The 72,089-nt window shown below is 38.5% G+C and overlaps 4 pseudogenes; 2 read left to right on the top strand and 2 right to left on the bottom strand.

Moving 5' to 3' along the window:
• Positions 1 to 22,195: 22,195 nt before the first annotated feature.
• LOC100069722 (ferritin heavy chain pseudogene) lies at positions 22,196 to 22,906 on the bottom strand (annotated as a pseudogene).
• A 21,246-nt stretch (positions 22,907 to 44,152) lies between these two features.
• LOC138920828 (olfactory receptor 5AL1-like) lies at positions 44,153 to 45,159 on the top strand (annotated as a pseudogene).
• A 3,245-nt stretch (positions 45,160 to 48,404) lies between these two features.
• Positions 48,405 to 50,872, bottom strand: LOC100066647 (forkhead box protein N3 pseudogene; annotated as a pseudogene).
• Positions 50,873 to 57,249: 6,377 nt separating this feature from the next.
• Positions 57,250 to 59,307, top strand: LOC138920827 (olfactory receptor 5AL1-like; annotated as a pseudogene).
• Positions 59,308 to 72,089: the final 12,782 nt, after the last annotated feature.

The following is a 72,089-nucleotide window of genomic DNA, read 5'->3' as shown; positions in this document are numbered from 1 at the left end:
AAAATGTAAAATCTCAATCTAATCATAAGAAAACATTAGAAAGATTGAAAGCGAGTCTAACAAATAACTGTATTTCAAAAGTGTCAACATCATGAAAACAAGGAAAGACTGAAAAATTGTCCCGGATTGGAGAAACCTGAGAAGGCATGACAGGTAAATGTAATATGGGATGCTATTGGAATACTTGAAGTGAAAAAGGACGTTAATGGATAAATTGCTGAAATCCAAATAAAGACTGTGATTTAATTAATTATTTTACACTAAGTTGATTTCTTAGTCTAGGCAATTGCACTATGTTTATGTAAGATGTTACATACGCTGTATTAGGGATGCTGGTGAAAGATATGCAGAAGCTTTCCTACTTTTTAACAGCTTTATTGAAATGTAATTCACATACCATACAATTCACTCATTCACAGTTTAGAATTCAGTGGCTTTCAGTATATTCACATATTTGTGCAACCAACACCACAGTCAACTTAGAACCTTTTTAATACTCCCCCCAAAAAGCCCACACACCTGTCGGCCATCACCTGCGTCCTCCCCAACCATAGGCAACCACTAATCAACTTTTGATTACTATAGACTTACCAGTTTTGGACACTTCATATCAATGGAATCATACAGTTTGTGGTCTTTCTGACTGACATCTGTCACACAGCATAATGTTTTCAAGGTTTATCTCTGTCGTAGCTTGTATCAGAGCTTCATTTATTTTCTTGCCAAATGATATTCCATTGTATGACTATACCAAATTTTTTATATTCATTCGTCAGTTGATGAACATTTGGGTTGTTTCCACTTTGGGACTACTATGAATAATGCTGCTATGAACATTTGTGCACAAGCCTTTGTGGGGACATCGGTTTTCATTTCCGTTGGGCATATGCCTGGGAGTAAAATTGCTGGGTCACATGGTCACCACATGTTTAGCCATTTACAGAGTTGCCATGTTGTTTTCCAAGCAGCTGTGTCTTTTTACATTTCTGCCAGCAGTGAATGAGGGTTCCAAATGGTATAAATATCACTTGTTATTGTCTGTCTTCTTAAATTATAGCCATGCCAGGGAAGTTGAAGCAGTATTTCATTGTGGTTTTGATTTCCTTTTTTCTGATGGCTAATGAGAATGAGTATCTTTCCATGTACTTTTTGGCCATTTATATATGTCCTTTGGAGAGCTGTCTATTCAGGTCTTTTACCCATAGTTTAGCAGGTTATTTGTCTTATCTTTATAGAATTGTAGTAGTTCTTTATACACTCTAGATACAAGTTTCTCATCAGATACATGATTTATAAACATTTTCTTCTATACATTTCATTGTCTTTTCACTTTCAGAATGGTGTCCTTTGAATAGAATAAACTTTGATGATATCCAGTTTATCTAGTTTTGTTTAGTAGTTTGTGCTCATTGTATCACACCTAAGAAACCATTGCCTAATCCCAGGTCACTATGATTTATGCCTATGTTTTCTTCAGAGAGCTTTGTACTTTTAGCCCTTTCACATAGGTCTTTAATCCACTTAGAGGTTGTCTTTCTGTGTGCTGTGAGGTAGAGATCCAACTTCATTCTTTTGCATGAGGATATCCAGGTGTCCCAGCACCATTTATTGAAAAGACTATTTTTCCCCAATTGGATTGTCTTGGCATCGTTATTGGCAATCACTGTAAATGGAGGGTTTATTTCTAGACTCTTAATTTTATTTCATTGATCTCTCTGCGGTATTTGCGCCAACCTGATGTTGCAAAGTCTAAAATCATTTCAACATTTAAAAAGTAACATTATCCATTTTGGGCTTGTAGCTTTCATTTCATCGAATTTTCCCCATTTTTACTTACTTCTGCTGGTTTAAACTCTCAATGACTGAGGGAAATTTAAGGAGAACCTTAAAGAACATCATTTCATGTCAAAACTGTGCATTCAACCTCATAGATTTGCCCATTTTAATTATATGTTACTGGAATCTAAAATAAGATAAATACAATTTCAGAACTGTGACATCTTCCTAGTGAATTAAACTTTCTAACAATATATACTGATTATTTTAAGTCTACAGTCATCATTTCAAAGTAATGCGTATCTTGTCTGATCCCAAATTACATTAAGATTCTCTTGCTTTAGCTGGTATGATTTTTATCATCTTTTCCGTTGCAGCCTCTTTCTCCTCAAGCTTTAGACATGACATGTTTACACAACTACACTTGTATTTTTAAATTCATTTGTATCCTTCTTTTACATTTAAAAAGATTTAATCCATTTAAATTAACAGTGATTATTGAGAAACATGAATCAGTTATAGCTGTCTAATGTTCTTCCTTTATTTTTCTGCTAGTTTCTTGTTTTCCTTTACATTTACTTATTCTTTCTCAATCCATTTTTTCTTCTGTCACTTTGGAAAATATTCACTCCTGTTCGATCGTGTAGGCTGTTAACATAGAAATATACCAAGCATTTTAAGTTAAGAAAGTTGAATTTTAATTATTTCTACCAGTTTCCACACACCTGACATTTGTTAGAATGCTTCAGCTCCAATCCACCCTGAGAAACGTGGCCATTGTGTAGTTCCTTAATGCTTTTTTCTTTTATTTTTAACCCAACAAATTAGACATTACATTAGCACTTTTTCACACAAAATAGTAAGATATATACAGGACATACACTAGGAATAGTTTGTATATTTTATATACAATCTTTTATATGTATTACGACTATCTACTCCTAGTCTATGGTCTAGCTTTTCCCTCTCCTGACAGTGTCTTTTGAAGAACAAAAGTTCTTAATTTTAAGGAAGTCCAAATTATCAATACTGTCTTTTGTGGATTGTGCTCTTTGCTTTCTCTTTCTCTTTGTCCTTCCCCAGGGATATTTTCATATTTATTCTTCCAGAAGATTTAGTGTTGTAGCTTTCCCATTTAGGTTTGTTTCAAATGAATCATTGTACTGTATTCATTCATATTTCCACCAAGGAAAATTTTCGCATACAGATTTCCTTTTGTTCCCAAGAGTATTTTTTTTGCAAGGTTACAGTTACCCCAGTGAAGTGCAGGGATTCTTTTACCATAATCAAGGACTTTATATGTGTTGATCTATTTAGGGACTTATTACTGTCTTCCATTTGTCTATTTATCTATATGTTTGAGTGGTATGTGCATGTCTTCTTTGGAAAAATGTCTATTCAGATCCTTTGCCTATTTTTTAATGGGATTGTTTGGTTTTTTCTATAGAGTTGCATGTGTTCTTTATACATTTTGAATATTAAGGCCTTATCCAATAGATGATTTGAAAATATTTTCTCCAGTACATAAGTTGTCTTTTCATTTTGTTAACCGTTTCTTTTGCTGTGCAGAAGATTTTTAGTTTGACAGAGTCTCATTTATTAATTTTTGCTTTTCTTGCTTGCACTTTTGGTTTCATATCAAAAAAATTCATTGCCAGGACCAATGTCAAAGACCTTTCTCCCTATGTTGTCTTCTAGGAATTTTAGTCTTTCAGTTCTTATGTTTAATTCTTTGATCCATTCTGAGTTTATTTTTGTGAAAGGTGTAAGATAGGGACCAATTTCATTTTTCTGCATGTGGTTATCCAGTTTTCCCAACATCATTTACTGAAGAGGTTATCTTTTTTTCCATTGAGTATTCTTGGCTCCCTGGTCAAATAACAGTTGGCTATATATGCAAGGTTTATTTCTGGGTTCTGGATTCTGTTCCATTTGTCCATGTATCTATTTTTATGCCAATGGCAAACTGTTTCGTATACTATAGCTTTGTAGCATAATTTGAAATCATGATGATGATGCCTCCAGCTTGTTTTTTCTTTCTCAGGATGTATTTGGATATTTAGGGTCTTTTTGTGGCTCCTACAAATTTTAGGAATTATTTTTTTCTATTTCTGTGGAAAATGCCATTTGAATTTTGATATTTATTGCATTGAATCTCCAGATGTGTTTGAATAGCATGGACATTTTAACAACATTAATTCTTCTGATCCATGAACATATGATATCTTTCCATTTGTTTGTGTCTTCTTCAATTTCTTCCATGAAAGTCTTATAGTTTTCAGTATACAGATCTTCCTCTTCCTTAGTGAAATTGATTCCTAAGTATTTTAATTTTTTTGATGCTATTGTAGTGGAATTGTTTTCTTCATTTCTTTTTCAGAAGTTTTGTTATTAAGGTATAGAAGCACAACTGACTTCTGTGTTGATTTTGGATCCTGCAACTTTTTTGAATTCTTCTATTACTTCATACAGCTTTTTGGTGGAGTCTTTAGGGTTTTCTATATGTAAGATCATATAATCTGCAAAGACATTTTGAATTCTCTCTTTCCAATTTGGATGCCTCCTATTTTTTTTTTTTTTTTTGCCTGGTTTCTCTGGGTAGGACTTCCAGCACCAATTTGAATATGAATGTTGAGAGTGGGCACTCTTGTCTTGTTCCTGATCATAGAAGGAAAGTTTCCAACCTGTCACTGTTGCATATGATGTTGGCTCTGAGTTTGTCATGTATGGCCTTGTGTTGAAGTATATCCTTTCTATACCCAATTTGTTGAGAATTTTTATCATGGAAGGATGTTGTATTTTGTCAAGTGGTCTTTTTGCATCTGTTGAAATGATCATTTGATTTTTTTCTTTCATTCTACTAAAGTGGCACATAACAATGGATTGATTTGCGTACATTGAACCATCCTTATAACCCTGGCACAAATACCTCTTGAACATGGTGTATGCTTCTTTTAATGTACTGTTGAATTTGTTTTGCACAGGTTAATTGTAATTTATTGAATGTTCATACCATTAGTGTCTGGAGAGTTGCTTTTCTACCTATTTTTCTCTACATGTTTAAAATAGTTTCCTGTAGAATTAGATCTTGAAAATTTTCTGTTGCTCGTTTTATATGAATTTAGTTTCCTGAACATTAGAAGGAAGCGTGGTTCAGGAGAGTTCTTTCAGACTTCACAGAGCTACAAATTCTTCTGTTTTAGTGACTTGCTAACAAGCATAGCAGCATCTCCTCTGAGAGTCTGTGGCTCTGTTTCCAGCCCCATCATATGTCTTCTCTTCCTTTTTTCTTCACTGTCCATGCCTTGCTCAGTTGTGATTCTATTCCCAGAACTTTCTCCTTAGTGTGGGGTTTCATGCACAAAGGGAATTTTGGCTGGTTGTTCTTCAGAATTTATGTGGCCCAGATTGCTGAAGTTCCTCTCAGATCTTACTCTTGACCGCTTGCACCTCTCAAATCCCTTGTACTCACGTGGTATTAGGTTGGGTGTAAGCCCTAGCATTTCCACTTTTGTTCTCAAAATCCTTTCCAAAATTCCCAAGTATGCATGTTGTCTCTTTTTTGTGGTTCTTTTGTTCTTGGGTACTCTAGCAGCTCCCTTATGCTCCTACCTGCTTTCCACAAAGAAGCTAATGACCCTATGGGTAGGTGTTGAGATTTTTATTGGTTTGTCCTACTCCATTTGTATTTTGCATTTAGTGGCATTTAAATTTCTCATATGGTTTTGTTGTCAATGATCTCCATGGGCTTTTTATTTGTTTTCTATTTGCTCTGCAGTTTTTACATGTTAGTTCAGAGAGATTAAAAACTTACCACTACCACCTCCATCTTTCCATCTTTCTAGAAACTCTCACAACTTCTCATTTTTAATTTAACTTATGCTCATACAATAAAAAGTGCATCTTTTATGAACAGTAATGGGGACCACTGTAGCTGATCCATATACAATTCATCTTCAGATTGGTTACTATGTCAGAATGGTCATGAGTCGAAGGCCCTTTTGAAATATTCTTTGCAAAAGCATCGAAACACAATTGAAGCTTTGAGTATTGATCTTATAGCTGACCACGTTGTTGAACACCTTAATAATTCGAATAGTTTTTTATCGGTTCTCTTAGGACTTTCTATATACAAGGTAAAGTCATCTGCAAGTAAAGATTGTTTTGTTCTTGTTTACAAATATGCATGCCTTTATTTCTTTTCCTTGGTTAATTGCCCCCACTAGAGGCTGTAATACAATGTTGAATAGAAATGGCAAAAGCAAATAGCATTGTCTGTTCCTGATGCTGTGGGGAAGGCATTCAGTCTCTCACAATTAAATATGATGTTATCTGTGGGGTTCCCTAGTTGCATTCTAGCAGGGAGGGAGGTCTTCGTCTATTCCTACTTGGTTGAGTGTGTTTATTATGAAGGATTGTTGGATTTTTATTAAATACTTTTTCCACAATATTGAGATGGCTATGTGGTTTTCTTCTTTATTCTATGTATTCAAAGTATTCCACTTACTGACTTTTGTATGTTGAACATTTCTCTTGTGTTCCTGGGATAAGTCCTACTTGGTCATGGTATAAAATCCTCTTAATATGTTGCTAGATACGATTCGCTCATATTTTTTGAGGATTTTTGCATCTATATTTATGGAAAATATTGGTCTGATGTTTTCTTTTCTTTGGATTTTTTTCCTGCTCTTCCTATTCCTAGTACTGGACCCATAGCATGATTTGGGAAATGTTTCTTCTCCTTTTGGTGTTTTAGAAAGCTCTTTATAAAATTAGTTATAATCATTTTTTAGACATGGTAGAATTCACTGTAAAGCAATCTTGGGCTGAACTTATCATTGTGGGGATTTAAAAAATATATTTATTTAATGTCTTTACTTGTTATAGGGCTACTCAAATTTTCTTTCTTTCTTTCTTTCTTTCTTTCTTTTTTTTTTTTTTGAGGAAGATTAGCCCTGATCTAACATCTGCTGCCAATCCTGCTCTTTTTGCTGAGGAAGACTGGCCCTGAGCTAACATCCGTGCCCATCTTCCTCCATTTTATATGTGGGATGCCTACCACAGCATGGCTTGCCAAGTGGTGCCATGTCCACACCTGGGATCCAAACCGGCGAACCCTGGGCTGCTGAAGTGGAACGTGCACACTTAACTGCTGTGCCACTGGGCCAGCCCCTAAATTTTCTATTTCTTTGTGATATAGTTTCAATGGTTTGTGTTTCTTTAGGGACTTTATCCTTCCATCTAAGATATCTAAATCATGGTAAAGTTCATAGTGTGTCCTTGTGGTTTGTAGTATAGATCATAGTATAACATATGGTTCATAGTAGTCCCTTATAATCATTTTTATATCTGTAAAGTCAGTAGTAATGTCATCTCCTTTGATCCCTATTTCAGTAATTTGAGTCTTCATCCATTTTTTTCTTGGTCAGTCTAGCTACCGGTTTGTCAACTTTGTTGATGTTTTCAAGGAAACAACTTTTGGCTTTCTTGACTTTCTTTATTCAGTTTCTATTCTCTAGTGAATTAATCTCTGCCTTCATCTTTAGTATTTCCCTCTTTCTGCTTGTTTTATTTTTAGTTTGCTCTTCTTTTATTGATTTGAGATCTTTCTTCTTTTGTCCCCTTCATTACCCCATTCCACAGAAGTAAGTCACTCTGTCTAGCCTACCCTCATGGGAGAGATGCACATTCCTGAATTTTTAAGGTTTGTTGAAACATTTTTTTTAAAAATTGTGTAAAAATATACAGGACATACAATTTGCTATCGTGATCATTTTTAAGTTTTATACAATTCTGTAGTGCTAAGTACATCCACACTGTTTGTGCAACTAGTCTCCAGGAGTCTTTTCATCTTTGAGTATTGAAAATCTATCCTCATTAAGCAATTCCCTGTTCCCTCTGTTCCCCATCTCTTGGCAACCACTTTCTTCTCTATTGATTTGACTACTCTGGTAACTTATATGAATAGAATCATGTAGGACTTTTTTATGTGCCTGGCTTATTTCACTTAGCATAGTGGCCTCAAGGTCCATCCATATTGTAGCATGTGTCAGAATTTTCTTCCTTTTTAAGGTGGAATAATGTTCCCTTATAAGTGTATACCACATTTTGCTTATCCATTTACTCCTTGGTGGAAAAATGCGTTGGGTCCACGTATTGGCTGTCGTGAATAATGCTGTGTTGAACATGGAGGTACAAATATTTCCTCAAGACTTTGTTTTCAATTTTCTTGGGTGTATACCAAGAAGTGGAGTTGCTGGATCATAAGTTAATCCTATTTTTGTTTTTAGAAGAAATGCCATACTGTTTCCCATATTTCTTGTTCCACATGTCACATTCCCGCCAACAGTGCACAGGGCTCCCATTTGTCTACATCTTTGCTGACACTTTTGGATACTAATCTCTTATTTTATCACATATATGATTTGCAAATAGTTTCTTCCATCCTGTAGGTGGCCAGAAGTTTTAAAATTCTGATGCAGTCCAAATTATCTATTATTACTTTTGTTGCCCGGGCTTTTGGTATCATCCCTACGAAACCACTGCCACATCCAATGTCATGAAAATTTCTCCCCTATGTTTTCTTCTAAGATTTTAATTATTTTAGCTCTTATGCCTATGATTTTGATGCATCTTGAATTATTTTTGTATATGCTGTGAAGTAAACATACAACTTCTTTTTCATGCATGTCTAGTTTTCCCAACACCATTTCTTAAAAAGAATGCCTTGCCCCATTGAATGCTCTTGGCAAGATCTTTCTTTTTATTTAATATATTTATAACATGTATTTAATGTAATTTAATGCATTAATTGATAATTAATGTAATAATATTTTTAATTGCTATGAGTTCTAAATATATAAAATATATTTATGGCTACAAATTAATTTCTCTCTAAACACAGCATTAGCAACATCTCATAGGTTTTGGTATGCTGTGTGTTCACTTTCGTTCACCTCAAAGTATTTTCTAATTACCTTTGCAATTTCTTCTTTGACCTTGATCTTTTAGGAATATGCTGTTTCATTTTCACACTTGTGAGTTTCCCAAATTTCTTTCTGCTATTGATTTCCAATTTCATTCCATTGTGATTGGTGAACATATGATCATGTTGTCAAGCCTTTTAAATTTGCTGAGGCTTGTCTTATGGCATATCAAATGATCTCTCCTGGAAAATGTTCCACGTGTACTTGCAAACAGCATGTATTTTACTGCCGTTGGGTGAGTGTTCTATAGATGTCTGTTAGGTCTAATTCATTTATCGTATTGTTCAATCCTTCCAACCGTTTGTTCACTTTCTACCTAGTTGTTCCATCCATATTGAAAGTGAGGTATTGCAGTTTCCAACTATTGCTGTGGCATTCTCTCACTCTCCCTCCATTTCTGTCAGCTTTTGCTTTCTGTGTTCTGGTAAACTGTTATCAGATAGTTCTACATTTATAATTATTACATACTTGATGGTCTAACACTTTTATAATTATAACTTATCCCTCTTTATTTCTAGTAACATTTTTTGGTTTAAAGTCTATTTTGTCTGATATTAGTGTAGTCACTCTAGCTTTCCAGTGGTTGATGTTTGCACGCTAGGCTTTTTTTCAGTTTTTTAAAACTTCCCACATTTTATTTATATTTTGAACCTACTGTATGGATCTTGTAGACAAACTATAGTTGAATGTTGTTTTCCATTCTTTCTGGCATGTGTATTTTCATTGGACTATTTAATCCGGTAAACATTAATGGTATTGTTATGTAGGGGAGAAAGACATTTCCTCTCTCCAAATGTGGGTTCGTCTGGCTGGAGAACGAATTAAATTCACATGAGACAGAATAGCAAGAGAAAATTAAACAAAGCTTTATGAGGAACCATGGCCAGGGGCCTTTCTTCCCGAAGGAAGAAAGGGCACCGAAGAAGTGGGGTGCACACAGTTGTTATATACCCCCAAACGGGGTGTTTCACATGTGATTGAAATGTCCCTTTTACAATAGTCACGAGGCTGCTCTGTCAGCACAGCGCTTGATGGAAACGGCAGATAGGTCTGCTGTCTCAGTGAGCGCCGCAGGGTGGCAGGTGTGTTGCCTCGGGCTGTGGGGAGGGGGTCACAGATGAGCGCCGCAATCGGTTCCCAGCCTAAAGAAAGATGCTTAATCTTTAAGGAGATGCCAACGTTGGGAGGGGGAGGGAAGTCAGTTACAGGAGGTTACCAGACTAGCACAATAAAATGCAGATTTTAAGTCCTTGCCTTTGGTATTGATTAAGAGTTTTTGGAGAGTAGGTCATCGCCTTTCTTCTTCCTGGTACAGAGAGGGAGGCACCTTTTACAGATAGAGATTTACCTTACAAACGTAAACGTGTCCTAACAAAGGGCAAGTTCCATTCCTCAGAGCCTCCTTGCCTGTCCCAGTTTATCAAAAGCAGTGAGCCTCAAATAATCCTGATGCCAAAGAGACATATCTTGGGGTGGCCAATTTCAGCTCCCCACAGATTCATTTATTAGGATTTATGTTTTCCTTTTCACTTTCAGTTTTATATGTCTTATTCCTTTTTTTAACCTCTATGCCTCCTTCACTGCTTTTTATTGGCATTGAGTGTTTCCTAGCACAACAGTTTAAAATTTTTAATGATTCTTTCTACTGTCTATGTTTGGAGTTATTTTCTTGGTTGCTCTAGGGCTTACCAGGTATATCTTAACTTATTAGAATCAAGTTCAGATTTATACTAATCAATTTTCGTGTGATATACAAATATTATTCCTAGATAGCTCTTTTCCCTCTTCCCCTTTGTCATGTTATTAGTATTATACATATAAATTCTACATACATAACAACCTCAACTATATATCATTTTAATTATTACTTTATGTTATTTTATGTCTTTAAAGAAACTGAAAGAAAAGAGACAAATATACAATTATAGTTTGTTATGCTAACCTTCATATTTACCATTTCTGGTTTTCTTCATTTGTTCCTGCGGATTTCAGTTACTGTCTGGTGACATGTCCCTACTCCAGTACAGTTTTGTTCCCACCAAGCTCCTTCTGTACTCTTATTATTTAATGCATCACATTGTTCTACTTTATAGGCCCAAGAATTTGATTTTACAAGTACTGTTTTATTTAATTGCTTTTGAAATCAGTTGAGAGAAGAAAGTTGAAGAAACGTGCATTTAAATTGTCTTTTCTGTTGACACAATCACCTTGCTGATAGCCTTTGTTTTTTTGTGTGGATTCTAATTACTGTCTAGGATCCTTTGTTTCCAGTCCTTTGCTTTCAGCCTGAGAAATTCTCTTTGGTATTTCTTGTAAAGCAGGTCTGCTAACAATGAGTTTTCTCATTTTTTGGTTTTCACTTTATTTCACTGTTGTTTTATAAAGATAGATTAAGTGGATATGAGATTTTCTGCTGACAGTTTTGTTCTTACGGCACTTTGAATAAGTCATCCTACTGCATTCTGGCCTCTGTCGTTTCTGAGAATTTGGAGTGTGGCCTTTACAAGTGTCCCTGCTCCTCTTCTAGATTTAGTGCAGGACCTAGCACAGATGCCTGCCCCTCCCCCAATGCCCCAACAGTACTGAGGTTTTCTTTTCTTTTGTGCCGGGGAAGTTTCGCCCTGAGCTAATATGTGTTGCCAATCTTCCTCTATTTTTGTTGCATGTGAGCTGCTGCAACAGCGTGGCCACTGACAGACAAGTGGTGTAGGTCTGCACCCGGGAACTGAACCCAGGCCACTGAAGCAGAGCACATGGACCTTAACCACTAGGCAACCGGGGCTGGCCCTTCTTTCTCCATTAATCCCCTTTAATGAGTTTCCACCATCTTCCTTAGTCCACAGTGTTGTCAGAATTCTCCTTGCGGATCAGGACCTTTGTAGCACAGGTGAGGCGAGTCTGGGCAGATTTCAGCAGTGGCTGCTCTTCCTCCCCAGACTGTTCTCGCCCTGGAGGAAGCTTTCTCAGGCTCTCCCTGATCCTCCCTGTGGGAGGGAATGTTGCTGGGGTTCCTGGAGGAAGAGCCCACAGGACAGTGTGAACCTCCCTATGTGCCTGGCACTTGGTGCTTCTCACTCTCACAGTGGCCCACACTTGGCCTTTAGCAGTTCATTAAAAATTTCTAGATGCCACATTGTACCCCCTTATATGGTGTTCCGTGGCACCTGTCCCAGGAATCAAATGCTTAGGTCTTGTTTCTCCCTGAAGAGGCCTGTCTCACTCACCAGAGGTCAGGTTTGTTGTTTGCACTGTGACCTCAGATCTTTGACGGCTTCAGGAAAACTCGTGAACTGGCACTTTTCCAGCTTTTTTCTTGTTGTAAATATGGGAGCAACGTACTTTCCAGCTCCCTATGTCTCCAAGCTAAAACTGGAGCAACCTGTCCTCTTGTTTTAAACCCACAATCCTCCACTTTATCACTTGAATTTAGGCACTCAGAGTGATGCGGGGTCTGTGAGCCGAGGAGTCGAAAGAAAGATTTCTTAGACTCTCAAGATCTGGCAGTAGTGCTCTTTTATTTAGAGAATAGTGTGGAATAGCATGGGGACAGGACCCATGGGCAGTCAGAGCTTCTGCTGCCCCGGCTTCTGCTGCCCCCACTGGCATGGGGACAGGGCCCACGGGCAGGCAGAGCTGGTGTGTGGGGACAAGACCCACAGGCAGTCAGAGCTCCTGCTGCTGCCCCTGCTGGCATGGGGACAGGACCCATGGGCAGTCAGAGCTTCCGCTGCCCCCGCTTCTGCTGCCCCCGCTGGCATGGGGACAGGGCTCACGGGCAGGCAGAGCTGGTGTGTGGGGACAGGACCCATGGGTGGTCAGAGCTCCTGCTGCTGCCCCTGCTGGCATGGGGACAGGTCCCATGGGCAGGCAGAGCTGGTGTGTGGGGACAAGACCCACAGGCAGTCAGAGCTCCTGCTGCTGCCCCTGCTGGCATGGGGACAGGACCCATGGGCAGTCAGAGCTCCTGCTGCTGCCACTTCTGGTGCCCCCGCTGACATGGGGACAGGACCCATGGGCAGGTAGAGCTGGTGCGTGGGGACAGGACCCACGGGCATTCAGAGCTCCTGCTGCTGCTGCTTCTGCTGCCCCCACTGGCATGGGGACAGGGCCCATGGGCAGGCAGAGCTCCTGCTGCTGCCCTGAGTTGAGGGTTAGGGCTAATTTTATAAGGCATGGGTACGTGACTTATTTTTACTGGAAAAAAGAAAAGATGATGTAAAAAGTCATTAAATGATTTCAGTGCAGATGGGGTCTGGTTATTGTGCGGTCATATAACTTTAGATATGAATCTGGCCATATAGATCAGCATGCAGGTGAGGATGCCCTGGGCTTCTCTCCCTGGGGCAGTCCTAATTCATACCATAAAAAAGTCCACTGGGTCATATAGTTTGGCATGTAGGCCAGGTCACCTTGGGCTTCTCTGGCTGGGGCAGCCTTAATCCACATCAAGAGCAGAGTGTGGGCTAGCACCTTGTCGGAAACCCTCTAAGATAGTCCCCTCTTGGCTTTCCATCAAGACCTTATCTTCCTTCCAGAAAGTCAGACAGCTGTAATTGCTCTTGAGGGAGCATGAAAAGCTCACTGTGAGTAATTACGTGTAGGCTTCTACCTCATCCTCAATTTTGAAATTCCAGAGTTTAGATTTTTATTTCCCTCTTTCCTCTGTACCTGACTAAGAGGGCAGCAATGTATCCTGGCCTATTGCCTAATTGCGAAGAGTTGTTGAGGACCAGAAGGAGTTCCAGGGAAACCGCAGTAGGTGGCATATCACAGCATTTTCCTGATATGCATGGAAGTGACCAGTGATGCTGATGAAGCAGCTTTGGAAGCTTGCGAACAGTATAAAGAAAACGGAGGTGTTGAGCTTTGTTTCAATTGAGGAGAAAGAGGCTCCTGAAAAAGATCCTGGAAGTAGCAGATGGACTGGATTACTCAGAAAATTCATGAGCAATAAATCCAAGAGCTGGTTTAACAGGAGAGATAAGTGATTGAAGGAAACCAGACTATATCATCCCCGGATATGCCTCTTTGACATAAAAATTATTTGGAGCTAAAGGAAATTGAGAAGCTGCAGATCCAGAAAAAGCTCCCTGTTTCCTGCCTCTAGAACTGGGTACTGGGGACCCACTCTCATCAGCTCAGAGAGGGCACCAGGGGAATCTGCAAATGGACCTTTCTCCATTCCTTTCCTCCCACACAGTTACCTTCCCAGTTTGCTGCCCTTGCAGCCAGAACTCCTTTCCCTGTCATTCTTCTACAAATGCATTGCTCTTCCTTGCAGATGTTCTATAATCTACAATTCGTAAACAGCCATTTTGAGTTACTTTTGCTTTGGGTTTCTCCCGGGTGATGTGCTGCCACAGGCATTAATAAACTGTTTTTCTCTTGTTAATTTGTCTTTTATTATGTGGATCTCAGGCAAGAGCTCAGAAGGATAGAGAAAAAGTGATTTTCCTCTCTCACATGATCAAGAATTTCCTAGGTTGTGATCTTCGATATGATTTTTGACTATTTGTATTTGTGAATGGAGAATTTCTCATCTTTGTTCCTTTTCCTCTTAGGGTATTTGATGCGAGGTCGGTGAGCCGAGGAGTCAAAAGAAAGATTTCTTAGACTCTCAAGATCTGGCAGTAGTGCTCTTTTATTTAGAAAATAGTGTAGCATGGGGACAGGACCCATGGGCAGTCAGAGCTTCTGCTGCTGCTGCTTCTGCTGCCCCCACTGGCATGGGGACAGAGCCCATGGGCAGGCAGAGCCGCTGCTGCTGCCCCCGCTGGCATGGGGACAGGACCCATGGGCAGGCAGAGCTGGTGTGTGGGGACAGGAGCCACGGGCAGTCAGAGCTCCTGCTGCTCCCCGAGTTGAGGGTTAGGGCTAAATTTAAGGCATAGGTATGTGAGTCATCTCTTTACGAAGACAAAGGAAAGAACAAAAAAAAAGTTAAAATGGTATCAGTGCAGGTGGGGTCTGGTTGTTGGGTGATCCCATGACTTCTAGACAAGAATCAAATCGGATTAAGTAAAGGTCAGAAGCCACCACCCTACATCAGTTACATGAGATTGCCAGACAGCAACCAACTTAAGTTCTTGCCTTCCCCATTAAGAGTTTCTAGGGATAAGGTCATCTCTCTTCTTCTTCCTGGTACAGAGAGGGAGGCACCTTTTACAGATAGAGATTTACCTTACAAATGTAAATGTGTCCCAACAAGGGCAAGTTCCATTCCCCAGAGCCTCCTTGCCTGTCCCAGTTTATCAAAAGCAATCAGCCCCAAACAATCCCGATGCCAAAGAGACATATCCTAAAATCCTAAAATCCTCATCATATGGACCAATATTTTTTTAAAATATTTTTTTAAATGAAAGACATTAAATCATTACCTATTTGTCCACTTACTCTGTTACAGATATTTCCCCCAAATTTGTCCACTTACTCTGTTACAGATATTTCCCCCAAATTCATATATGTTAAGTTTCTGGGTTTGCTTTATTTATTTGTACCATTCAGATATTTTGGCTATTTATAAACAACTATTAAGACTTACGAAAAATGATCTTATCAAGCTTCTCGCTCTATATCGTAATATATTTGGATTTCTCCCCTTTGATATGTTTGGAAAGCTCAATTTCTTTAGATCGTTTCTTGCCACTTTTAATTATTCAGCCTATCTTTAATGTGCCCAAGTTGAAGACTGTAATGCAATGAATGTAATGTAACTTCACCGGCATATGATGTTAGCCCATTTACTTAAGACTAAATTGGACAAGTTAGGCCTTTTCCAGTGGTATTAAAAGTGGTCACTGATGAGGATTTTTAGGCTGCTTAATTTTAAAACGGTTTATGATGAGGATTTTAGGCTGGTTACTTTTAAAACTACAGATGAGAAGCAGGCTCCAAGGACTGGAATTTTGCTTGCCCTTTTGAGAGACATTTGCACTTGTGAAGGAAGGGGGGATGACCTTGTAGGGACCTGAAATTGGCCACCCCAGGATATGTCTCTTTGGCATCGGGATTGTTTGGGGCTGATTGCTTTTGATAAACTGGGACAGGCAAGGAGGCTCTGGGGAATGGAACTTGCCCTTGTTGGGACACATTTACATTTGTAAGGTAAATCTCTATCTGTAAAAGGTGCCTCCCTCTCTGTACCAGGAAGAAGAAGAGAGATGACCTTATCCCTAGAAACTCTTAATGGGGAAGGCAAGAACTTAAGTTGGTTGCTGTCTGGCAATCTCATGTAACTGATGTAGGGTGGTGGCTTCTGACCTTTACTTAATCCGATTTGATTCTTGTCTAGAAGTCATGGGATCACCCAACAACCAGACCCCACCTGCACTGATACCATTTTAACTTTTTTTTTGTTCTTTCCTTTGTCTTCGTAAAGAGATGACTCACATACCTATGCCTTAAATTTAGCCCTAACCCTCAACTCGGGGAGCAGCAGGAGCTCTGACTGCCCGTGGCTCCTGTCCCCACACACCAGCTCTGCCTGCCCATGGGCTCTGTCCCCATGCCAGCGGGGCAGCAGAAGCGGCGGCAGCAGAAGCTCTGACTGCCCATGGGTCCTGTCCCCATGCTATTCCACACTATTCTCTAAATAAAAGAGCACTACTGCCAGATCTTGGGAGTCTAAGAAATCTTTCTTTCGACTCCTTGGCTCACCGACCCCGCATCAGTCACTCCCAATATTACTAAACAGGATGTCATTATTTCAGGGGCTGGAACAAACCCGGGGTCCCACGTCCAGGAGTTCACACCCACACAAGCACGCGTGGTCCGCTGAGTCGCATCACTGGTCCCACAGCTCAGCCCTCCCACCCAGGCCCAGGCCTTGGACCAAAGGGCTCCGCGGGCCCCCCCTCGGAGCGCACCCTCCGCCCGCCCAGATGCGCCCCTCCCGCCTGCAAAGTGCCCCCCCGCCCCCGCCCCCGCCCCCGCCCTCTCCCAGCTGGCTGGGCCGCCTGCCCTGCGGAGACCTGCGCCTGCGCAGCCAGCCCCAGGGGCGCCTGGAAGCCGCGGGCTGTTCTTAGAGTCCTCCCTGCGCGCTCGCACTAGCGGCCCCAGCTGGGGCGGCGGTGGCGCGGTCCGCGCGGAGGAGACCCTGCAGCCTGGCCCGCGGGTCGCGGGGCGCGGGCTGTGCGGTGGGGCGGAAGGCACGTCTGGTTCATGGGCGAGGTCGCGGCAGCGCCATAGGGCGTGTGGTGGACCCAGAGGTGCGGGGTCTCGGCTGCCTTCGCCTTCCTCCCAGCCGCACGGAGCTGCTGCAGAGGATGCGCCCGCCCAGGCTGCGCTGGGACCGGGAAGGGTTTTGGCGGGAAAGTGCAGCCCTGCAGTGGCGATGGTGATTGAGGTCAGGGGTGGCCCCTGAGACAGGATCCCAGGACATAGGGCTGGAGACACCCAGCGCGGCGCCTTCCCGGGGCCGCCCTCCTGGATTTCCTGGGCACTGTCGCGTGTCTGAGAATGACGTGGGGCTGGAGACCTCCAGGGCAGCCTCCTTCCTAGGGCTGCCCTCACGGGGTTCCTGGGGCCCGTCGCGTCTGAGAAGGACATCAGGCTGGAGACCCCCAGCCTCCCCCCTTCCTGAGGATGCCCTCCCGGGGTTCCTGGGGCCGGCCAGGTGTCTGAGAAGGAAGGCATGCCTGAGCGCCTGGGGCGGGAGGTGTTCTGGAGCTCTGAACCTGACTCTGCGCTCTTCTTCCTTCCTTCTGGCTGAGGACGAGGCCCCAGACGCTGAGCCATGGGGGTGGGACAGCACAGTGACTCAGCATTGTGGGCAGTGACTCGTCCCCTTCAGGTTTGCGCAGTTAAGATGCAAGAAGATGTGCAGTTAGTTGTGATGCATAGTTGCAAGTTAAGGGACTGAGCCAGAAGTCGTGTCCAAAACAGGAGTTCTTGAAGAAGGGGGCCTTGGTCTGTGTGCATGCGGGCGACGGGCGCCGCCATGACCTCCTGAAATTGTGTAGAGGTGGTCTATATATTTGTGAATTTCCATTTTTCAGTAATGAAAATATACATGCATAATTCAGAAGATTTAGACCTGAGTTTTTATCTGGAATCAAAAATTGTTATACCTTGTTATGGTTTTGCACAAAGTTAGTGATCAAGACAATGAGAATGGGGCCGGCCTGTAGCTGAGTGGCTGGATATGCGCATTCCACTTCCATGGCCCAGCCTTCAAGGGTTCGGATCCTGGTTGCTGACCTAGCCCTGCTTCTCCAGCCACACTGAGGCAGAGTCCATCATAGTAAAACCAGAAGGACCTACACTAGGATACACAACTATGTACTTGGGCTTTGGGGAGGAAGGAAAAAAGGACAGGAAGATCGGTGACAGATGTTAGCTCAGGGCCAATCTTCCTCACCAAAAAGCGAAAATGAAAAAATAACTTAAGAAAGATAATAAATGCTAAGAAAAGCACGTGATACCCATGAGAGAATATTATGCAGATATTAAAATTCCTGTTAAATAAGTATTAGTCATTATAAGAAAAAAATGGCTGTGATGTGCTGTTAAACTGTCTTCGTGGTTGTGGATAATAATACTGAAAAAATTTCAAATTATACGTGTTCATTTAAAAATTAAAATATTGTAAAACCCTCTGGCAAGGATTGTATCCAAAATGGTATTTTAATTGTTATTCAGAGAGGAATGGAAGATGTGTAGTCACATTTATTAAATACCTTCTGCGTCCTCAAAACTTTTTGACCCATTTTGCCTACGTATTCTCATTAATCTGCAAAGGCCACTTCCCTTTCTATTAATGGGAGAATCTTTATAGTGCAATGTCTGATGATGTCAGTGTGGGACACATAAAGGAGATTCAAGAACAGGTCCGTGGTGTTTGTTTCAATCACAGTGATTTTTCATGGCAGGCCTAGTGCTTAAAGATTTTTTTAAAGACAAAAACACAGCCTCTGCCATAATGATGACTTAAAATATTTTAATACTTTGAAATATCTTCAAGTTGTATTTATGATGATGGAATTTAATGCAGACTTACTGCAAAAAAATCAATTTTCTAAGGAAATTTTTAAGAAGAAAATAAGAATACTCTTTCATCCCACTGCGTAGAAATAATCACTTTCAATCTTTTGGTGTATATGTTTCTAGGTTTTATGTGTGAACATTTCTGTGTCATTTTGTTTTGATAGAACATAACTGGTCAAATGAAGGAGATGAAGAGTCCTGCTCTTAGTTTGAAAAGGAGATCTAACCCAATCAAGGGTTTCCTTATATGTGCCTTAGGGAAAAGGATGTGCCGGGAATCTCTTTGAAATACATTCTATTTTCACCTTTTAGATATTAGAAATTTTATTTAAAATTTAATTATCATGGCACCAAATTGCTAAATGAGACATCCTTTCAGAATTAATAATTTAGCGATCTAAGGTTCCTTTCGGAGGAAATAACACTAATTTCTTACTCCAATTGTCTTGCAAGTACAAATAATAAATAATATAATATTTTCACAAATAAAAAATGTGACATAAATCTCCATATTGTGCAGGAGAATAAGATTCACTTGTTAAGATTCTGCATTTTGTCACATCCTGTTTACGTACATGTAGGTTTGTGATGCTGGATGGGGTTTTTCTTGCTCGCTGTAGCTGCTGGGGACTGAGGAAGGGGACATTTTCTCTTTGGCAATTTCTCTCTTTTGTTACTAACAATTTTATTAAGAAGAATTATATTTTCTCAAAGATAGGAACTGGAACTTCTAAAATTAAAGATAAAGCCCAGAAGCACACATTTTCTATAAGACAAATGATGCAGCAAAATTCACTAGCTCGTGTAATAATGGATTAAGGGGCGTCTACTGACTTTCACCTTCAATAATGGTAGATAATTATGTATTAGCCATTGTGATATATCTTTTTGTACTTATATGGACTACCTCGCTTAGTCTTCAAAACCGACTTATGTAATCGGTGATATTCTTATGCTTTGTTTGCTGATGTGGAAAAAGAGGTGCTGAGATATTACTAACTCTCACAGCTTTAAGCTCATTTTGAATTCCTAAAAATCTCACAACAGACCCTGTGTTCTTATTTTCACAAGATTTCACATCTTAGGTTGTGCATACCTTTTTAAACCTGCCTCTTGACTGAGTTAATATTGTTTTCCAGCATTTCATATGGATTAATAATCAGTGAAGCCATAGTATGTCACCATGGTGCAGACCATAATATGTTTAACCTGTTCCTTGCTGTGAAATAGTTGTGTTTTTAATTTTTGTTTATCAAAAATTATTCTCTGTGGCCTGGCCCGCTGGTGTAGTGGTTAAGTTCGCTCACTTGCTTGCTCCGCTCCAGAGGCCCAGGGTTTGCAGGTTCAGATCCTGGGCATGGACCTACACACCAATCATCAGCCAAGCTGTGGCAGCATCCTATGTACCAAAGAGAGGAAGACTGGTACAGATGTTAGTGCAATCTTCCTCAAGCAAAAAGAGGAAGATTGGCAACAGGTATTAGCCCATGGCCAATCTTCCCCACAAAAATAAAAAGCCAAAACCCAAAAAACCCCACGGTTATTCTCTGATGAACATCCTTGTGCACAAGTACTTCCATAGTTATCTCCTTTAAAAAATTCCTTGAAATGAAATTTTGTGGTAAAGAGACTTTTATGAACTACCTACAATATGCTAGGCCTAGAGATTGTAGGATTTGGGGTAACACAATCACTTAAAAGACATTATTGCTTCCTTTATGATGCTTATTATCTAAAATGAAGGTAAAATCTGAACGGGAATAAGCTCAAGGCAATGTGTGATGAAGAGCACTGGAGAGATTTAGGTGACTTACCTGTTAATTCAGTCCGTCTATAGCAACAGCCAGGATATGAACAAAATATACTGATTGTATGGAATATCTATGGAGTAAATTGATTTTCTACTGTGACTTTTATATTTACAGTTTCCCTTCTAATTTTGTTAGGTATAAAGTGAAACTAACAGGGTATGACAGTTCAGCAGACGTCTGGGGGACATTATGGCTTAGCTGACAGGTTTAGGAACCAAATAAACCTGTCTGTCAAGAGGACCTGGAATAAAGCTGTATTGAGGTCATCATCAGTTCACACAAGAGGTTACACAAAGACTGCTCCCTATTTTTTCTAGACAGAACTCTGTCATTCCTGAGAACAAAGGATAGGGTTCAGATATTGGATTGAAAGGAAAAGGACAAAAGATAAGCCATTCAGTAAGACAATCTACATTTAGATAACAAAGAATTTTCTTGAATTCTCCTACTTTTGGACATCTTCGTGTTAAAAAATAAAGAAAAAATGCACACAGATATAGTTCAAGTTAACTTATGGTCATTGTTACAATAATTATGAAATAAGCTTTAAAAGGAAAAGTCGAGATTAAAATAAAAAGCAGCGTTATTAGGTGGTCCATAACCTTCCAGACTGTTTGTCTACTGATGTCAGTGGTCTGTTTCTCCACCACTCTTCCTCTCTGTTGATTGATACATTCATGTATTTGTCAAGAATGCATAATTCAATCTAATTATTATGTTGATAGCATATCTGGAATATTTCCCATATCCATAAATATTTTTCCCAACTTCACATTTGATACCTAGTTTGTATTGTAGTCCAATGATGGTTTGTCATGTATTTAATTAGCAAGCTTTACTGGACTCAAAATACTGAGCACTGACTTTCCATCTCCAATGTCTTAACCAACCTGACCCAACTCCAAAGCCACAAAAGAGGTTCTGGCTAGACGACTATGGGCTCTTTTAAGTCTTAGAAGGTGTTAATAGAAGGAAGAGGATCTGCTCAGGGCATGACTGCGCTGGACATGCTTAGGTCTGCACCTGCCTCACCAGAAGGACACAGTGGCCGGAAAACTTCCTGCTGACATATCTGGGTCTGGCTTCAGTGCAGAAATGCCTCTGTTGTATGACTTTTTTCAGCAGAGACCCCTGGGATTTGAGGGAGAAAATGGATTTATCTGGAATCCTCATCTGCTCAAGTCATGCGGATGGGAAATAATTTGGAACCTGGCGTGGAAGATCATAACAAAGTTATTAACTTGAGTCCTGTTGGGAACGCTAAAGCAGAACTGGTCTCAAGATCAAGCTCTTCCCCCAGCTTTGGCTTTCTGGAACTGTGCTTTTCTGATAGAGGAACCCTGAGACTGATGCACTCTTGAAGGTCTTAAACCATGGTCCATGTGAGTTGATGTTTCTCTCCTTGAAATACGTTTGTTTTGTTTTGTTATTTAGGTCATGTGAGTATTTTTATTAGTTTTTCTAAAGTTTACTACCAAGAGAGGGCCCTCAAATAACCTATGTCCCACCTCTTGTTCCAGTGAAATGTGATACCAAATTACCCAGCATCCTCTCTATGTAGCCCATTCTAAACTAACTAGTGTTCATGTTATTACTGAGAAATTACTGAACGTATCTTTCTTGGGGGGGTTACCCAATTACTTTATTTGAAGGAATGGTACAAATCCAAGAACTTAAGTAGATGTTTTGGTACAACTTATAGAAAAGGTAAAGGTAACCCCAACATGCATGCACTGCCTCGGTGGATCAGGAAAGTCACCCGGTGGCTGGGGGAAGCTGGCCTGAGACTTAGCTCTCGTCACTGTCTCCCAGGGTGTGCTTGTCAGATAGATACTCCGCCATGCCAGATTCCGGGGCCCCCATCCTGCGCAGGTTGGTTACGTGGTCACCCAATTCTTTGATGGCTTTCACCTGCTCATTCAGGTAATGAGGCTCAAGGAAGTCACACAGGTGGGGGTCATTTTTGTTAGTGGCCAGTTTGTGCAGTTCCAATAGTGACTCATTCACTTTTTTTTCCAAGTGTAATGCAAACTCCATTGTCTTCAGCCCATTCTCCCAGTCATCCTGTTCTGGTTTCTTGATATCCTGAAGGAAGATTTGGCTGCCTCCTTGGTTCTGCAGCTTCATCAGTTTCTCAGCATGTTCCCTCTCCTCATGAGATTGGTGAAGAACTTTGGCAAAGTTCTTCAAAGCCACATCACCGCAATCAAAATAGTAAGACATGGCCAGGTAGACGGAGGAGGCGTGCAGCTCCAGGTTGAGCTGATGGTTGATGGCGGCCTCTGAGTCCTGGTGGTGGTTCTGGTGCACCTGTGAGGGGACCGCAGTCGTCATGGCAGGCGGCTGAGGAGAGGAGAGGAGGGGGCGGCGGCGGGAGCCTTGGGCGGGCCGAGGGCACTGTGAGGAGGTCACCAAGGGCCGGCTCTGGGTGGCTGGCCGGGGCAGGGAGCCAGCGCTGGTTCAGTTCAAGTACTGTTGAAGCAGGAAACCGTGGCAACTCGGACGAAGACTGTATTGAACATATCTTAAGTGTCCATTCTTTGTCCTTTGAAGTAAAGATTTATGCTATTTGAGTCAGGTCTGTAGTTTGGTGAGATAGAGACAATGGTTGTGTTTAACCATCCATGAGAAGACTTTGAAGTTTTCTGCAGACTTGAGATTTCCAAGTCGGTAACATAGACATTTGGTATTTAAAGACCTACATCTCAGTGTAGAGTGAGATCTCGTGGTTTGTGTGGATTAGTACAGGCATATCTGAGAGACATTGCAAGTTCAAGTTCCAGGCCACCGCAATAAAGCAAATCTTGCAATAAAGGGAGTCACACATATTTGTTGGTTTCCCAGTGCATATAAAAGTTATCTTTACTCTATAGTCTAAGTGTGCAATAGCATTGTCTAAAAAACAATATATGCACCTTAATTAAAAAATACTTTATTGCTAAAAAGTGCAAACCATCATCTGAGACTTCAGTGAGTTGTAGTCTTTTTGCTGATGGAAGGTCTTGCAAAAACACAATATCTGAAAAGCGCAATAAAACAAAGTGCGATAAAGCGAGGTATGCCTGCATATGATTGAGATTTGCAAACTTGGAGGTTGTGAATCTTGGCAGGAGATGTCTGAGAGATAAATATCAAGACTAGTTTATTGTTGAATGAGACATACTAAATTTGGATGACATCTACATAATTCGTTATCCCTCCTCAACTTTTTTTTTTTTTTAAAGACTGGCACCTGGGCTAAAAACTGTTGCCAATCTTCCTTTTTTTTTTTAAGGATGGCACCTGGGCTAACAACTCTTGCCAATGTTCGTTTTTTTTTCTGCTTTATTTCCCAACCCCCCCGGGTACATAGTTCTATATCTTAGTTGCAGGTTCTTCTAGCTGTGGGATGTGGGACGCCACCTCAACGTGGCCTCACGAGCAGTGCCATGTCCACGCCCAGGACCCGAACCCTGGGCCGCTGCTGTGGAGTGCGCAAACTTAACCACTCGGCCACCGAGCCAGCCCCCTTCCTCAACATTCTTTACCTCAATCTATGAGTTATCTATTCCTGCATAAAAAATTAACTCGACACTTAGTAGCTTAAAGCAGTAAACGTTTATCTCACAGTTTCAGTGGGTGGGAAATCTGGACGTGGCTTAGCTTGACTCTCCTGCTCTGGGTCTCTCACCAGGCTATCAAGATGTTGGTCAGGGCTGCAGTCTTCTTAAGGCCAACGTTAGCTGCCTCTCCTTCCAAGCTCGCTCAAGTGTTTTTTAACTGGATTTAGTCACTCACGGGCTGTTGGCTAGAGGCTACTCTGTGTTGAGCAAGTGAGACAGCCAAAGAGGGCAAGCAATACGGAAATCATCATCTTTTGTAATTACTATCAGAAGTAACATTTCATCACTGTAGCCATTTTCTGTTTGTTTAAAGCAAGTCACTGCTTTTAGCCCACACACATGGGCAGGAGAGCACACAGGGACATAAATACGAGGAGGTGGCCCTCAGTAACCTAAGTAGCAGCTGCTTACCATGCTCGGTGTAAGGCATGTGCTCAGTGACAGAGGGTGGACAGCAGCAACAAAAAGTCCTCCTAAGCAGTCAGTGAAGACAGACTCACAGAATTGGGGAAGACCTCACAAATGGTGTGCATCCTACCTGTATAAATGATTAAATCTGATATGTCCATAAAATATAATGTCATGTGCCAAAGAGTACATGGATTTATCAAAACAAGAAAAAATGCTTAGGGTAAGGTCTGGCATCATGAACTATTTAATGCTTGAGATAAATCTCATTTTTATACAGACTCTTTTTCCTAACATTAAGACTTTTTACTGCATTTCAAAAAGTATGTGATTAAATGTTCTCTTCTCTAAAAAGTAAAAATTTTCTTGAGCAACTCACATTTACTGGGAATTTATGTGCCAGGTCCCAATTAAGCATTATGCTTGTATTCACTATTTCATTTAATAGTAAAACATTATTATTCTATCTATTCTCAAATGGTTCAAATATGTAAGAGTGTGCCAGGAAATTTTGTCTATTTCAGCAGGCTTCGTCAAAAACATACGTGCTGCTCCAGCCCCCCTCTCATACTGTAGATTTGTAGTCTACATCCGTGCTATATTGCTCTCGCCCTGCAATGCAGTCCTTATCTCCTCTCCTTCCATCTTCAAAATATTCCTTTAATTTCCCCAGTAACGCATGGGTGTGTTTGCCATTTCAGAGATCTGTGACGTTCAGCAATGTGGCCTAGACTTCTCTATGCTGGAGTGGGAATATCTCAGCCCTGTTCAGAAGAAATTGTACCAGGATGTGACGATGGAGAACTGTGGCAACTTGGTCTCACTGGGTATGCTTGTCAGCTTCAAATGACGTAGTTTAATTTAGAATCTGCTTTTCAAGATATATATTTTTTCCACTGTGATTTTCAGGTCTGCTTTTCAAGAAACTAGTTAAATTTGTTCCTTTTTTCCAAAGAAATGGTTTGAGCTTTGTCATGCTTGACATGGCTACTCCGTCAAACACCTTCCTCTTCCCTTTCGGTCACACTCATACCTCCTCCAATCTTACTTATAGTTGCCTCTCTTATTTTGTGAATAGGGTCTAGTTGAGAATTCTTTGGCGTTTATTATAACCATTGTCAGAGGATCCAGTTTTCCTATTTACTTATGCTTGGAATTTTTATAGATATTTCATTTTAATATCTGATCCATTTGCAGGGAGACTAGCCTGACACAGGGGCCTGAATTGGTCTAAAAGAGCCTCTACAGTTTACATACTGGTGGATTTGATAAAGGGAATTAATTGAACACTGAGGCATATGCATTGTATTTTGTAAGAATTTTTTGCTGTTTTGTGGTTGAAAGTTGTTATCTATTAACATTACATTTAAAATGAAATGAGTATCCTATAGATATCTCTTCTCATGTACTCTTCATAAAACGGCAATATCAATAGTAATGTCAATAGTTAACATCGTGCTTAGTATATAATAGGCAGTGCTCGAAGCACCTTCCATCTCTATATCAACTTGTTTAATCCTCCTGACAGATTTCTTATTCCTGTTCTACAAGTGAGAATACTGAGGCACAGTGGGTTTAAGTGACTTTCCCGACGTCAAACACAGCTCGAAGGTGGCAAAGGCAGGAATTGAACCACGGCTCCAGAATCTCTATTTTTAGCCATGGTATTATGCATTCTCTCGAGAAAGAGGATGTATGAGTATATATGTTTAAAATATCCTTACCCTACCTGATTTCTTGTTCTTTAGCTCCCTTAGCCCATTTTCTTGGAAATCTTATTCAATATCATTTTGGCTTTTAGTTTATTATTATAATTTTAAGTAAACAATGTTTTGTTCTACATCATATGCCATTTCTTTCTTTGTAAGCAAGGCATTTCAATTCTAAGCTGGGAGTGATTACATTATTGGAGCAAGGAAAGAGGCCTGCATGGTTGTGAGGGAAGAAACAAGAAGAGGGCATACAAGTAAGTATGAGCAAGTCAAGCTATGGGAATATATTTGGGTAGGTAAAAGCCCAAGTGGTTAAGGAGGAGACATGCTTGAAATGTTGGCTGGAAAGCTCCATTCACACTGGGGAAAATACTTGTGATCTAGAGAGGAGATAAATACTCTGTATGAGTGACCCAGTGAATTTCATCTTCACCACATTAACCGCTCACTTTGTTTCTCTTCTCATATTTCTGTCCCAGTTCAGGGATGGGCGCTGTTCTTCTTCCTCATGCACCATTTTATCTGTATTTTTTTATTATTGTTATTTTTTATTGAGTTATTGATAGGTTACAATCTTGTGAAATTTCAATTGTACATTAATGTTTGTCAGTCATGTTGTAGGTGCACCACTTCACCCTTTGTGCCCACCCCCCACCCCACCTTTCCCCTGGTATCCACTAAACTGTTCTTGGTCCATAGTTTTAAATTCCTCATATGAGTGGAGTTATACACAGATTATCTTTCTCTCGCTGGCTTATTTCACTTAACATAATTCTCTCAAGGTCCATCCATGTTATTGAAAATGGAATGATTTTGTTCTGTTTCGCAGCTGAGTAGTATTCCATTGTATATATGTACCACATCTTCTTTATCCATTCGTCTGTTGATGGGCACTTAGGTTGCTTCCACGTCTTGGCTATTGTAAACAGTGCTGCAATAAACATTGGGCTGCACAGGACTTTTGGGATTGCTGACCTCAGGCTCTTTGGATAAATACCCAGTAGTGGGATGGCTGGATCGTATGGTAGTTCTATTTTTAGTTTTTTGAGGAATCTCCATACTGTTTTCCATAGTGGCTGCACCAGTTTGCATTCCCACCAGCAGTGTATGAGGGTTCCTTTTTCTCCACAACCTCTCCAACATTTGTTGCTATTAGTTTAAGATATTTTTGTCATTCTAACGGGTGTAAGGTGATATCTTAGTGTAGTTTTGATTTGCATTTCCCTGATGATCAGCGATGATGAGCATCTTTTCATGTGCCTATTGGCCATCAGTATATCTTCTTTGGAGAAATGTCTGTTCATGTCTCCAGCCCATTTTTTGATTGGGTTGTTTGATGTTTTGTGGTTGAGTTGCGAGTGTTCTTTATATATTAAGGATATTAAGCCTTTGTCAGATATATGACTTGCAAATATTTTTTCCCAGTTAGTGGGTTGTTTTTTTGTTTCAATCCTGTTTTCATTTGCCTTGAAGAAGCTCTTTAATCTGATGAGGTCCCATTTGTTTATTCTTTCTATTGTTTCCCTTCTCTGAGAAGGCATGGTGTCCGAAAACATCCTTTTAATACTGATGTCAAAGAGTGTATTGCCTACGTTTTCTTCCAGAAGCCTTATGGTTTCAGGTCTCACCTTTAGGTCTTTGATCCATTTTTAGTTTATTTTGGTGAATGGTGAAAAAGAATGGTCAATTTTCGTTCTTTTACATGTGGCTTTCCAGTTTTCCCAGCACCATTTGTTGAAAAGACTTTCTTTTCTCCATTGTATGCCCTCAGCTCCTTTGTCAAAGATAAGCTGTCCATAGATGTGTGGTTTTATTTCTGGGCTTTCAATTCTGTTCCATTGATCTGTGCACCTGTTTTTGTTCCAGTACCATGCTGTTTTGATTACTGTAGCTTTGTAGTATGTTTTGAAGTCAGGGATTGTGATGCCTCCCGTTCTGTTCTTTTTTCTCAGGAATGCTTTAGAAATTCGGGGTCTTTTGTTGCCCCATATGAATTTTAGGATTCTTTGTTCTAATTCTGTAGAGAATGTCATTGAGATTCTGATTGGGATGACATTGAATCTGTAGATTGCTTTAGGTAGAACGGACATTTTAACTATGTTTATTCTTCCAATCCATCTACATGGAATGTCTTTCCATCTCCTTATGTCGTCATCCACTTCTCTCAGAAAGGCCTTGTAATTTTCATTATATAGGTCCTTCACTTCCTTAGTTAAATTTACCCCAAGGTATTTTATTCTTTTTGTTGCGATTGTGAATGGTATTGTATTCTTGAGTTCTTTTTCTGTTGGTTCATTACTGGAGTATAGAAATGCTACTGATTTATGCAAATTGATTTTATATCCTGCAACTTGGTGTAGTTGTTGATTACTTCTAACAGTTTTCCAATGGATTCTTTGGGGTTTTCTATATATAAGATCATGTCGTCTGCAAACAGCGAGAGTTTCACTTCTTCCTTCCCTATTTGGATTCCTTTTATTCCTTTTTCTTGCCTGATTGCTCTGGCCAGGACCTCCGCTACTATGTTAAATAAGAGTGGTGATAGAGGGAATCCTTGTCTTGTTCCTGTTTTCAGGGGGATGGCGTTCAGTTTTTGCCCATTGAGTATGATGTTGGCTATGGGTTTGTCCTGTATGGCCTTTATTATGTTGAGGTAGTTTCCTTCTATGCCCATTTTGTTCAGAGTTTTTATCATAAATGGCTGTTAGATCTTGTCAAATGCCTTCTCTGCATCTATTGAGATGATCATGTGGTTTTTATTCCTCAGTTTGTTGATGTGGTGTATCACGTTGATTGATTTGTGGATGTTGAACTATCCCTGCATCCCTGGTATGAATCCCACCTGATCCTGATGTATGATTCTTTTGATGAATTGCTGAATTCTGGTTGCCAAAATTTTGTTTAGAATTTTTGCATCTATGTTCATCAGTGATATTGGCCTATAGTTCTCTTTTTTCGTGGTGTCCTTGTCAGGTTTTGGTATCAGCGTGATGTTGGCCTCATAGAATGTGTTAGGAAGTGTTCCATCTTCCCTATTTTTTTGGAATAGCTTGAAAAGCATAGGTATTAAATCCTCTCTGAAAGTTTGGTAGAATTCCTCAGGAAAGCCATCTGGTCCTGGGGTTTTATTCTTTGGGATGTTTTTGATTGCTGTTTCAATCTCTTTCCTTGTGATTGGTCTGTTCAAATTGTCTGCCTCTTCTTGAGTGAGCTTTGGGAGACTGTATGAGTCCAAGAATTTATCCATTTCCTCTAGGTTATCCATTCTGCTGGCATACAGTTTTTTGTAGTATTCTCTTATAATCTGTTGTATTTCTGCAGAGTCTCTTGTTATTTCCCCTCGCTCATTTCTGATTTTGTTTGTTTGAGCTTTCTCCCTTTTTTTCTTTGTAAGTCTGGCTAGTGGTTTGTCAATTTTATTTATCTTCTCAAAAAACCAGCTCTTTGTCTCATTGATCCTTTCTACTGCCTTTTTCGTTTCAATAGTATTTATTTCTGCTCTGATTTTTATTATTTCTCTCCTTCTGCTGACTTTGGGCTTCATTTGTTCTTTTTTCTCTAGTTCAGTTAGGTGTGCTTTAAGGTTGCTTATTTGGGATTTTTCTTGTTTGTTAAGATGTGCCTGTATTGCGATGAATTTTCCTCTTAATACAGCTTTTGCTGTATCCCATATGAGTTGGTATGGCATGCTATCATTTTCATTTGTTTCCAGGTATTTTTTTATTTCTTCTTTAATTTCTTCAATGATCCATTGCTTGTTCAGTAGTGTGTTGTTTAGTCTCCACATCTTTGTGCCTTTCTCAGCTTTTTTCTTCTAATTAATTTCTAGCCTTATAGCACTATGATCTGAGAAGATGCTTGTTATTATTTCCATTTTTTTAAATTTGTAGAGGCTGGCCTTGTTTCCCAACATATGGTCTATCCTAGAGAATGTTCCATGTGCACTTGAGAAGAATGTGTATTCAGCTCCTTCAGGGTGGAGTGATCTATATATGTCTATTAAGTCCAATTGTTTTAGTTTTTCATTCAGCTCCACTATTCCCTTGTTGATTTTCTGTCTGGATGATCTGTCCATTGATGTGAGTGAGGTGTTGAGGTCCCCTACTATTATTGTGTTGTTTTTAACATCTTCCTTTAGGTCTGTTTATAGTTGCTTTATGAATCTTGGTGCTCCTGTGTTGGGTGCATAGATATTTAAAAGCGTTATTTCTTCTTGATGAAGTGTCCCTTTGATCATTATATATTGTCCCTCTGTGTCTCTCTTTACCTGTCTTATTTTGAAATCCACTTGGTATGATATGAGGATTGCAACACCTGCCTTTTTTTCCTTGCTATTTGCTTGAAGTATTGTCCTCCACCCCTTCACCCTGAGTCTGTGTTTGTCCTTGGGGCTGAGGTGTGTTTCCTGGAGGCAACAAATTGTTGGATCTTGTTCTTTAATCCATTTTGCCACTCTGTGTCTTTTTATTGGAGAGTTCAATCCGTTCACATTGAGAGTGATTATTGATGCATGTGGACTTAATGCTGTCAATCTGTCGCTCATTATCTTCTTTTCCTGTGTTTCTTTTCTTGTGTGCTTTAGACTATCCATTTATTACTGCAATTTCTTATGCTGGGTTTCTTAGATTTTTCCTTAACTATGATTTGTGACTCTGTTCTGTACTTTATTTTAGTGTCTACCTTGAAGTTTGTATTTAGAATCTCGTGTATAATATAGTCTATTCTCTGGTGGTCTCTTACTTACTCGACCAATACTGATTTAGACCCTTTGCTCTTCCCCTCCTAAATAATTATTTTGATTTTTTATTACAATTCGTCTTATTAATTTGTAGTTAGAGTGCTAAGATCGTCCTTGTTTTGGTAGTTTCCTTATTTTTACCCTAATGCTATAGTTGAATATTTGCTATCCTGTTCTGGTTCTATCCATCAGTCTCCCTAGTCTGTGGCTTGTGCCCCTTTCTCCCTTTTTTCTTTTTTCAAGTATGAGAGCCTTCTTGAGGATTTCTTGTAATGGAGGGCTTTTAGTTACAAATTCCCTTAACTTTTGTTTGTCTGGAAAAGATTTAATTTCTCCCTCATATCTGAAGGAAATTCTTGCTGGATAGAGTATTCTTGGCTGAAGATTTTTATCCTTTAAAGCTTTGAATATATCACTCCATTCTCTCCTAGCTTGTAGGGTTTCTGTAGAGAAATCCACTGACAGTCTGATAGGGGCTCCTTTATAGGTTATTCTCTTTTTTTCCCTTACTTCCCTGAGTATTCTTTCCTTATCATTCCTATTTGCCAACTTTACTACTATGTGCCTTGCGGTGGGTCTTTTTACATTGACAAATCTAGGAGATCTAAAACCCTCCTCTACACACATTTCTCCGTTGATCCCTAGATTTGGGAAGTTCTCTTCAATAATTTCATTAAGCACACTCTCTGCTCCATTTTCCTTTTCCATATTCTCGGGAATTCCTATGATCCTTATGTTCTTACTCCTCATTGAATCCATTATCTCTCGGAGATTTTCCTCATTTTTTTTAATTCTTAGTTCTCTTTCTTCCTCTGTCTGGCACCATTCAGCCTGTCTGTCCTCGATTATGCTGATTTGCTCCTCTAGGTTGTCTACACAGGCATTCAGGGAATCCGTATTCTGTTTCATCTGGTCCATTGTGTTTTTCATCTCAAGTAATTCTGTTTGATTCTTCTTTATGGTTTCAATCTCTTTTGTGAAGTAACTCCAGAACTCAGCTTGTTTCTCTATCTTTCTCTCTACCTCATTGAGTTTTTTGATTATAGCTCCTCTGAATTCATTATCACTTAGTTTACCTAATTCCAAGTCCTCAGGACTTAATTCTGTGTTTTTATTGTTTTCCTTCTGGTCTGGGGCTTTTATAAATTGCTGGATGGTAGAGGAGCGTTTTTTTCTCATGGTGGTAGAATTCAGTTGCAGTTACAGGCTGTCGCCACTAGATGGGGGTCGAGAGCAGCATGTTAGCTCTCCGCCTTCAGGGCAAAATGGCTGCACCCACTGGCTTTGCTGTGGGGGAGGGGCTGTTACTCACACACGCCGGTCTGGGTTCAGATCAGTTCTGTTCTCTGGTCTCCCAAGGCCCTTGATTTATAGGGTCCCCGCGGATGGAAGCTTTCTGCCCCATCAGCGGTTCTCCACTGAATCAGCGGCAGGAGTCCGGGATGATCCACCTGCGGCCCCTACCCCGCTCCTTCCTGACCCGCGCCGCAGCGATCGCAGACTCTAGGGGAGGGTGCGATGTTCTCTCCTACCGTTCTGGCGCCTCCAAAGGTGTAAAGCTAGGTTTATGATCTCCTCTTTCTTGGTATTGTAGGTCTCTAACGAGCTGGCATTATGTTTATTCTCTGAAATTCAGTTCTTCCAATCTTTTGTTGTATTTTGGAGGGGACAGAATCCCGGGTCAGCTCACCCCGCCATTTTTCTCCGCCCACCATTTTATCTGTATTTTGAACTCAAACTCTTTCCAGATTCTCTTGCACACTTCTAATTATATATGTAGTTTCGTTGCTTAAAAATATATTAATTCCTGTATCTGGCTAATAAAATGGAGTTTGTAGTATATTAGGCAAGACATATAAATAAACATGTAAATGGATAAGAGGATATGTAACATCATGTAGTGAAATAGAGTATGAGGGAAACTAAGCAAGAACAGGGAAAATCTAGGTAAGGCAATCTGGTATGAACCCTTTTCTGAGGAGGTGAATATTTGAGCTGAGACATGGATGGTAAAGGGCCCAGGTCATTTGCATATATGAGGAGGAGTGTTCCAAGTAGAGTAAACAAGTGCAAATGCCTGGAAGGAAGCCTGAGCATTGTGTGTTCCAGAGCAGCAGGTGGCTCAGAGCAGGGTTACTGAGGGGTGACTAAAAAACCATGAGGTCAGTGTGCTAGGAGGGACCAGATCATATAAGGGCTTGTGATTCACTAAGAAGAATTACAATTGTTTTCTAAGATTATTTAGTAGCCATGGTCTGATTATATTTTTATATCTTTAATTTTCAAAAATTAAACCTTTTTGTTAATTGTGAGAATTATACAGAAGTCTAGGTAAAATAAATATCGATTTATTAGTTATTTGCTTTCTCTCATATACTTTTCATATATTTCTTAATTTTTATTAAAACAATTTTGTTCGAATATTAAACTATTTGAGTTCTTCTGATGTATTTCTAGGTTAATATTCTAAATTTTTTTCTTTTATGTCTCCTTTATTCCTGAGCTTTATCACTTCATTTCTGATTTTTTCTAATTTTGATTTATCTTGTTGTTTCTTTCCTTGTAGCATTTTCTTAAAGTCAGAATACTGAATATTGTTAAGATGGCAATACTACCCCAAATCCCATTGGCTGATTTAGAAAAATTGACATCCTGGTAATGAAACTCATGTAGATATGCAAGGGATCCAGAATAGCCCAAAAATCTTGAAAAAGAAGGAAGTAGGATTCACACTGTCCAATTACAAAACTTATCGCACACTGAAACTTACAGGGTATATTGAATGTCCTGCTAAGTGGGAAGTTTACACCTGTAAACACCTACATTAGAAAGAAAGATCTCAAGTCAACAACCTAACTTCATCCCTCAAGGAATTAGAAAATGAAGAATGAACTAAAGCCAAAGATAGCAGAATAAAATAATAAAGAGTACAGCAAAGATAAACAAAACAGAGAACAGAAAAGCAATAGAGATAATCAATGAAACTAAGAGTTGGTTTATGAAAAATATCAATCAAAGTGAGAAAAATTTACCTAGATTGACTAAGCAAAAAGAGAGAAGACTCAAATAACTAAAATCAGAAATGAAAGAAGGGACTATAAACAATTTTATGCCAACAAATGGGGTAACCTAGGTGAAATCCCAAAAACACACAACCTGCCAATACTGAATTATGAAGAAATACAAAATCTGCTCAGTCTTATACTAGTAAATAGATTGAGGCAGTAATCAAAAACCTAACAAAAATAGCCCAGGATCCAATGGCTTCACTGGTGATACTAAATATTTAAAGAATTAACACCACTTCCTTGCAAACTGTTCCAAAAAATTGAAGAGGAAGGGACATTCCCAAAGTTATTCTATGAGGCCGTTACCATGATACCAAAGTCAAACACACTACAGGAAGAGAAAACTACAGATGAATATTACTGATGTGTATTGAGGCAGAAATTCTCAAAAAAATACTAGCAAACCAAGTTCACCAGCACATAAAAACGATTCTAAACCATGACCAAATGGGATTTATTTCTGGAATGCGAGGATGGTGCAATATATAAAAATCAAGCAATGTAACACATCACATTAACAGAATGAAGGGAAAAACCAGAGGATCATCTCAATTGATGCAGAAAAAGCATTTGACAAGATTCAATACCCTTTCATGACAAAAACACTCAAGAAACTAGGAATAGAAGGAAACTACCTCAACATAATGAAGAGCAAATATGCAAAGCCCACAGCTAATATCATACTCAATGGTAAAGACTGAATGCACTGTATTTGCTGCATCCCATAAGTTTCGATATATTATGTTTTCATTTTCATTTGTCTTACAATATTTTCTAATTTCCCCTGTGATTTCTTCTTTAACCCACTGGTTATTGAAGTATGTGTTGTTTAATATCCACATATTTGTGTATTTTCTAGTTTTCCTTCTGCTACTTATTTCTTTTTTTCTTTTTTTTTAAAGATTGGCCCCTGAACTAACAACTGTTGCCAATCTTTTTTTTTTTTTTACTTCTTCTTCCCAAAGCTCCCCCAGTACATAGTTGCATATTCTAGTTGTAGATCCTTCTGGTTCTGCTACGTGGGACACCACCTCAGCATGGCTTCACTAGTGGTGCTAGGTCCATGCCCAGAATCCAAACTGGTGAAACCCTGGGCAACCAAAGCTGAGTGTGGGAACTTGACCACTGGGCCTCGGGGCCAAGCCCACGCTACTGATTTCTAATTTCATTCCTTTGTGATCAGAAAAGATAGTTTCTATTATTTCAGTCTTCTAAAATTTGTTAATATTTGTTTTGTGGTCTATCTTGGAGAATGTTCCATGTGCTCTTGAGAGGAATGTGTATTCTCCAGTTCCTGGGTGGAGCGTTCTCTGGATGTCTGTTAGGTCCAGTTTGTTGATGTTGTTCAAGTCCTCTACTTCTTTATTGATCTTCAGCCTGGTTGTTCTATCCACTATTAAAAGTAAAGTGCTGAAGTCTCCTACCATTGTTGTATTGCTATCTATTTCTCCCTTTAATTCTGTCAACATTTCCTTCATATGTTTTGGAGCTCAGATGTTTGGTGCATAAATATTTATAATTGTTTATCTTCCTGATGATTTGACCATTTTATCATTATATAATGTCCTTTTGTCTCTTGTGGCAGTTTTTCACTTAAAGTCACCCCTACTTTCTTTAGGATATCATTTTCATGGAATATCTTTTTCCATCCTTTTACTTTTACTTGTGTGTATCCTTAGATCTAAAGTGAGTCTCTTGTAAGCAGCAAGTCATTGCGTTCTGGGTTTTTTTTTAATCCACTTGACCAGTCTGTGTCTCATGATTGGACAGTTTAATCCATTTACATTTAAACTACTGATAGGAAAGGGTTCATTATTGCTGTTTTGATTGCTTATTTTCTATTTTCTTCTTGTGGTTTTTTTGACCCTCATTTCCTCTCTTACTACCTTCTTTTGTGTTTGATTTTTTTGTAATGACTTGCTTTGATTCCCTTCTCATTTCCTTTTAGGTGTATTCAGTAGATATTTTCTTTGTAGCTACCATTGTGATTGTATTATAAATCTTAAAGTTACTACCATCTATTTTACACTGATAAAAAGTTCAATCACATACAAAAGCTCTACTCATTTATAACTCTGCTCTCGCCCTTTGTATTATTGCTGTCACAAATTACATCTTTATTTATTGTGTATCCATCAAAATATGTTTGTTTTCTTATGATTTTGTCCTTTAGATTCTATGCTAGAATTTAAAGTGCGTTTATACACTAAAATTACGGTAAGACAAGGTTCTATATTTGTCCAAATATTTACCTTTATTGGAGATCGTTGTACTTTTCTACGGGTCTGTGTGGCTTTCTGATGTCTTTTTGTTTTAGCTCAAATGATTCCCCATAGCATTTCCTGTGGGCAGGTCTAATGGGAATGAATTCCTTCAGCTTTTGTTGCTCCCGGAAGGTATCAATTTCTTCATTTTTGAGGGAAAGTTTTTCCAGATATAATATTCTGGGTTGGATTTTTTTCCTTTCTTTCAGCACTTTGAATATATCTTCCCAGTCCCTTCTGGTCTGCAACGTTTCTGCTGAGGAATACACTGATAATCTTATGGTAGCCCACTTTTATTAGTTGAGTTGTTTTTCTCTTGCTTCTTTCAAGATTCTTTATTTGTCTTTGAGTTTCACAGTTTTATTATAATGTGTCTTGACATACAGCTCTTGAATTGTCCTAGTCAGAGTTCGCTGAGGTTCTTGAATTTGTGTATCTATTTCTTTCCTCATATTTGGGATGTTTTCAGCCATTATTTCTTTAAATAAATTCTCTGCTCTTTTCTTTCTTCTTCTGGGACTCCCATAATGTGTATATTGGTCCAGCTGACATTCTCCTATATGCCCCTTAGACACTCTTCGTTCCATTCTTTTTTTTTGCCCTCTGACTCGATTATTTCAAATGACCTTTCTTCCAGTTTGCTGATTCTTTGTTCTGCCTGATCAAGTCTGCTATTGACCCCTCTAGTGAATGTTTCAATTCAGTTATTGCATTTTTCAGGTCCAGAATTTCTGTTTGGTTCTGTCTTATAATTTCTCTTTTTGAATACTCTCATTTTCCTCATGCATTGTTTTCCTGATTTCATTTAGTTGTCTATCAGTGATCTCTTTTAGCTCACTTAGCAGCTTTAAGACAGTCATTTTAAATTCTTTTTCAGAAATTTCATAGATCTATTCTTTTTTAGAGTCAGTTTCTAGAGCTTTGTTGTCCTCCTTTGATTGGGCCATGTTTCCCTGTTTCTTTGTGTGTCTTGTGATCTTTTGTTGAGATACTGACTTTGAGAAACGAGCTACCTCTCTCAGTCTTTACAGGCTAGCTTTGTCCAGGGGAAGACCTACACCAATCACCCGAGTCAGGGTTCTGTAACCATTCACACCTTTTCTGGGGATGTGTCATTTTTGGGTTGTGTGTGTGCTATTATTCTAGTATATATGGCTGCTTACCTGTATTAATTGAATTTCTTCTCAAGAGTTTTCAGTTTCTGTCGTATTCCTCTACACTTAATATTTTGTGTCTCCTGGAGACTGCCTGTGGAACTATATAGTCTCTGCTGCTGTAACACACTGTGGTCCTTACCTCTGTTCTCAATGGCCTCCAAATTGATATACAAACTATGCCACCATTCCATCAGCACCACAAGCCAGGAGAGACAGAAACCAGTCCCTCCGGCAGCACCAACACAAGCCAGAATGATGGACAAAGTTCCACTTTTCTTTCTGTCCTAAGGGAAGAGCCAGAAATTAGGAGCAGGTACTCGCCCTTCACGCCTTGATACACTGGGGGGCACGAGGGGCCATGGTGAGAAAACTATGACCAACTCTTACCCTTCTTGCCTGTCTCTTGCCTTGTTTATGTGCTTACTTGGGTGTTGCAGCTCCTTACCTAGTCTTTTGGGTTTTCCAAAGTTATTTTGTTACATATATTGCTGTTAATTCAGTATCTTGGGGAAAACAAGGACCTACATCTTCCTAGTTTGCCATCTTCCTAACGTGCTACCCTCCTTTTTTTTAGTTTTTCTGTTTCCCATTTCCTGTCTTGTACTGGAGTATTTAAATTTTTTGTACTATCCATTTTAATTTATCTATTGGCATTTTGGCTGTTTCTCTTTGCATATTTATATACCTAATATATACCTAATATACCTAGGCTTTCACAATCTACATAGTTAATATTATAGTATTTCCTGTAAAATGAAGACACCTTGCATCTTCAATACCCTTTATAAATAAATTTCCCTTCATAATTCTCATGGTTATCACATCTACATACATTGAAAACACCGCTAGGTTGTGTTATAAGCATTGCTTTCAACCATCATACATATCTGTAAGAACTTAAGAGGGGAATAAATGATCTTATATATTTACCCAGATATTTTTCTTTCAGGATAACTTTCCTTCATTCCTGAAAATTCAGGGCTCTCTTTTATATCATTTTCCATCAGCCTAAATAACTTCACTTAATGTTTTGTTCTTTTCATCAGACATTTTTTTGCCTTCATCTCATTCTCTTTTCCTTTTCAGATTCTAATTGCATCTTTGGAAATATTACCACAGGGCCCTGAAGCTCTGTTATAAAAATTTTTAACCTTCATCATCTATGAATTTCAACTTGAATAATTTATATACATCTATCAAGTTTACTGACTCTTCCCTCTATTGTTTCCATTATGGTATAAGCTCATTCAGCAATTTGAGAAATTATATCTTTTAGTTATACAACTTTTATTTTCCTTTTTTATGTAGTTTCTTTTTCTTGTTATATTTCCTATCTTTTCAATACTTTCAAATGTGTAGGTTTAAGAGTTTTTAAAAGAATATTAAAGTGTAGCTAAAATAGCTGCTTTATGTCTTTGCCTGATAATTTCACCTTTTGGGTTGTCTCCACTTTAGCATCTGAGGTTTGCCTTTTCCCTTGAGAGCATTTTTTTGTTCTTTTTGTGATGAATAATTTTGAATTTAATTGTAGACATTGTGAGTGCTGTGTTGTGTTGATTCTGGGTTTTCATCATTTCTCTGCAGAATACAGATATGTTTACGTGATGATATTTCTATTTTAGGAAGTACTCAATGCAGTACAATTTAGACTATACATTTGTCCTACTGTTTGTGGGCAGTGGTTTAATTCTCAGTTTGGTTTGCTGAGGCCTTGCTTCACTGGTTTGTGTCCTTCTCACGCATGTGTAATTCAGGTTTAGACTAAGATTTGCACTGGTTTTTGCCCCCAACTAGGGAATCTTCTCTGAATATTTACCCTCTAGGGTTCCTCCTTTGCTTTCCACTTTGGTAGTGTTCCTTGCCATGACTCTTATAGCAAGAAATATGTCAGGGCCTTTGCAGCCCATTTCCCCCCAGTATAACTGGTTCCCACCCCTGCAGCAAGGCTATGAGTGATAGAGAAAATAGCGATAAACTCAGCCTGGGGTAGATCACTTTTTAAGGTTTTCACTCCCCTGCCCAGTCCTCCTCTTTTATTTACTCTTATTTGCTGACCTGAGATGTTTGATTTTTTCTTGTGTCAAGCAGTTTTAGTTGATATGAGTCAGACAGAGGGGGAGATGGACTTTAAGAGGTTTACACCATGCTGATGGAGCCAGAACTTCTTCAGGTAAGGATATATTTAATGATGAAAATGATCTTTTCATTTATTTTCTCTTATATCATTGTGGATTCATTGATTTTTAGTATACTGTTTGTATCTGTCACAATCGTTTTATGGTACCGTTTGTACAGTTTTGGCAGTCACGCCACTGTAAGTGTGGTGATGTCATATCTTTTTACAGTAACATCCCTAGGCTCCCCTTTCTTGCCCCTTTCCAGAATAGTCTTTTAATCCAACTATCCTGTATCCATATAGTGGACATTGATATTTAGAAAGCATACTTTAGGAGTTAAAGAATGCTCGTTTCCACTGTCTTTTCTGACAACTTGCTTTATTTGTTCTGTGGCAATTGATCTCTTTAGGCTTTCTTTTGTAGGTGATTTATTGGGTGAATGTTGTAGAAGTTTTCTGGAGAATTTTCCATTCCATATATACTTTCAAAATTACCAATGATGTATTAAAAAATATACATAATATCAATAAAATTCATTTGAATTTTGCGTTTACTCCTTACTCATTTCTTTCTTTTTTTAAGTGAGATCTGTAATAGTTTACAGCATCTGTCTTCTTAGTTACCCATAAAAGAAGCAAAATATGCTTGAGAAAATGGCAAAATTTCTTTCTCCTTTTCTGGTGTGTAAGATTTTATTATGCTATTAGTGCTCCTCATCTGGTTATCACACTTTGAGATCTGTAAAGAATCCTGTATTTCACATCCAAAAATATTCTTTTCTGTCCTAAATAGGGAGAAGTCTCTCTTTCTGTGAGAGATAGTAAAATTATCTGTATAATAAAGTAGTGGGAAGAAGTTAAGGAGGAGTAAGAAAGAAAGTTCTAGGAGCAGGAGTGATGGAGGTTTTGAGGAGAAGAGGTGTGTAATCAAGTGTCTGACTCCATTTTGATGTTTGACTACTCACTGCCTTTAAGCTCTCCTACTTCCCCTCTGCCTTTTACCCTGAATCTGGTGAAACTGATAAGAAACCCACTGCTCCACCCTTTGGTGCCAAATGGAAGTTGGAACAACTAAGCCTTTTCCTGCAGGCAGGAATCCTCACACCAGCCTCACCCACTCACCACAACACAAACTCCAAGTCCATTCACCATTAGCTGCTCCCTCAAGCCATTTCAGACCAGCTTGGGAGCTCACAGTGCCTGCCCCAGAAAGCCTCATTCCATGAGCAAGAGTCTTTTCATCCTCTCTTGTTGGGTGTGTGGTATAATCAATCTGGACATGTAAAGCAAATTTAGATAGAGAGGTTCATCCATTTATGTGGAGTGACTACAACAGGATGTCAATTCACCTATGATTTGCAGACATTCAGTTTCCTAGAGACTGAAGAGAAAAATGAACATTCTGTTAAATTAATCCTTGCTGTTGAACTGAAATATCTGTCATAACAACAGTTTGAGACAATCTCAGAAGGAAAGTTTGAATGTTACTGATCGGGACATTCCCTCAACTGCTACTGAATGCAAGGTCCATGAACTGAACATTTATTTTAAATAAATTCATAACTTTAATATGAAACCAAGGTGACAAATATTAAAGCAAGTATAGCAAATAATCAAAGCATATATATGAGTCAATCAACTTTTTTCCCTAAAGAAACATTAAAATGCCTCTCTACTCTAGATTCTTTCGTTGACTAAAAGATGAAAAAGTGATCTACGTTTCAAGGGAAATAATTTGGTCCCCAAACACTAAAGAGCAAATAATTGCCTATTATTGCATGTATAATTGCATTGCTTTTCAATGCTTGTTAAAAAAAAGGCACCAAAAAAAGTTTCCCAAGGGACCCCCCCCACACACACACACAGACACCACAAAATAAAAGTTGTCCCATAATACCTAGGTAATTTTAGATGTTATTGATGTCATAAAGAGTCCTTTCAGGTGCTATAGACTATTTAGGGGTTTGTAGTTGAACTGCATGACAATGCAGTGAATATTAAAAGACATCAGATAGTAGAAAAAATATATACACAATCTATCTTGGTGGGAAAAACTTTGGACCTTTATAACTATAACTTTTTTTCACTTAATCATTTAACAGTTATTGACTGTCTTCTTTGTACTGGATATTATTAGAGGTAGGTGATTAAATTGGGTCTAAAATAGAAACATTATTGCTTAAAAATAACAGTTTTAAGTCTAGGATGTGTTACAGGTGTGTTAACAGTTGGTTGAAATATAGTGTGGTAGGTGCTGTAATAAAACAATCAGTGGATGCAGAAACATCCCCATGAGGAGCATTAACCTGACCTGAAAAGTCATGAGAGCTTCCAAGAGGAGGTGACTCAACAGAGGACAGAGAGTTAAGTAGAAGGAAAGTCAAGCAAAGGAAATGACGGCGGAAGAAAAGGGTTCTAGGCAGAGAATAAAGCATTTATAACATACTGGCTCTTATTTGACTATGTGTGATGGTTTGGAACATCTGCAATATCGAGACCAAATGAGGAATATCTCAAGAGACGAGTGATCTGTGACGCAGGAACTAGATTTTCAACTTGCATCAACCATGTTAAAGAAGTTGGAATTTATCTTAAGGACAATGAGGAAACATTGAAGGAGTTCATCAGGAAAATAAAAGTATGAAATTTGTTTCTGTAAAAGTTCATAGAAGCTGAACTGTGAGGAACAGAGAGAAGTAGGGAAGATTGGATGAAAGAATGAAAGTCATGTCAGTTGCCAAAAACCAAAACAGTACAAAAAGGCATTGTGGTTGGATCAAGGAAACAGCATAAGTAAATAGATTTGAAAAGTGTGAAAGATATAAAACTGTTAGGAATTGGGGACAAACTGAATATTGTCATGAGGAACAGGAAAGCATAGTAAACGGTAATTGGTCTCTTATTTGAAAAACTGAATCGCTAATAGCACTATTCATTGAGTTAGAAAATATATACTCCAGGTCTTGAATATCAGGTCCAATGTGGAGAGGTGTCAAGTTCTTTTCTATATGTGATACTTTTGAGGAACATCTGGACTATCCAAGTAACAGTTTCTGGGAGGAGTTTAGATTCATAAAGCTAGAGCAGAGAAAAGAAATCTGGAATAGAAATATGTATTTGTGCATAATCAGCATGTAGATGACCGCTGAGAACACAGGATTGGATAAGATCGTTGAACAAGAAGGTATAAAGAGGAAAGTGTGGGGGCTTTGGAGAGAGCCTGGATAACACACCATCTAAAACAGAGATAATAGAAGCAGAGCCTCCAAGGTACAGAACAAAATGGACAAATAGTAAACTCAGAGACTGCTTTCTTCTGGAAACTAAACGTCTGTTCAGTAGAGTTCAGTACTGCAGACCTGCCAGAGCAAAAGCAGCTTTTTTTGGATTTTGGAATAGGGAAATTGACAGTAAGCTTGGTGAGGGGATTTCTTGGTTTAATGGGAAAGGAAGGTTGATTATACTTGCTTAACTTATAAACATGATTGAGAAATTGGGGGTAGATGCCCATTCTAATATGGTTGGTTGAAAAGTGGTGAAAGGGAAAGAAAATATAAAGGAGTAACCCAGAGAAAGTCTCCAAGGAGATATCAATCAAAATTTAAAGGAGAGTGCATTTTATATTTGATTGCATTTTACCTGTCAACCATCCATAAGGTGCATATGAAGAAACATGAGACAATCTAAAGATAAAGTTAGAAAATCAAGTTGACTTATTTTCTGCTCTGTTCAAGAAAGAAAGGAGTTGATTGCAATTCTGTTAGTCTCAAGCATTCAGAATCCAGCTTGAGTCTATAGAAATGTTCTGTGGAATTTAGTTCATCTAGACACTGCCCAAATGCTATCCACTTTGGGCCATTTAGATGCTTGAAGATAAAGGGTAAAGAGATGTCTCTTAATCACTTAAAGCTGTTTTACCATCCAGAAAATTATTAGCCACTATGTATTTTGCCAAAAGACAGAGCCAGAAAATTCACAATCGTACTTTTCCTTAATATCAACATTATATGCAAATTGAAAAACAATAGGAAACAAAAATAAGCAAAAGGAGAAAATTTTAAAATAATATCAAATGAAATGCCTAAAGATAGTGTTAATATTTTGATTTTGACTTTCATTTTATATTTTCCACACTTGACTTTGGTCATTTTTAATGTTCTGAGGAAATTATAATTTTATGAGATAAACTTTCAACTTAAGAAATGATTTTGATGTATGTTATCAAAGCCACTTACATTCTTAATGTTGTTTGTTTCCTTTATAGTTAAAGAAAAGTACAACACAAACTTTGCTATTGCATTGATTATAAAATTTTAATGGAAACACTCTCTTCTTCTACAGCTCCCTAGTGAATTTTATATCTTGGAATTTCTGCCTGAACCAAATCCTTTCAAACTGAAAGTCAAAGTAAAATCCACACGTAACTGAGAGTGCCTATCATCTTCGATTGAATTTGACATAATATCCTGGTGAGCCAGGGCTATCTTTTCACATTTAATTGATTCTTACAGAGTCAAGATTACTCAGAGCATGTGCTCTGGAACAGTTTATTGTAGAATTGTTTATCTATTTCATGGCACAGGCAGTCATTCCGCAGCCACTAAGTACATGCTCTTGGGCCTCATAGATAACCCCGAGCTTCAAGTCATTCTCTACTCTCTATTTCTACTGACTGACCTAGTTACTGGTTTGGGTAATCTTGGTTTGACTGTACTAAGACAAATCAGTCCTCAACTTCAGACACCCCTGTGTTTTTTCTCTTTCATCTGGTTTTTGTTGACTTTTTTGGTACTTCTGCCATCATGCCAAACACCCTTGTGAATTCTTTATGTGAAATTAAATTGTGTGTTATTTTATCCAGGTGCCACTCAATTTTGTTGCTTTATCACATTTTTAGTTTGGGAATTATTAAGGTTGTCTAACATGGCCTGTGATCGGTATGTGGCCACCTGCAACACTTTACTCAATCTAGTTCTCATGCTCAGGAATCTGCTCAGATGGTGTCTAGCTCTCACATTCATGGATTCACTGTGGGACTCATGCAAGCAGTGGCTACCTTACACATGTCTGTCTGTGACTCAAATGTGTCACTAGTCCTACTGTGATGATGTTTCCTTGATTGCTTTGTCCTGTTCTGATACCCAGATCAGAGAGCTGAGGTGGTTAATCATTGCTGGGTCCAATGTGTTTGGTTCTCTTATCATTGTTCTCACATTCTATGTATTCATCATATTTGTCATCATAGGATCCCCTCTGCTGTGGGATGAGAGAAAGCCTTTTCTACCTGTGCTTCGCACCTGTTTTCTATTACTATATATTATGGGACCCTCAGTTTTACGTACCTGAGGGCTTGTGTGCAGTCCAGATCAAAACACTCACTAGATAAAGACAAATTTGCCTCAGTATTCTATGTAGTGGTGATTTGCATGCTAAACCCATTCATCTACAGCTTGAGGAATCAAGAGCTAAAAAAGGCTTTGAAAAAATTATTGAAAAGGTGTATTCTAGTAATCAACAATGAATTGTGTCATTACTAAAGAAATAAAGAAATACTGGATACAGGTTTAGTTAGGAAATTCTATTTATTTATTTATTTAAATCACTTACATTTCATTTTATTATTTTCTAGAAGAGGCATTTGCTCCTTTATAAAAAGGAACTAAGGGGAGACAGCCAACTGAGGGGGTTTTAATTGGAAGAAGTCCCCTGCCGGAAACAGTCATGAGAGTTTACCTCCGCCTTTCAGGAGGGAAGTCTGAATTTTATCTTGGGGATGTGGTGAGCTTGGGGAACTGTGGTGAGGGTCTTCTGGCCTTGGTCAGGTGACAACACAAATCATAGTGCCACTCAGGTTCCACAGCTGAGGATGGCTTTTGGGGTGCCAGATGTTTGGGGAGATGGAGGGAACAGAGTACCCCAAAAATACATACTATTCCCATCCACCATCTGAACAAATAGACTGGAAGTATTCAGGTTCAGGTAACAAATTCGACCTGTTTTATGGGTGTAGGCGTTTTTTTAGGTTCTCTCATCAGCGGCACAGAAGACGATATGCTGTGGCATGCACCAGTTAATTTCCACCGTCCTGGCTGATGGACGTTCTGACAGTGCCTGGTGCTGGCAGAGCATTCCACATTGGCCCACAACCATCGCATTCTTTTAAGTTAATTTTTATTGAGTTTATGATAGTTTACAATCTTGTGGAATTTCAGTTGTACATTATTGTTTGCCAGTTGTTTTGTAGGTGCACCCCTTCACCCTTTGTGCCCACTCCCCGACCCCCTTTCCCATGGTAGCCACTAATGTGTTCTCTTTGTCTACATGTTTAACTTCCTCATATGAGTGGAATCATAAAGAGATTGTCTTCCTCTATATGGCTTACTTCACTTAACATAATTCCCTCAAGGTCCAACCATGTTGTTGTGAGTGGGACAATTTTATTCTTTCCTATGGCTGAGTAGTATTCCATTGTATATATATATACCATATCTTCTTTATCCAATCCTCAGTTGATGGGCACTTAGGTTGCAACCATCTCATTTTTAAAAACCAACATCATTCTAGTTCCTTCCTTCTCCATCACCATCATATCCTGAGCCATGGGAGTGGGTGTTTTGCTTGTGTTTTAAAGTTCCCCTCCTTTGGAAGGATGATCATACTTTTTAGAAATTTCCCTTTGGATCTCCCAAGTAATTTCATTTAGGCAAAGATAACAAGAGTTTCTGGTTTTTGTGACATGTCCACTTGTCTAAATTCAGCTCTCACAATCTAGGTGGGCTTGCTTCCAGGTTGGTTTGTGTGCTGAGGTGGTAGAGACAGCCAGCCCCTCCTTCCCACTGTGAGATGCATCACAGGAAAAAGTCTAGGGCTGCTCCTTCCAATACCCGTGTCATCTCGTCCCTCACAAGTACTCTAACTCTCACCCTCATCTAGTAAGCCCCATTAGGATGTTTCCTCTTCTCCTGGAGAACATGCATAATTAGTCTCTGCCTTTTTCCTAGAACCAAATGACAGTAATGGTTTTCTCAAGCCAGTGCCCCACAATTCTCGATTCCCTCAGACACACTCACTACTGTTTGCCCTTAAATTATTGCATCATGGTAAACATGTACAGACGGAGAGAAAGGGCACACTTTCAACAGAGAAGTACAGGGGGTCGGGGCTGAAGAGCAGGCAAGGCAGAACAGAGCTCAATCCCCCAGGTCCTACCAGAACGTGAAGATATCCCTATATTGCAGAATAAATTCCTTAACTGTCAGAATTTGTCCCTGAAGAAGGTTAAACCCTAAACACCTGCTTCAAAAAACCAAAACTAAATAATCAGGGGAAAAGATACCCCTCCAACAAAATTAAAGAAAGAAAGAAAAAAAGAAAAGGAAAGAGAAGAAAACAAAAAGAAACTTTAAGCTTAAGCGCTTAAAAATTAGAGGCATAGCCTTTTCTCTCTTTTCCATATGTATATGAAAATAATCCATGCTTCATGCTAAATTCATTATTTACCCTAAAGGAACCTTATTTTTGAATTTAAAAAAAATTTACATTTTGTGATTTTTTTTCCCTTTTTCAAAGGAATTCCTGCATTTTGGATCAGAAGTTTGTAACAGCTAAACTGAATGTGGAAATCATTGATTTTTGCCAAGTTGAAGTCTGACTGACATTAATTGCAAGCTCCATTTCGAGGGAAGTATAGGAGTCTTTTCCCCTATTTTGTAATGGTTTAAATTTTTCCCCATCAATGCGCCTTTAATCTTTTAAAAATATAACACAATACAAATGGTAGGTTCCATAGCACTTTGTTTTCATTTTCATTTGGATCAAAAAATTTTGACAGACAGAAAAAGCTGTGTATCATTGTTTCCTTCCTTCACAGGTCTTATAATTCTTTGATCTTGATTTTCACTTGGGCAACGAAGAAGACATAGCGTGTTTTCTGTATCAGTTCTCTCTCTCTCTTTCTCTCTCTCGTGTGTCTCTGTGAGCGTGTCTGTGTGTGCAGCATCAACCTTCAGGCTTATGGCTTGTAGAACATTTTCTTAATGTAATATAGAACAGAATTCAGTGGTTGGCAACATCACTAAAAACTGACCCCGTTTCTTCTCATCTGTCATTAACACCTGGTGTGTATGACTGGGCCAGCATCCACCTCATAAGATGTTATTGGGCTGTGTGGTTAAGAAGAACAGGGGACTGGAGACCAACTACCCATGCACAGTGTGTGGCAATGCCACAGTTTTCCTGGCACTATTTGATGCTAGGGACAACAAGCTTGGGTCTGCTTCCAGAGGGATGAGGGTGATTCCTTCCTGCCAATTGCCTTATACAGAGTCACTCAGTGAACCCAACTGGGTGAACATCCTGACCTTTTGAATCTCGGCATTGGGCCTGATGGACGGTTACTTTGCACACGTGCCTTCTGGGTGCTGAGTGTGTATCCCGTGGCATTACCGTTGACATCCCTGCAGACTCAGCCACATGCTTCTGACATGCTGGGGGAAGCTATGGTCATTCTGGGTTTTTCAGTCTTGTCTTCAGATATTGAAAAGCTTTCATAAAACAGCTGAGTGTCAATATAAGTTCTATGGCTTCAATCTCCTTTAAAAATAAAATTCTTAAGGGTCCAAAACAAAAGAAGGGGCAAGTTTTTTAAAAAAGTGATGAAAAGAAAAGAAAATCAAACCAGATAATAGTAATAATAATAAATAGCTGATATTGCCATAAATCATTAGAAATCTCCTGCCGTGCTGAAACCAAATGGCTGTAAGTTGAAAACAAATCAGTGACTTCAATCTTTTGTGGTTTCCTTTTGCTCTTTGGGCCGCTTTGCTGACCTGATGGTGAAGTTATTCACACAGGAACAAATCCCCAGCAAGTGCAGGAGTAGCCCCACTCCCTCTTTCATCTCCTGTCATCACTCTCAGGGGCTTCTCTGGGCTTCTCTTTTTGAGGGGCAGCGTGTCACTGGGGACCTTCCTTGCCTTGGTTAAGTGCTGGTGCTTCTTGTCCCGGGATGCACAGCTGCTGTCACGCAGGACATCCTCGGCCTCCTTGGGGCTGTGTTTTATGTCATCCTCCTCTCTCGCTGTGGCTTTTGGGGCTCTAGAAGCTTCCCTCACTGTCCTCCTGGCTCCCCTTGGTGGCAAGCTCATAGTGGCCATGGGCCGAGGAGGATGAGACTGTCACTGGGTGGTGAGGAGCTCCCAGCAGTGGAGGATTTGGCACTGCTATAGTTGTGCTCCTCCTTGGGGTCTCCGCTGACCACAGGGGAGCCGTAGGATGGCTCGCTCTGAGTCCCCATCGGGCAGCTGGTGAGACCATTCCTCATGGCTGCTGTCATTCCAATGGGAGTGACTGGCAATGGCCGGACTCTGGGAAACAGCCCTCAGCTCAGATGCCACACTGTTTGGTGTCACTCCTGGAGGAACTCGCAGACAGGCTTCGGTTCTCTTGAAGGCACTGCCAGGTGAGTTGGGTGGGCCTGATGTGCTTTGATGCACCCGAGGAGACAGGGAGGTGTATTGAACACTGTAAGCTTGGCTAATAAGGTGTCTTTTCCAAAGCCTGAGTTAGATTTTGTCTATACCGGATCCATGCACCACAATGCCCTGTCCCAGTACCCTGACTCCTCTCATTGCCCACTGTCCTAAAACACTTATTCAATGACAAATTATGTCTCACTGATCTTTTCCATCCAGCAGCTGTGTTTGCAAAATACAGAAAATGTTCCAAGATCCATTTGTGGATACATTTACTGGCAGGTGCTTGGTTGAGAGTCTTTGATGGCTGCAAATCTGAGGCCTTTAAAGAACGGGGGTGTTGCAGTTGGGGTTCTGCCAGGCAAGTAGGACATGTCCGAGAGCCTGAGGGATGGGGTCCTGGAAGGGGCTGGGAGTCCTGGGCAGGGCTGACGCTCTTAAGGACCCGCCCCCCACAGCTCTCCTGCAGCCAGAGCCTGGGGGTCAGCTCTTCATCCTGCACAGCCCGCTCCTTTAACCTGATGTCAGGCAGAGAAAAGTCGAGGTCATTTTTTTTTCTGAAGGGCGCTGGAGAAAGCGCTGCCCTAGTAGCACTGACTCAGCATGCTGGAGACACTAATTCTCAAGCTTTCTGGCTTCTTACTGGGAGGCAGGACTGGATCCGTTTGTGTGAAGGCTCCTGGCCAGAGGGTGGCGTGGCGCACCACTGCCCTTCAGTGCAGAGGTCACACTTTCCTGAGCGCCCAGCGAGCATCACCTGGCGGCCCTGCTAAGGACCCCCAGGAAGGTGTGGTGAGCCAGACGGGTGGGCGGCAGGGGCAGCAGGGGAGGGGTGGCGGCAGCAGGGCACCTGGCGCCCTCCCGTGGCCCTGCCGCCTCCTGCTCGCTTCTTCCACAGATCATCGGGCCAGGGTGCCCAGAAGCGCAAAATTGTTCCAAGGCGGGAGTTAGGACATCAAGTCACAAGCAGTGGTACAGAGCCAGAAGCGTAGGCCTCTCTGTCCTCTGGGGCTCAGTTTCCTGACGTCTATTTTCTTGAAAATCCCTTGAAAGGATTCCTGGAAGATGCTTTGACTTACACAGAGTAGGAATTTCAATGTTTGATAGTTGAATTATAAAAAAAGAGGTAAAGATCATTCCTTCTCTTTGAAGGTGAGCGCTTCAGCAATAAAGATGAAGAATAAAGCACCGTAAAATCATAAATTTATCTCCTTTCACTATGATATTGAGAATTTTAAGCTGTCTTGAAAGACAATACAAATACTATTGCAAATATCAGGTAATATTTTCTTTCATTGTTGAACTGAGGGAAAATATGCTCCGTTAAAGGGTTTTGGCTTGAAAATGCCTGAAAAAATGACCTTACTCTCACTTGACAATGTCCCTGTTGATATGGTTGAACATATTTTTAAGACATACTTTTAGAGCAGTTTTAGGTTTACAGCAAAATTGAGAGGGAGGTACAGAGATTTCTCATACCTGCCGGCTGCCTCACACACATGGCTGGCCCATTATCAACATCACTCCCCAGAGTGGTACGTTTGTTACCATGGATGTACTTACATTGACACATAATTACCCAAAGTCCATAGTTTCTTAGGGTTCATTCTTGGTGTAATACATTCTATGGATTTCGAAAAATGTGTAATGACGTGTTTATTATTGTAATCTTATACAGAGTATTTTCACTGCCCTAAAAATTCTCTGTGCTCTCTCTATTCGTCCCTTCCCCACCACCCCGACCCCTGGCAGTGACTGATCTTTTCATTACCTCCATGGTTTTGTCTTTTCCAGAATGTCATAGAGTTGTAATCATACAGTATGTAGCCCTTTCAGATTGGCTTCTTTCACTTAGCAGTATGCACTTAAGGTTATTCTGTGTCTTTTTCTGGTTTGATAACTCATTTCTTTTTAGCTCTGACTAATATTCCATTGTCTGGCTATACCAGAGTTTATCCATTCACCTACTGAAGGATGAAGACATCCTTGGTTGGTTCCATGTTTGGACAATTATAAATAAATGTGTTATAAACATTCGCATGAAAGTTTTTGTGTGGACATAAGCTTTCAACTCCCTTCGTTAAATACAAGGGGGGCACAATTGTTGTATTGTATGGTAAGAGTGTGTTTAGTTTTGTAAGAAGCCACCAAATTGTCTGGGCTGATTATGTGAATATGATGATTCAAGCATTACCCCTTCTAGATTTCCGTCACATTCAGCCAGCACTTAACTCTGCTGATTATTTCCGGGTAGAGTGACACAAACTTTATTCTACATTGTTACTAAGAATGTAATTGCCCTGCTTTTGTTAGTTTCTAGTTTTTACAGTTGCCCATTGACAGTGACATTATCACTGGGCATGGAAGTTATAAAGATGCCCTGTGATTTCCTGTGTTCCAGACATTCATTTCCTGGCCCCATTGTGCATTGGCACCCCTAACTTCCTCTGTTAATCATAGTTTATTCCCTTAGCCAGCACGCTAATGCCTTCCTTGTCTGATGGTCCACTTGCATTAAGTAGTCACAGATTCCAGTTTGTTAAAACACTAATTGAGACCCTCTGGAAAGATTTGCCTTCCGGAACCCTAAACCTGTAACCCAGAAGAGCCTAATATTGTAAGAATAGGAGGCACAAATTCAGAAACTGGGTCACAGAGTGTAATGATGACAAGGGCCAATCCTACTACAACTTCTTCATTTCCAGACCCATGATTTCATGCTCTTGGAGACACTATATTGCCTATAACCTACACCGCCACTGGTTTGTAACCTACAATGAATCATGGAGGATTGTGCTCCAGTGCAGCAAGTCCTTTTTCTGAGCTGGTGACTTACATGAGCTGTCAATATTCCATTTGGATCTCCTATCAAGCCAGCTGATGGTTGGTGATGAGATACATATTAAGACCATTCATTCTATGCCATGGTCATGCCAAACCTTCATTGCTGTAAAATGTATTTCTTCTTTTCAAGAGATATTGTGTGGTTTACTATCTAAGAAATAATGTATCCTTTAAGCTGTAGGAAGGTGATATTCCCTCAGACAGTGCAGGTTGGGAAGGGAAATGCCTATTCCACCTATTGATTTCTGTAAGGAGAAATTGCGTCCCTCCAATATTGAAGTGATCTGATACAATCGGATTATCACTGTGTTTCTGGCTTGTCTTTCAAAAAATGGTGCCATATGTAGGACTTGGCATAGGTCTCTGCTTCTAACAGATGGGACACTCAGTGTTGATACTAGTAGAAGGAGGCTATGTTATTGGATACATGTACATATAGGCTTCATTCCTGCCACTGTGGCTACTCTGTCCATGGTGTCACGGAATGAGCCCTGGGATTGCAAGAGTAGAGAGGGTGGCTGCTATCTATCCAATAGCTTCTCCAGTCCTCCTCACTGTTGCAAAACTTTTCTGCTATAGTTACCCTTTAGTAGTTGAAAATAAAATCAGCATGTTTTGTGCCCACTCGTACATCACCTAAAATCCTCTGCCCCAGAATGCCACATCCTTGGAGACTTGCTACTCCCAGTCCCCTAACCAAATTTCCAGCGTGACTTATCACTGTGAATAGTGAATGAATGAATCAGTGTACAGTCATGTGTCACTTAATGATGGGGGCTCATTCTGAGAAATGCATCATCATTGTGCAAATGTCATAGAGTGTACTTACACAAATCTAGATGCTATAACCTACTACACACCTAAACTATTTGGTACTAATGTTTTGGGACCACCAGCATATATGCGGTCCATCACTGACCAAAATATCATTATGCGATGCATGACTGTATCCCTCAGACCAAATTTTCTCCATGGGAATTGGAAGGTCAAATGTTATTTGCACTGGGACAATTTGCTTTCATCACTGTCCTCCAGTGTCACCTCTTAGTGGGACTTTAATGTGGCACAAGTCCATTTCTGATACGTCCTGCATAAGGGGGTAACTCTTCTTTGCACTAGGCCTAAATCTTAAATGGAATTCTTCAGTTGGAACATCTACTCCATGAAACCACATCATGGACTGATGGAAAGGAGTCTGTGCAGCAGGGATAAGTGATATAAAAATCTGGACTACTTGTTCCCATAATTTGTTAGTGCCATTACAACCCCCAGTTTGTAAATCAGTCATTTACACTTACAATGGATTGCTATTGTGCCAGCTCAAAATGATGTGTTGGTAGATCCTATAACACTCAACACATGATAGGTAGCTGATGCTGAATTTTCATTTGGTGTCTTTTCATCCAGCACTTAGTTTCTACTGGGGTGCAGTAGAACACAGAAAACTATTTTATTTCTTCCTCAGGAGGTCTCACTCCATGGTCAATGTAGTGATGTGGATTTGGTCTTTCCAAAGACTCATACATCATTCTTTTCCAATACAGGTATCTCTAGCATCATCGGATCACTTGCAGAATCTACTTTTTCTCTGAAACCGCATCAAGTTAGGCAGACTGCTGAAATACCCAATAAATGGCTCAGAGCTACAGTGCCAAGCATGGTATATGCTGCCTGGCAAGCCCAAAGTGTTCTCAAAAGTGCCACACATATTTCTGAGTTGTAGTGAACTTGTTGCACAACAATGTGTCTTTTACTTTGGAGGGGATGTGCAAACCGTCCCACTTGTCACTTGACTTTAAAGCAAATGGACAGAGGGAGCCATTGGACTCACAATCATTGTGGGATTTTTCTTCCCAGCTTTTGGCTCCTACATGTTACTAAGGCACCAAGGAATCTTGCCACTCCCAGTTCATCAGTACAGTTAGCAAGAGTCTATCACTGTGCTTCACTCGCATAATGTTTTGTGAAATATCCAGATGATTAAAGCTCCTATTGTCAAAATTTATTTTATCTTTATTGAGGTATAATTGACCAAAAAACCAAACTGTATATATTTAGTGTATGTGACTTGATGTTTTGATATATGTATACATTGTGAATTAATGGCCACAATCAAGCTAATGAATATATTCATCACCTCACATAATTACCATTTTTCTTTCCTTCTTTCATTCCTTCTTTCTTTCTTTCTTTTGCTCGAGCTCTCTCTCTCTCCCTCCCTGCCTCCCTTCCTTCCTTCCCTCTTTCCTTCCTTTTATTGCCGAGAACACTTAAGATACACCTCTTTAGCAAATTTCATGAATAATACACAGTACTGTTAACTATAGTTGACTGCACATTATATCTCCAGAATTTATTCATCTTGCATAACTAAAAATTTGTATCCCTTGAAAAACATTTCCTTATTTACTCGTCCCCTCTTGAGCCTCTGGCAACCATTCTAGTCTCTTCTACTAAGAGTTTGACTTTTTTAGATTCCACATATAAGTGAGATTATGCAGTGTTTGTCTTTCTATGCCTGGCTTATTTCACTTAGCATAACGTCTTCCTGGTTCACGGACAAATTTTGGAAGTCAAGGATTCACATATCCCTGAAGAAGTCTGCTATAATTTATTTATTTTCTCTTTTTCATCAGAGGAACTAAGGGTAAGGAGATTACTTAACATATAGAGTAAAACATTTCATGTCAAATTAGGGATACAATTTTTCTAAGAGTTTTACTTAGGTTAGACTGTTAATTATTGTTATATTAAAAAAACTTTCTCTTTATAAGAAAGTGGCAAGTTGGTCCCTATCACTGAATATGATTATTATAAAGCAGTTAAGATTTATTGATTCATATTACCATATAGATTATTCTCAAGATAAATAATTATAGTAAGCTTGTGTGGTGGGCATTATCCCCACTTTATAAATAGCTGAATCTTAAAGAGGATAAGTGACCCATTCAAGAACACATAGCTTGTATGTGGCAAAGATATGATGTAGGGACAAATGCTTCTGAATTCAAAATTCATGTGCTTTACTACTCTCAGACATTGTCTAACGATTCAATGTATCATTGAATTTTTGTTTGTTTGTTTTTATTTAAATATCTTGGGGCAGATTCAAGAAGATCATGGTTGTGGTAGATTACTACCAAATAACCCAAAAGAATCTCTCTGTCTATAGCCACACACTTTTATAGTTACCTCCCTTATGAACTCTGGTCCCATGCTTTGCTTTATATAACAGAATGTTCAAAATTGATGTGTACAACTTCTAAGGCTAGACTCTTTTTTTCTCCATGGGGATGCTAAATGTTGGAAGCTAACCACCAAGTTTTTGGGAGACCAAGCTAGACACATGGAAACAGCACATGGATAAGAGAAAGCACTCCAGCTGACAGCCTCATCAGCTGTCAGTCATGTGATTGAGATTGCCTTGGATCCTACAACTGTCCTACTGCCCCAGGTGCCACCACATGGAGGAGGATTGCCTAGTTAGCCCACAGAAGCTAATAACTCATTGCTGCTTTAGGCCACTAAGTTTTAGGGTGGGTTTTTATGTATTGCAATAGATAGTTGAAACAATAATGATCACAGAATAAATTGCAATTTATTTTAAAAGTTAAATTAGCTCTAAGAAGAAATCCTGAAAACAGCTTTCACAATTTTGACACAAGGAAGAAGTTTAAAATAGCTTTCTAAAACAATTGATGCACATATTCTCAGAGGCACATAGCTGTCTGCATGTTGATAGATGTTTTTCAAGCTTTCTTGAATTTCTTTCAAGCCTTTGAGGAAAATCACACACTTAGCATAATTGTTACAGATTAGCTACAAATAAAAATACAAAAAAATATATGGAGGCTTCTATGCAATTTATGTTTAACATTTTTTGTTACAATTGTTTTAATTCTGCTAGGCAGAATGATATTATCAAAATTAAGAACAGCGTTCATAGGATGAAATGCCCACATTCAGTAAAAGTTAATTACTTGTTCTTTTTTAAATGAGCAACTGTTTGTGATTTTTAAAATCTATATATCTTTCTATTCATCACTATATACATACATGCATGTAGAATGGGGATAAACAGAGTTTGTTGGAGAGTCTGAAGAGAATGAGTGTTAATTTTTCTGTGATTTGCATGCCTTTAAAACCTTTCCAAGAGAATTCAGGGAACAACATAAAGTTCATTTTAAGTCATGTTCCTCTTTGAACAGAACTTTCAAGCAATTTTCTAAGATTGAACTAAATGTACCTCCAGGTTGATAAGAAATTCATAGTTTAATTATTATTTGCTTACAGCTCGACAGAATATTGAGTTTCAGATGCAGGGTTGGATCTTTGGTGCAATTTATCAATACTTGGTAGCCTTGCAAAGTCTGATGCATACTGTAACCTCTTACTAAAATTCAAAATTTAATAAAATCCATACTAAATTATAAAAAGTAAATAAAAATAGTTAAACATATTTTCAGTTGTTTTCCCATGTTTTAAAACATCTTTGCTGTTATTAATTCTTTATTATACTTGGGTTCAGTAGAGTGATCTGAAATTTCGAGTGATTCCTCTTTGCCTATTAAGCTAATTGGGTCCCAAAAGATTAACCATAACATAATTGTTCATGCTTGTGAGACATCATTACCTTTGTTTTGTTCAGCAAATGCTTGAAATGATGTAACAAGAAAAAATGTTTCAAGGAGACCAAGGCATGTTATGTAATGTTATGCATTGTTGTCATTCCCAGTGTTCACCTCAAGATTTCTTGGACTCTTTTGGGTTATGTTGTTGATTACTCAAAGGCAGCACGTGGTAGGAAAAAATCAAAGTAACTGAGGTAGCAAAAAAGAGTTTGGAGTAATACAAACTTTGTATTTATTTGTTATATTTGGAGCATCTACTAATTGCTGAGTCTTACTTGTTTCAAATGGAGAAGCGCAGAGTCGTGACCTGGAGAGAAGTAGGTTCTCAAGAAGAAGCCAAGTTTCAGTTGGAGGAAAGGATAATAAATGACTGAGGATACTGGAGAGTTTGCTGATATCAGAGGAAGAGCTACACAGGCTCCAATACATCAGAGAAATATAAGCACTACAAAGGATAAGAGCCCAGAGAGGCATTGATTTCAGATCACAAGTTAGTGAGGCAGTGGAAGAACACTTCAAAATATTGGAGAGAATAACCTCCTACAGTCATCAGTATGATGGGATTACACACAAGTTTCTGCAGAGTAAGCCTCAGTCTAAATACTATTAATACTATTGAGAGCTAAAATTGACTTATTTAGCACAAAGTGTAAGATAGGCAACACTCTACACACTTCATATGGACAAACTCATAGATTGCCTTTCCAAAATTGCCTTGATCTCTGGTGAATGGGAAAGTTCTTGCTCCCTGAAAGGTGAGCATTTCCATAAACTATGAATTGAGGTTAGAGAATCAAGGGCTAGTTTAATGAGTTATTCTGCTTCATCCCACCCTAATCATGAAGCAAGAGGAGGGCTTAAGCTCTCACCCTCAGTTTCCATATCTGAAAGTGAAGATGATAGCTATATTGCCAACCGATAGGGCTGATGTACAGATAATCTGGGATAAAAATCTGGGATAAATTGTGAAAATATAAAATCAAATTTATCTCTTTTCTGCTCAAATAAAGATCGTCGAAAGCTACTCTCAGTTGATTAGCCAGAAACCCCTTTGTATTTCTCCAAACTCATCCTAGAATTTTTTTTCTTCTCCTGCTTTGCATTTGGATACTTGAACGTTCATGATAAATGTATTTTCTGAATCACTTAATGTATTTTAATCCTGTTATGCCTGTTTCCAAAAAAGCAAGACTATCCACATTCCTAAGGGTTTTTTCCTCCTTTTAATTCAAATAAAACTACATAACAATCGGAGGAAAAATAGGAATCAAAGTAAGTGAGGGAAAACATTGAATAAATGTCATCCTGAATATTTGATATAGAGATCATCAGTATTCAAAATTTTATGACCCCATATTACTTCTTCTGAAAGAAATTTTTTAATTTATTGTTTCTTGTTAATTAAAAATTTTCAAAGGAATTGTTATAATTTTTAAAGTATTCCAACAACTTAAAACATTATTTTTATCTGTGTTCAAATAACTCTTAATCTTTATTTTTCTTAATAAAAATTGATACGGAATGGATTATTCCATAATATAAAATTTTAGACAAAATACCATTTTTCTATCTTTATAAATCTCCACAGAATTTCATGCTTTGGAGTTCGTGCCTAGAGCAAATCACTTCATTCTGAAACCAGAAGTAACATGAAGATTCTTCTTTGCTTGTGTTCAACGTAAAATCCTGGTGTGTCAGAACCAGCTCCTAACATCTTCTTGATTATTGCCAGTGGAGACAAGAACACTCAGAATGTCTGCTCTGTAGGGTCTTAAAATATTAAAAAACACGTTCAAATCTGTTCCACAGCCCAAGGCAACCATTCAGCAGTGTCTAAGTTTATACTTTTGGGACTCACAAATGATCCAGAGCTTCAAGCCTTCTCTCTGGTGTATTCCTAGTGATCTATTTAGCTAGTTCCATGGATAATCTTGGTTTGATTGTGCTAATCCAAATCAGACCTTGGCTTCACACACCCATATATTTGTTTTTTCTGAACCATCTGGCCTCTGTTGATTTTTCTTTTACTTCATCTGTCACCCAAATCATCTTGGTGAATTTTCTGTGTGAAGTTAAATGTATAAAATTTTATTCGTGTGCCATTCAGGTGTTCTGCTTCATCACACTTACAGTTGGTGAACTGTGTTTGCTTGCAATCATGGCATACGATCAGTATGTTGTCATCTGCAACCTTTTACTCTATGTCATTCTCGTGTCTAGAATATTCCATTATGGAATGATTGTTGGCATATATATTTATGGATTCACTATGGGTCTTGTCCAGACAGTGGCAGCATCCCACTTGTCTTTTTGTGGCTCCTGTAGTCAACCACTGCTACTGTGATGATGTTCCCTTGATTGCTTTAGCCTGTTGTGACACTCATATCAAAGAGCAGATGTTACTAATGATTGCTGTGTTCAATGCACTTTGCTCTCTACTGATTGTGATAATTTCTTAAGTCTTCATCCATTTTACCATTCTGAGGATCCATTCTGCTGAAGAAAGATAGAAAGCTTTTTCTACCTGTACTTCTCACCTGACCTGCATCACAATATTTTAAACAACAATCATTTTTATGCACCTACTACCCAATTCAAGCCATTGTCTGAACATAAATAAATGTGTTTCTGTGTAGTGATCCCCATGTGAAATCCATTGATCTATAATTTGAGAAATCAGGAAGTAAAAATTGCATTTAAAAGAATTAAAGAAAAGTTGTGTTTGGATATCAAATAACTGAAAACTTATTGGACAGGGAGAGACCAGGGGACTTTGAGTTGTCTCTTATCTAGAATCACAATGCTGAGAAATCACAGAGCCCAATTCCTCACTTTGGGTGCTCATATTCGCTCAAGAATGTCTCACCAGCTTTTCCATTCTCAGTGATTTCCACATGAAAGACGTGTTTTATACTATGAGTTGTTGAATTGTAAAAGAGGAGAGAGAGAGATCTGAATCCTGTTTGACCACAACTTCTTCTTCATAATTAAGGAAACAGAGAATTGGGAAATAGAGGCTTTACCTGAATTCTGAGCCATATTGAGAGATTTGGGTAGTACTGAAATAGATCAACATAATAGATCAACATCTGGTACCTTGCATTTATTTCATTGGAGCCATTTCACAACATTATAATTCACTGCCCATTCTACATAAGTATGGTTTAGGAACATGGGCTCTTCATTCACACAGTTTGGCTAACAATTTTAGCTTTTCCACATAATAGCTATTGTCATTAGTAAATTATTTCACATTTCTGTCTCTTGGTTTCCTCATCAGCAGAAGGCAATAATAGTTTTTTTCTCTTGGCCACATTGTGAGTATTAAATAATATTATAAATATCAAAGACACTGTTCGTAGCATAGGGCAAGTACTTCAGAAATGTTGACTATTACACTTAATTATTAACATTATTTTTGGATCCATGATCTCTCTAATTTGGCTTCAGGCGATGGGGTAATAGCCTTTTAGAAATAGTTGGCAGCACAATGTGTTTCATTTTAAATCAATAAAATGAAAATACAAAGCTAAGGAGTCATTTTACTGTGATTTTTAAATCAATAAGTTCTTTGCAATTTATTTGTGGGTGTGCCTATGATCATATTCTAAACTGAATCTTTTTTAGGGTCTGCATTACTGCTATTAAAATAATCATCTTTTGGTGATGTCAGGAAATGGAGGAGTAAGCTGTTCTTTTTATCTCTCCCTCTTTTGAACTACAACTAAATGGACAGTCACTGACCAATGGAGGAAGCCCACACAGTACAACGGGATGCTTGACAGACACACAGCTATATATCTGAGGGTGGCTAGACTGACCCCCCAGGAAGTGGCAGAGAAGGATGAGCACTTCCTTCTCTCCTCTGGTAGCTCTATGCACACACATGAATGCTTCCCAGCCTGGTGAAACTGCCCCAAACGTGAGGACATGCACCAGGGTGCATGTAGGAGGAGGTGATGGCAGCCCTTAGCCTGCTCATGATTGCTTCCCCAGTGGGGAGGAGGAGCCCACCAAGAACAATCCACTCAAGAGCTTTAATGCATCCAAGGCTGGGGAAAGTGCCCATTGTACTCCCACAGCTTCCAGCAGACAGGGTTGGGGCAGAACGCTGCTCCTGCTTCCACCTAGAAGTAACAGGTCGAATATGCAACCTAACACTACCACACATGTCCCAACAAAAGATTGGTTCATAAAACACCATGAGAAACTACATCAAAAACTCAGACCTGAAGGAAAAGGACAATTCTCCAGAACCCAATCCTGAAGACACAGAAATTTACAAACTAAATGACAGAAAATTCAAAATAGCTGTCATAAGGAAACTCAATGATTTACAAGAGAGCATGGAAAGACAATTCAATGAGCTCAGGAATAAAATGAATCTCTGCACCAAAGAGACTGAAACGATAAAAAAATAAGCAGAAATTCTGGATATGAAAAGCACAATTAATCAAATAAAAGATAATTTAGAATCATTAAGCAATAAAGCTGATGCTATGGAGGAAGAATTAATAATTATGAGGATAAAAATATAGAAATTCTACAGATGGGGGAGGTGACAGAACTAAGATTTTTTAAAAATGAAAGATTTCTTCAAGAAATATCTGACTCAATTAGGAAAAGCAACATAAAGATTATAGGTATTCAAAAGGGGGAAGTGAGAGAGAAATGAGCAGATAGCTTGTTCAAAGAAATAATAGCTGAGAACTTCCCAAACCTGGGGATGGTCCACATTTACAGATAAATGAAGCTAATAGAATACCTGATTACATCAATGCTAAAAGACCTTTTCCAAGGTATATCATAGTAAAAATGGCAAAAGTCAGTGACAAAGAAAAAGTATAAAGAGCAGCAAGGAAGAGGAAGATAAACTACAAAGGGAATCCCATCAGGCTTTCAGCAGAAACCCTACAAACTAGGAGAGAATGGAATGACATATTCAAAATACTGAAAGACACAAACTTTCAGGTAAGAATACTGTATCCAGTGAAACTTTCCTTCAGACACAATGGAGAAATAAAAGCTTTCTCAGATAAACAGAAGCTGAGGGAGTTCATTGCCACTAGACCTCCCCTACAAGAAATAACAAAGATGCCCTCACAATGGTAACAAAAAGGCAAAAGTCTACAAAGCTCTGAGAAAAGAGATAAATAGACAGACATAATCAGAAAACTTCAACTCTCTATCAGAACATGGAGGCAAAGACTCAATTACAACTTCTAAAGGAAAAGAAAGCAACAAAATTAATGATAAACACCTCAACTTAGTCACAAACTCACATTAAAAACAGAATATTTTTTAACAACAATAACTCAGAAGGAGAGAGGAAAAGGAAGGAATCTGTTTAGGTTAATGGAGATAAGAGGCTATGAGAAAATGGACTATTTCATCTATGAGGTATTTTATGCAAACCTCATGGTAACCACTAAACAAAAAATCAGCAGAGTCACAATTCACAAAAAGAGAGAGAAGTGATAAAACATCCTCAGAAAGCAACCAAAATGAAATGACAGTCAGATATACAAAGGAAGAGACACAATGGAAACCTAGAACAACCAGAAAACAAGAGATAAAAAGACAATATTAAGCCCTCATATATCAGTATCACTCTAAATCTACATGGATTGAATTCTAGAATCAAAAGGCACAAAGTAGAAAGATGTATTAAAAAACAAGATCCAGCAATATGCTACCTCCAGGCAAGATTTCTCAGCTCTAAAGACAAACACAGGCTTAGAGTGAAAGGATGGAAGACGATACTCAAATTAATGGCAAACAAAAGAAAGCAGGTGTTGTCATACTTATATCAGACAATGCAGACTTCAAATTAAAAAGAGGGGCAGTATATAATGATAAAATGGACTTTCTACCTAGACGATATAACACATTGATATATATATATATATATATATATATATATATATATATATATATATACGCACCTAACACAAGCTCACCGTAGTACATAAAGCAATTATTAACAGACTTAAAGGGAGAAATTAAGAGCAACACAATATTAGTAGGGGCCCTAAACACCACTTACATCAATGGAAAGATCACCCAGACAAAAAGTCGACAAGGAAATAGGACATTTAAATGAAACTCTTGATCAGAAGTACTTAAAAGATATATTGAGAGCATTCCATCCAAACACAGCAGAATACACATTCTTCTCAAGTACACATGGATAATTCTCAAAGATACACCATATGTTGGGAAACAAGGCAAGCCTCAATAAATTTAAGAGGATTGAAATCATACCAACCATCTTTTCTGACCACAGTGCTATGAAACTAGAAACCAACTACAAGAAAAAAATTGGGAAAGTCAGAAACATATGGAGACTAAACAACATGCTACCGAACAACCATTGGATCAATGAAGAAATCAAAGAGGAAATTAAAAAATACCTGAAGACAAATGAAAATTAAAATACAATACTAACTCTTATAGGATGCAGAAAATTGGACATAAGGGGGAAATTCATACCAATACAGGTCCACCTCAACAAGGAAGAAAAATCTCAAATAAGCCATCAGAAAATGCACCTCACAGAACTAGAAAAAGAAGAGAAAACAAAGGCCAAAGTCAGCACAAGGAGGAAATAATAAAAAGCAGAGCAGAAGTAAAATAGAGACTAAAAAAAGTAGAAAGGATTAATGAAAGTAAGACCTGGTTCTTTGAGAAGACAAACAAAATTCACAAACCCTTAGCCAGACTCACTAAGAAAAAAGAGAGGTCTCAATTAAATAAAACTAGAAATGAAAGAGGAGAAATTACAACAGATACTACAGAAATACAAAAGATTATAAGGGAATAATATGAAAAACTATGTGCCCGCAAATTGTATAATCTAGAAGAAATGGATAAATTCTTAGACTCTTTCAAACTCCCCAAACTGAATCAAGAAGAAATAGAGAAAGTGAATAGACCAATCATAAGAGATTGAAAGGGTAATCAAAGACTTCCCAAACAACAAAGGACCAGGAGCATATGACTTATCTGGAGAATTCTACCAAACATTCAAAGAAGATTTAATACCTAGCCTTCTCAAACTATTCCAAAAAATGGGAGAAGATGGGATGCTTCCTAACTCATTTTATGATGCCAACGTTACCCTGAGGCCTAAACCAGACAAGGACAACACAAAGAAGGAAAATTACAGGCCGATATTGCTGATGAACACAGATGCAAACATCCTGAACAAAATATTGGCAAACAAAATATATTAAAAGGATCATACACCATGATCAAGTGGGATTTATTCCGGGGAGGCAGGGATGGTTCATCATCTGCAAATCAATCAATTTGATACATCACATAAAGAAAATAGGGAAACAGAATCCCTTGATCATCTCAATAGATGCAGAGAAAGCATTTCACTACATCCAACATCCATTTATGATAAAAATTCTCAATAAAACGGGTATAGAAAGAAAGTATCTCAGCATAATAAAGGCCATATACAACAAACCCACAGGCAACATCATGCTTAATGGTGAATAAGTAAAAGCCATCCCTCTGAGAACAGGAGCAAGACAAGTGTGCCCACTCTCAACACTTGTAGTCAACACAGTACTGGAGCTTTTTGCCAGGGCAATTAGACAAGAAAAAGAAATAAAAAGAATCCATATTGGAAAGGAAGAAGTGAAACTCTCACTGTTTGCAGATGACATGATTCTATATATAGAAAACCCTAAAGAATACACCAGAAAACTGTTAGAAATAACCAACAACTACATCAAAGTTTCAAGGTACAAAACCGATTTGAAAACACCAGTTGCATTTCTATACACTAACAATGAAGTAGCAGAAAGAGAAATCAAGAATTAAATTCCATTTACAATCACAACAAAAAGGATAAAATATCTAAGAATACACTTAACCAAAGAGGTGAAAGTCCTGTTCACTGAAAACTATAAGACATTATTCAAAGAAATTGAAGAAGATATAAAGAAATGGAAAGATATTCCATGCTCATGAGTCAGAAGAATAAACATAGGTAAATTGTTCATACTACCTAAAGCAATCTACAGATTCAATGCAATCCCTATCAGAATCAAAACAGAATGGCATTCTTCACAGAAATAGAATGAAGGTTAAAGATTCCTCAAATTTATGTGGAACAGCAGAAGACCCCAAATAGCCATGACAATCCTGAGAAAAAAGAACAAAGCTGGAGGCATCACAATCCCTGACTTCAAAATATACTACAAACCTATAGTAATCAAAACAGCATGGTACTCTCACAAAAACAGACAGATGGGTCAGTGGAACAATGAAAGCCCAGAAATAAAACCACACATCTGTGGACACTTAATCTTCAACAAAGGAGCCAAGAACATACACTGGGGAAAAAAAAAAGTCTATTCAACAAACAGGTGTTGGGAAAACTGGGCAGGCACATGCAACAGAATGAAAGTAAACCACTATCTTGGACCACACACAAAAATTAACTCAAAATAGATTAAAGATTTGAATGTAAGACCTGAAATTGTAAAACTCCTAGAAGAAAATATAGATAGTACACTTTTTGACATTGGTCTTAGCAACATCTTTTCAAATACCATGTCTACTTGTGCAAGGGAAACAAAAGAAAAACTTAGCAAATGGGATTATATCACAATAAAAAGCTTATGCAAAGGAAAGGAAACCATGAACAAAATGAAAAGACAACCCATCATCTGGGAGAAAATATTTGCAAATCATTTATCTGACAAGGGATTGATCTCCAAAATATATAAAGAACTCAAACAACTAAACAATAACAAAAAAACACCTGATCAATGAACGAGTAGAGGATATGTACAGACATTTTTCCAAAGAAGATGTACAGATAGCCAACAGACACATGAAATGATGTTCAATATCACTAATTATTAGGGCAATGCAAATCAAAAGTACACTGAGATATCACCTTACACAAGTCAGAATGGCTACAATTACCAAGAAAAAACAAATGTTGGAGAGGATGTGGAGAAAAGGGAACCCTCATACACTACTGGTGGGAATAAAGACTCGTGCAGCCACTATGGAAAACAGTATGGAGATTTCCAAAAAAATTACAAGTAGAAATACCATATGATTCAGCTATCCCGCTACTGGGTATTTATCCTTGAAATCAATGATACAAAGAGATTTATGCACCCCTATGTTCATTGCATCATCACAGTATCCAAGATGTAGAAGCAACCCAAGTACCCTTCTACAGATGAATGGATAAAGAAGATGTGGTGTGTGTGTGTGTATATATATATATATATGTATATACACATACTTACAATGGAATATTACTCAACCTTAAAGAAAAACAAAATCATTCCATTTGCAACAACGTGAGTGGACCTTGATGGTATAATGTTAAGTGAAATAACCTAGAGAAAGACAAACACTGCATGATTGAACTCATTTGTGGAAGATAAATATATAGATAAAGACAACACATTAGTGGTTATGAGGGGAAGGGGGTTGGGGGCTGGGCTAAAGTGATAAAGGGGCACATATCTATGGTCATGAACAAAATTAGACTACTAGACAAAAATTAGATCACAATGAAGTGTATTCAGAAACTGATAAATAATAATGGACACCCAAAACTACACAATGGTATAAACCATCATGATCTCAATAAAATTAGTTGAAAACAGCAACATTTTTCTTGAAAAAAGAAGCCACTTTTATTACATTTAGTAAAGATTACATTAATAAATTATGAACTTATTTAGTTCTAAACTTTTCAGAGTAAAAATAGAGCCAACATCTATTGATTGTTTTTCCGTATGTCAGGTTCTGTGTGATATGCTTTAAATGGACTGTCTCCATTAATTTTTGTAACACTGTACTGAGATGTATATTTAAAGAATAAAGAAATTCAAAACAGTTTACACAATTCATTAACACACCTGCAGCTGATAACTGGAATAAAACAAGATTTGTGTTCCATTTTGTCCAACAATACAGCTTGATTTTCTAATGACTATATGTCCAACTATACAAGTTATACAACAGTGGGATGAAAAGAAAACTGAACAGTGATTCATAAAAATGTCTCCCCAAAACTAGATTGAAATTAAATTTATCATAAGCTGAAAAAATGATTAGGGGCTATCCCGGTGGCTTAGTGGTTAAGTTCTCACACTCCACTTTGCCAACCTGGGGCTCACTAGTTGAGATTCTGGGCATGGACCTAAACATCACTCATGAAGCCATGCTGATGTGGTGTCCCACATAGAAGAACTAGAAGGATCTACAACTATTTACTGGGGCTTTTGGGAGAAAAAAAGAAGAAGATTGGTAGTAGATATTGGCTCAGGGCTAATCTTCCTCACCAAAAATCAAATCAAATAAAAATTTTTTAAAAAAATTTAGAAAGATATGTGAGCCTGAGCCTAGCACAGAAAATGGATCCTCCATATTCCTCACAGTTTGGAAAGAAGGTAAAGGGAAAAGTCACCACACATGGGGCAGAGGACCTTTCTGCTTTTATCATCCCTTTGTCTATCAGTGACCTTAACTTCAAGTGTTTCTGAGTATCTCCCATCTCCCCCCAAATCCAGACTCTTAGCTGTTTCAGTAAAGCCTAACCATATTTTACTTTGACACTTTGGTGTCACAGGTCCCATTTGCTATCACAGTCATGTGTCACTTAACAATGAAGATATTTTGTGAGAAATGCATCATTAGGTGACTTTGTCACTGTGTGAACATCATAGAATGAACTGACAAACCTAGATGGTATAGTCTACTGCATCCCTGGGCTACATGGTACTGATCCTATGGGACCAGCATTGTATGTGCAGTCTGTCCTTGACCAAAATGTTGTTATGCAGTGCGCGACTGTATATGACTGCCTAGGTTTAGGACCTGAGGAAAGGACCTTAACACACACACACTTTTCTCATCTATAAATGGAAACTTTCCAGAGAAATGATCTCTAAGGGTCCTCAACCTGTGTGGTTACTTTCATAATAAGATACCAACATTCTATGCTTAATTCCTTACAGACTAAATTAAGTACCAAGAAGAAAGCCCGTGGGAAAAAAGTCTATCAATGTGTAATCACTAGTGGTCCTTCTTCATATTTTACTTTCTGTTATTGTTTTGATGACTTCAAAATATGTAGAGCAATATGACCTCCTCTGGACTAACAGAGAAATGAGAAATATAATTGAGAGAATATGGAGGAAACATAAGTAAGCATACAAAAAAGTAAAATTAAATTCATGAGAATGCTTACATTCTAGATATTACTGAAAATCTTGTATCTGAAACAATTGATTTTTTAATTAAATTAAAGCATGTTTTCATAAACAAGCATCAAATTAATGGTAGAAAACAAAGTTGACCATGCAGTTGCATGTTGAGGTGGAGTTTGGATTTCAAAATTGAATAAACTTAAAAATCATATAGAGACAAAATTACCTCTGAAAGTCTGTGAAAGTGCTCATGAAATACAGCACTCATGATTTTGCATCTAGCTTATGACCTCTAGAATATTTTATCAATTCCTCTAATTGTTTTAAAGCAATTTTTCTTCATAGGCACCAATTAGTTTCTGTAGGTTGTTCTGAGGCATCACCATCCCACAGTATCACCATTTATTCAGTCATTTCCACACCTCTGTCAATTTTGAATGAAAATCCTTAAAATCACTGACACATTTTACCCAAAGATTTCCTTAAGAAGCACTGCTGTTTCTTGTTTCACTTCGTCTTTCCTAAAGTGAGTTTTGTCTCAAATTTAACTGCACATTGAATCATCTATGCAGTTTTTAACATCCCAATGCCCAGGCACCCTCTGCTAGATTTATCAGAATGTCTGGGTGGCACCCAGGCTTCAGTATTTTTAAAGTTCCCCAGGAGGTTCTAATGTACACCATATTTGAGAACCAGGAGTCTACAGAACAAATTCAATGGTTAGAATGACAAGCAGAGCTCAGCCATACTTTCAAACTTATTTATTTCTATTTTACTTTTGTTTTCCTACCCTCCAGCTGCGTTAGTTGAGTACATGACTTCACCATGCCAGTGCAATTCAAATTGGAGTATGCCTGTTCATGTTCATATGAAAAGACTCACCAAGCGTTATGAGGGCAAGAATAGTTTTAAGAAAATTAATGTTCAGTTCTTCCATTTCCATATCCATTCCTTCCTGAAAATGATTTGCCTGAGAGAGCACCTATGCTCTTGTTTTGTTTTTGGGTGTTTTTGGCTTCTATTTTCAATATCAACCATTCTTTCACTTTACAAATGAAAATATTTCTCACCCACCTGGAAGCTTATGATTCCTTGCTCCGAGATGTAAAAACATTCAGTGTTCTAAGTAATTTGGACATTTATATAATTCCTTTGATCGAGACACTCTCATCTCATAATACGACAAATGGCAAAGGAAAGTTAAATGGATATTTAATGCTTATTCATCAAAACTGTGATTATAACTCAAACAGAAATATTTTACTAGTATGGTATAAAGAATCTATAGAACTTTGTAGTTACAAGAATAAAATTCAAAGCAGTGTGTGAGTGTGTGTATTCTAGGAGATTACCTGGTTAATTCAATATGAGGTCATTTAAGAAGTGCATATGTGTAAGAGAGAGAGAGAGAATTGGAGGTGGGTGAAGTAGAATTTTAAGTACAGATAGATATCCTTTTGAAAGTACTGAAAAGCAGAGTATGACAGTAAGAAATGCAGTCAGGATGTTAGCAGTGTTATCACTAAAAGCAGACTGTCTGCATTTAATACCACAGCTTACCGAGAAGACTGGTTTCTAACACGAACCTTCCTTATGGGTGGAGGGTTTGCTACGCACTCTGTATACAGCCTCCACATGGCTCACCTGCTTAGCAATGATCCTGGCTCCCACTGGATCACTCTCAAGTTCTTTGGGAGATTTATTGGATCTAGATCCTTTTGGACCCCTAGAGATATCTTTACTTGAACCTCTAGAGACATCTGAAAGCTGTAATATTTCCTTCCCTGTTTCTCTCAAAGTAAGATGAGCTGGACAAATTATATTGCAGGTTTTAAAAAATATTTTAATTATATGCCATAAAAAAGCATACTTCCAGTGTACCATTCAGATAATTTGCATGAGAGCAGAGATAGGCTAGACTACTGGAAACAACATAAAGAGACCATACACCTTGGTTCTTTTGCATAAGAACTCAAGTTTCGTGAAAGGATAAGACCAGCAATTAAATTTTGAGTTATTTACTCAAGAGAGCTTTGTTAATATGCATATTCTTTTTAATTCTCAATTTCTTCAGTTGTGAAATCAAGTAAAAATGGTACATCTTTCATGGTTGTGTGAGTATTGAATGAATTAATGTACATAAAGGACTTGGTAAACTCTATGGTATGTGTTCAAAAGATATTTGCTTAAAAAGTTAGATAAATTAGAACTATAAATAAAATCAAGATACTTCAAAAACCTACCTGAAAAACAGAGCTTCTTCTGTCACAGTTTCAGATTCTATCTTGGTGAATCTACACAAGAAATGGATGTGTAATTATTAGTGGTGAAACCCAGTCTCTTCATAAGTTTCAAAGAGTAGATATGAGTGTGTGTGTGTGTAAAACACAACTCACAGAAGTAGCCAAAATTCTTGAAAAAGCTGTCGACTGCTTCCAATTTCTCATAAACTTTACCCTTTCCAATCCAGCTTTTCCCTCCACCATGGAAGCCACTCCTTTCTAGATTATCTGACTATCATACTTTGGATAAGTACAGTGAATATTTTTCAAGTATTAGTCGGATTTCCTCTGAAATTTGAAAATGTTGTACATGGTCTCTCCTTGTCATTTGTGATACTACACTTTATTTTTTTCTTTCTTAATTGTAATAAGAACACTTAATGTGAGATCTCCCTTTTAACAAATTTTTTAGTGCACAATACAGACAAAATGTTGTACAGCAGATCTCTAGAACTCTTTATCTCTATAGATCTCTCTATTTGTATCTATCTCTCTATCTATATATCTCCCTATAGATCTCTAGACTGTTTTAGATACCTCATATAAGTGGAATCATGCCATATTTGTACTTCTATGACTGGTTTATTTCACTTTGCACAATGTCTTACAGGTTCATCCATTTTGTCACATGTGGCAGAATTTCCTTTTTTAAGCCTGAATGATATTCTACTCTATGCATACACATTTTGTACGTATATTTATATTTGTATATATACATATATGTATGTATGTATGTATGTATGCATATTTTTTTGGTCCATTCATCCATTGGTGGACATTTCCATTGTTTCCATTTCTTAGCGACTGTGAGTAATTCTGCAATGAGCAGGGGAGAGCAGATGTCTTTTACAGACTCTGATTTCCATTATTTTGGGTAGATGCCCAGAAGTGGGATTGCTGAACCATATGGTGGCTTTAGTTTTAATTTTTTGAGGAACCTTCATACTGTTTTCCATAGTGGCTGCCCCACTTTATATTTCCACTAACCATGTACAAGTGTTCCAATTTCTCTGCCTCCTCGCCAACATATCTTTTTTTAAATATGTGTAAATAATAGACATCCTAACTGGTGTGACGTAATAACAAAATTGTGGGTTTGATTTGCATTTTCCTGATAACTAGTGACGTTGACCAGGTTTTTATATATCTGTTGGCCATTTGTGGTCTTCTTTGTAAAAATGTCTATTCAAGTCCTTAGCCTGCTTTGTAATTGGGTTATTTATTTATTTTGACTATTGAATTGCAGGAGTCCCTTATATGTTTTGGAACTAACCCCTTATCAGATATATGGTTTCAAGTATTTTCTCCCATTCTCTTAGCTACCTTTCTCTCTGTTGATTGTTTTCTTTGCTATGCAGAAGCTTTTCAGGTTGATATAGTCCAATGTGTCTAACTTTGATGTTGTTGCGTGTGCTTTTGATATCATATCCGCAAATCATTGCCAAGCCCAATGCCATGAAGATTTTCCTCTGTGTTTTCTTTTAGGAGTTTTACAGTTCCAGGTCTTACATTTAAGTCTAAAATCAATTTTGAGGTTATTTCTGAGTAGAGTATAAGATAAGAGTTTAATCTTATTATTCTGCATATTCTGCATATGTTGCTTTTGCCATTAGAGTCCTTTGTAGTTCCATATGGCTCTTAGGATTGTAAAAAAATGTCATTGGGATTTTGCTGGAGATTACATTTTCTTTTTTATCTCTTGCCTCACTGATTTCAGTTTCCAGCCTCTACTTTTTTTCTGTTATTATTTTTGGTTCTTCTCGCCGTTCTATATCCTTTTTTATGCTCACAAGTTCAATGATCAATGAATCTCAAGTTTATTTCTCACATTCTATACAATAGTTAGCAGGATTCTGCATGACCTCACCCAAGTTTTCCTCTCTAGCCCTGCCTTGCCCTCTCTTTCTAAACCACTTTTGTTTTAACCACATTCCTTTTATGTCATCTGCTTGTTTGTTTCTTCCTGCCACAAAACTCAGTATACTGTTCTTTCTTTCTTAAATGCTGTCCCTACCTCCCATCCCTTTTGTCAAACTTTA

Source organism: Equus caballus, chromosome 25, assembly GCF_041296265.1.
Source record: "Equus caballus isolate H_3958 breed thoroughbred chromosome 25, TB-T2T, whole genome shotgun sequence".
Classification (NCBI taxonomy): domain Eukaryota; kingdom Metazoa; phylum Chordata; class Mammalia; order Perissodactyla; family Equidae; genus Equus; species Equus caballus.
The sequence above is the reverse complement of the archived record's forward strand: the minus strand, read 5'-3'. Positions and strand labels throughout refer to the sequence as shown.